At 43.3% G+C, this 72,089-nt stretch overlaps 2 protein-coding genes across 2 annotated transcripts in view; one reads left to right on the forward strand and one right to left on the reverse strand.

Moving 5' to 3' along the window:
• LOC115316338 (myb/SANT-like DNA-binding domain-containing protein 3) overlaps positions 1-3,550 on the reverse strand; it is a 4,108-nt gene extending 558 nt beyond the window's left edge. Inside the window, exons 1-3 of the mRNA XM_029975734.2 lie at positions 3,477-3,550; positions 3,091-3,407; positions 907-1,104 (exon numbers count right to left, since the gene is read on the reverse strand). Of these exons, the coding sequence (XP_029831594.1) occupies positions 907-1,104; positions 3,091-3,376 (484 nt within the window). The 5' untranslated portion in view covers positions 3,377-3,407; positions 3,477-3,550. The remainder of the gene's footprint in view (positions 1-906; positions 1,105-3,090; positions 3,408-3,476) is intronic.
• A 15,325-nt stretch (positions 3,551-18,875) lies between these two features.
• LOC115311815 lies at positions 18,876-19,931 on the forward strand. The gene has a single exon (XM_029970653.4). The coding sequence runs from the start codon at positions 18,876-18,878 to the stop codon at positions 19,929-19,931; it is 1,056 nt and encodes a 351-aa protein (XP_029826513.2).
• Positions 19,932-72,089: the final 52,158 nt, after the last annotated feature.

Below are 72,089 nucleotides of genomic sequence, written 5' to 3' on the forward strand. Positions count from 1 at the left end.
GGGTAGATACGAGAGAATGTGAACCCATTATGGAAATGTTGAATGCCAGCTGCTGGTGTAATCTGCTTGAGGGATCCTGTTCTGTACCTCTTCCAGTGTTGTGGCTAGTTCATAGTTGCATTATTACACCATTTATCTTCATTGGCTTGGTTATGGATGGTGGTGCTAAACAATGAAGCTTTCCACAGTGAATGATGCGAAGGCTAACAGAGTCAAACTGGTATACAGTGCAAACTGGACTCCAGCCGTGTCTACATAAAGGCGACTTAGGCGCATCGAATCCAGTCACCGTATGAAGTGTCATTATGAACACAGCATATGCATTTGGGATGAGCATCGCATTCAAGCTACTAGGCAGAGCTAGCTGGAGATACAAAGCGCGCATTCTAACAGCTAACGTAAACAGCTTGAGTTACATTTTGTGACAAGGAGGATTATGGGAAGGTGCCCGCTGCGCAACTGCTACATTCATTGTAGGGGCGGGTGATATTCGTTGACCCATAATCCCAGTTTTATTCCTATAAACAGCTCACCAAAAATGAAACACCAAATAAACGGAAGAACATCAGCAGTTTTCTCAGAAATAAACACAACAAAATAGGCAGCCTAGTAGTAACTAACCTCTAAACCGATTTCTATATCTACAGTCACGCAGAAACTAAATAGCTCCAAGCGAGCTGGCGTTCTTCCTTTTCAATAAGACCACGCTTAGAAGACGCGGTTGATAACAGCATTTCCTTTGCGTTGATGGGCTCCCCCCTGTTTGCTTCACATGGACGAGTCCTGACGTCGGCATTAGTATGGAGGAAAACCGCCAGGAGAGCGCTCCTCAGAAAACAAATGCTTGCTCGCTTGGAGCTATTTAGTTTCTGCATGGCAAATGCAGTCATAAGTCAAAACTTTTACCCGGCATCATGTCCAAGTTGGCGCGCTGGTCAACCATTGCTTCCAGCATGGCAGCCGGCGGCAGTGACAGCACCGGCTGGTCAGCATGGGCACAGTCGCTGTCGTGCGGGTTTCCCAGCCGTGTCGCCATGTGGGACGCCAGTGCCCCCACAAGCTGGAGGGAAGGGCTCATGGGCCGGCAGGTACGGGGGCCCCCTCCTGCGGCGTACATTATGTGACAGCATCCATGAGCTAAGATGTACAGGGCACAACACAGAAAGGACAAGGAATCATGCCACAACTAAGCCAGTAAAATTTGTAGTTTGACACTAAACTGCAAGAATAAAAAGTGATGACATAATGATTGTGCTGTTTCACAATCTGTATAGAAAATGCTACAGAGGTTCAATGTGATCAACTACAGCCATGTTACGAACATACATAAGTTTTCAAATAAATTGATCCCAGCTTAGCATGTTAGCACAAATCACTGGTTGACCTCACTGTTTACAAGTAACTGCTTACAGTCTATCTAAAAGTTTCACAGAGAGTTTTATTTTCACTAATCTTTCTCTGGTTTCGGTGACACCAGAATTCGCAGCGCCAGTATGGTGTCCTGCATGACGGTCGGCTGCTGCACAAAGTCGCAGTTGAACAACAAAAAAGAGGAGAGCAAGCTTGCGGACTCCCATTTTTTTCAAGATTCCGAGAGCCTGAACACACGAGTGCGAGAAAGCACGGTCACTCTCCGTGAGAAGGCAATGCAAATGACTTGTGTGAATCAACCTGAATGTTTTTGACGAAGACAAGTGTGTTCAAGGTACTTCGCCTCGGGTGAGCGTTGGCACCATTTGCTTTCGTCGGACATTAGCAGCAAGATTTCCACAAAGCTTCGCCCATCGCCCGTCGCTGCTGCTCATTGCGACTTGCATCGCTTGCTTGTTGTTTCGACGGACCGAGTGACAGGGGGTCCTGTCGCGTCGCTTTGTCTGGAAGAATCACTTATATCTGGTTCATACTTTAGAGCTAGTTGCTAGTCGGTCACAATAAAAAAACATGCTTAAGAAACTCGAATGTGAGCTTATCGCAGGAGCGCCAGAAAACCAACATCGAAAGAAATCTCCGCTTCCGAGTTTATTCCTGTCGCTTTCTAGTTACCACTGCTCAGGCGAAAAGAGTCACACTCTCACTGCACTCCCCTATGGCTCTTTTTTTCATTCCTTCCAAGCTCGAGACAAGATCCGCTGTCGCTCGGTCCGTCGAAAACTACATGTGACACACGTCGCAATGAGCAGCAGTGACAGGCAACGTTTTGTGGAAATCTTACTGCTGATGTCCGACAAAACAAATGGTGCCGACACTTACCCGGGACGAAGTGCCTTGAAAACATTGGTACTTGTCGACACCTTCTCGGTCGATGCGCGCAAGCCATTCGCATTGAGGTACCGTGCTTTCCCACACTCGTGTGTTCGGACTCTCAGAATCTTAAAGTAACGGGGAGTTTGCAGGCTTGCTTTCCTCCAGTTTCTTCAATTGCAACTTGGTGCGGCAGTCAACCATCACGCACGACACCATACTGGCGCTGCAAATTCCGGTTTCAAAGAATTTGGGGAAAGATTTGTGGTGTAGTGCGGCTGGTCCTGGTGCAGCTGTCAAGGGTACAAAGATGGCGATGTACCCAGAACGCACCCCACGAAACCTGCGCATAAGCCGCAGGTGAATACTCCTTATAATGGCTGTTCCTAGATCGTCACAGTTAAGAAATGAGAGATGACATACAATTAAACCAGCAACATGCAAAAAACAAGCTTGGCACAAAAAAAAACAAACAAGAGCATCCATAAAGATTGCCTGCTTGGCTCAATTCATGTAACGTGTACTATAGTGCCAGTTTTGTGCACCGGTTTTTATTTACACATTCAGATTGCTTCTCTAAATCAGCTCAAGACAAAGTCGAAACTCGGGTTAGGGTGGTGTAGCTCAACCATAATGCTCAGTGCAATGGTCGCTTAAATGTTGCACAACACAAAAACGCAGGTTGTCGATGTCAGCACAAGCACCAGATAGAGCGACAAAGTATTCTCCTGCGGACGTCGCAGGTGGCCACATAAAATTCCTCTGCAGAGTTATTTAAGCAGACACATCGTGTCATGATTCTGCGAACGCACTGCGTTATTTTGCCGAAAGTAGAAATGAACCACATACCTGTTGCGTGGATGTCGCGCTTCTCCTCCGAGTCACTTTTTTTCCATCTGGATTTAGCGTTATCCCAACACTTTTTTAGTTGTTTAACGTCCCTTGGACGGACATTCGGCTGGCAGTTATACTCAGTGCAGAGTTTTTCCCATGCTTCAAGTTTAGCCTCTTTCGAGGAGTTGTTAGTTCTTTTATCTTCTATAACTTTCCAGTATTTTTGAACAAGTGCTCGGAGGAGATCGCGCTCCTCCCTCGTGTAGACAATCCTTCCTTCGTTCGCGGATTGCTTAGGCATCGTTGGAAAACACTGTGGGACTGTGGTTGCTCTGAAGAAAGAAGAAGGGTGGAAGATAATCGTTAGACGTCAAAAGCAAGACAGTCGGGCAGATACGAACCTTTCTTTAGGCGACCGAAGCAAAGACGGAAGGCTGGGCGGCTGGGCGAGGCTGGCGAGGCGCGGAAAACAGAAGTCGCGGGCGCCGCTGTTGCCAGACTGGAGAACGCTTGTTGCTGTTATCGGCTACAACGCATAAAACATTCGCGCTTCGAAGAAAAGCTCTTGCAAACTCGCACTGCAATGCTATTAAAATGTTTCCCTTCCAACAAGATGAACTAATATGTTCATATTTCACACCACAATAATGTTTTCAACTTAACTTTTTACTACAACCTCGTAACCAGACGCCTGTCACGTCTCCTCGAGTTGCCTCGAGTGGAGGAGGGTTTCTCGAGGAGCTCCTCACTCGAGGAAACGCCGAGGCGCGTCTCTGCAGCCCAATGGCTCCTCGAGTGGAGGCGCGCTTCTTTCCTCCACTCCACTGAGTCGAGGTGGAGGTTCGAGTGGAGGCCCGTTCAAGAATACGGCTGTCTACCGTTCTGCAACTACGAGTTCAAGGAGGGTGACCTATGTGTGCCTACGTGTCCAGTAAGCTTCTCTGGACATTCCCCATAGCTAGGACCAACGCCTGAAGCTCCGCTTCATTTCCTGTCCCAAAGTCTCAGTGCCCGTCCCAATTGGGTCACGTCGTAGCATCATGCGATTGCAGTGTGGTCACCCTTCTGTGCAGCATAAGTGTAGAAGTGCAGCGGCGTCCCGTCGCCCGGGATCACTTCCCTTTCATGGCGAATCGCTGGTGCTTTTTTTTTTTTTTTCTTTTCGCGCTGTCTGTTTTGTTTTATGATTTTCGCAGGTGGTTTGTGGTGTGTAATGTCTATCGCGTCCATGGGAAGGGAAGTAGACTTAGCGCACACTTGCGTTCAACGTTTTATCCCGATGCCTGCAAGATGCGACTGCTGGCCTTGGTGCTCTCCACTCGGAGCCGCTGAAGTGCAAGAAGCCACTTCTGCTCGGTCCTAAAGAGTGTAGAGATGGGCATGTATGTTTAGTTCCACGATCGCTGTAAACTGGCGTATAGGCCCGTGATGTCACGCAAGGCCTGCCTGTCGAGGCTCTCGGCCATCTTCTTCTCTGATTCGGGTATAGGCAGTTGGACCCATACGTTTCCTTGGAAGCACAGAGTGCCTACACCAATATACGAAATCAGCGCTGTTCCTCTTTTTATGAAATGTGGAGAGGAACAGCGTGATATAAGAGTTCCGAGCTCCTATATCACGAACGCATGTAGGACCGAGTTAAATACCTTTCTAATGCCCCTAAGTGTATTAGATCTAGTCACAACCTCTATTATATAATATAAATGAACTAATAGGTTGGTTTAACTCTAACGCCATTTCAGTAAATTTTGCCGAAACTAAGTTACTGTGCTTCCGAAACTCTCATAAACGTGTTGATATGTCACCTAGAATTTTACTTCATTCGACACCGTGTGATAACTGTACTTGTAACCCTTTGCCATACGATAATTGTATAAAATATCTAGGATTATACGTGGACGAACATTTATCATGGAATCACCATGTAAAATTTGTGACTAAAAGACTACGTGCCCTTTCAGCATATCTGTACAGAATAAGAAGCTTGTGCAGCGTAAAGATAAGACTTCTGGTGTACGGGTCGTTAGTTGAATCAATTCTACGATATGGAATCACTTTATATGGGCACTGTTCTCCGTACAAGACAAATGCAATAGACAGAATTTTAAAACATATGGTGAACAACATTACATACGGAACTCCGGACGGAACATTAGATATGAAAGATAAAGCGAAGAAGCTCCAAATTGTATTCTTTAAAAATTTTCATATATATGTTACGTTTATAAATTATTTTTACGATGCAACGTTCAAGGTTGCAGTGGACAAGTCTAGGGACCTAAGGCGCAAAGAAAGGTTTAAAATCCCCAGAATTTACACGCGATACGTAAAAAGATGCAGAGCTCATTTTATTCCCACCTTATTAAGTGAGCTCACTGAGCCTTTAATGAAAATAAATTCGATAAAAGTACTAAAAAAGAAATAAAAAATTGGTGCCTCTCATTACCTCCATAACCACTGCTTTACTGCATACTTGCCTCTTAATGATTTCGAAAGTTGTGTTCATTTTGGTTTGTGCCGAATTTTGGCTCTGTTTTGTATTAATGTTGGTATCAATGGCCACATTCTACTCGTTCGATTTTTTATCATGATGTATTGATATGTATTTCGCTCGATTGTCTGGTCCTACGCACAAGCAGGAATCCGCTTTTGTAGGCCAGCATTTTTTACACGTATTTGTAATGGGAATAAAACACATTATTATTATTATTATTATTATTATTATTATTATTTTCGTCCAAGTACTGTATTTGCCAGTGTATAGTTCACGTACTATGAAGGTTTAAAAGTGGAAACTTTACCCGGTGCGGACTATCTACAGGTGCGTATTTTTATAGATCGTTCACTTTGACGAGACGTGACAATATTTTTATAAACAACAGAGTATATTACTGGTGATGTGTGAATGATACAAGTTTCTTTGTGAAAATTTTCAAGATGCGTTGTGTGTGATAATTTTTACGTTCGTATTAGACACTACGTGCTTTCTATGCATCGGGTGAAAACTATCTAAGGAAAGTCTTTTTTTTTTCATCTGAAACCAGCCCCTGCGGGCTATACATCGGGTGCGGATTATAGTATAGAACATACGGTAAACTCAATATCACTGGTAATATATAGTCTTATTCATCGACCAAAAGCAAACCGTCGTACTTTCCTTAACTTACATTTGTAAGGCATTTGTTTTGTTTTAGCTAGCAAGCTCCACCCTATTTTGATTGCCCTTTCTATCTGCGTGGGGACGCAGTTGCATGGGAAAAATAAACTGGTGCCATAAACGTAAACAAAACATTTATATTTCTATAAACTCTAACAACCGCGTTTATCAACCGAGTGGAAAATAAAAGGTAGAAAGTAATGCCCTGTCAAACACCATCCGCGTCGGGTGTATGGTAACATGCGAAGTGCGGCCGTTAATCCCAACGTATTCTTGGCGATGAGCAATACATGAGTCTATCTGAGCTGTTGCTTGTCCGGATAATTTTTTTTCTGGTCTTTAATTGAAATACATGATCCAAGTAACCGAAGTCTTAAGTAAAATCAATAAAAATAACAGGAGCCGGTTCTTATGCTCAAAGTTACGCAAATATATGAATATTTTGTTCCAAGATAGCAAGCTCTGTGACTGGCCCTTGCGAAACCAACTTTCACGAAGCGATTCTATTGTAGTTATCTAAACTCTTCACCATTCGCGAAAGCAAATGTTTTTAATTACCTGTCTTAAAAAAAATTGTAAAACTCTATAGGTCTGTAGTTCCGCATATCGATCATTATTCCCCACCTTTGTTTTTACATAACTATGGTTACCTTTAAATACGTATCCTTTAAAATACCCCAGCCAGCAAACACAAATTAAAAATGCGGGTTAGACCGAAAGCGATGACACCTGAAAATGCGTTATCTGCCTAATTTTTATATTGCCAGCCACAAAGACGGCACATTCTTTTGGGATCACCAACGTAAATACGAGAGGGGGAAGGGTTTTCTTGAACGTACCGACGTGATGTAAACGTTACAGTAAATTAATTGCCGTATGTTGCAAAATACTTGTAATGAAATTTGTCTAATTCCGAGTAAATTAGCTTTCAATTCATTTAAATTACGTTTGTGCATCCTTTCGAGCATTTAGCAGCAGCGGCAGCGGACTTCCACATGTGACACATTAAAATCGCACAGTTGCAGGCGCTCAGGTAAATTCCCAGCTGGCGAAGCGAATGACCAAGACCAGCGGTGGTTATTAACAGGAAGCTTCTACGATGGGAAAAAAATCTTTTGTCAGCAGCACGTGCCCGACCGTAACTCACACCTGCGACACCAAGCACCATCATCCTTCACTACGAGAAGAGGAGCACAGCATCGCCGAACCATGTGACAGCAGTGACAGCGCACTGGCATATCCGAACCTTAGAACCCGTGCACTTGGGGGTTGAATTTTTTAATACATTTTATTCGTTGCCACTTTTAATACGAGAAACGCCGCTGCTAGCGCTGCTGCTCTCGTTAACTGTGCCAGCTGAACACGAAGGAATGCCACATAGAGAGAGAAAAGGCAATCACACCGCTGGACTAGGGGAACTGTTCAATTAATATAATATTTTTCTTCGTCTATACTGCATTTAATTGAATTCAGGAACAATTTCTCTTCCTCTGATTGTATAACCGAAAATCACACTTTTGGATCTTGCAAGCGAAACATCAACTTCCTCTTCTCTCATCCGTCCACCACTGGTGTGGCCCTTCGCGGTAGATACTTTCGTTGCCGTGTAGCGTGACGAAAGGCGCACTCACATATTTGTCCGCGTTCGCGTCGCTGGCAAGGTCTTTATTTCGCGGGAATAAATGAATTCATAGGCGGATTGCTTTAGTTGCTGAGGAAGTTGCTGCTTGGAAAATGAAAAAGACTGCGGAAAGTAGTCGAAACGTGATTCCGACAAAGAAAAGAAGCAAGAAATAGAAACCGACTGCGAAAAATTACACATCTCCCCTAGCAGCGTCCTGCTGCACTGCGTTTTCCTTCAGATGGGGGCGCAGCGGACGCTATATACACTCTAAGAAAGGAGGGGAGTTCGAGGGAGTTAGACGGCGTGACAACACCCACAACGTGCGCTAGCACCCCTTCGGAAGGAATATCCTCTCTCAGATAGAAGGAGCGAGCAAGGGGAAAGAGAATGGGGTACTACAAGAGTCCCCTGGGGATTCGAAATGATTATGGGCAGGGAAGCCTGCCCTCGGGCCAGGCTTACTTTGCGAAGGGGAAAGTGGATGACTATACTCCGTTTCACCTTCAGTCCGAGCGCAGCGGACGCTAGGAGTAATCCCAGCCAATCCAGCGTGGGGAGAGTGTCATGTGCCCTTGAGCTCCCTGTGTCCCTCTGCCCAACCGGCAGGTCACGCGATTTTCTCCCGGCGCTGGATCGGCTGGGATGGCCTGTGGCGTCCACTGCGCTCAGACTGAGGGTGGAACGGAGTATAGCCTTGTGAAAGTTAAATCCGACCCTGGAGTTTATGCTTTTACTTTACTTCTTTTTTCTTTTTTGCTTCATAGATTCTTTGAAATTGTTGACGTCCCTTTTTTCTTCGGTTTGTTTTTTACGTTTTCTTATCTACTTCCAAGTTCGAGAAGTTACCTGACTGTTTCATGGAGGGCGCTGGCGGGCAGGTCGACTTAGAGTTCCTGTATATGCTACCTACGGTAGCAGAGTTGCGCATTCAGCCTCGGCGCGTGGCCGTAGCGCCGGCTTTCCCGCACAAGCTGGATGCTTTGCTCCTCACGTGACTAAATTTGGCGAATAGCGGCGCCGCGCGCGCCGCCGCGCATGGAAAACAGGAGAGGAGGAAAAGGAGGCGGAAAGCAGGGAAACATACGCCGGCGCAAGAGAAACGTCGGCGGAGCGACCGTAAAGGTGGCTTTCTTGCACGCCAACGGATGCTTTGCTCCTCACGTGATGGATCTCGGCGAATAGCGGCGTGGCGGCGCGGGGAAAACAAATGCGCAACTCTGGCTCCCGTAGGGAGCCTATGCAGGAACTCTAGGTCGACTGACCGACACACCATGCCGTGGCTTATATTTTGCGAGTTCGAGTTTTTACAAGCTTACGATTGAGCATGTAACCTTCAATGGAGGTTTAGATCGGTTTTGTTTACGCTTATGATACAAATGTTTTTGTCGCAGGTCTGATCCGATAAGATAGAGGACACAAACCAATGTGAGCCAATCTGGGTAGCTAAAACGAATATAAAGATATCTCGCCATTAATTTGTTTAGCGGTGGGAGACACTAAAAGGTGCAGCCCGGTGACAGTCAATTTAGTCAGATCCACGCGCTGGCGACCGTAAAGCTTTTAACATAGGAAATATATAGCAAAACAATAAAATCGCGGAGAAAGCGTGGAGACAATATTTATTCTAGATTTGAAGTTCCGCGGGCACAACGTCTTTGCGAACTCTCAAAGCTCAACCAATATTAATTTATGCCGCGTTTTATATTTCGTACAAATAAATTGCGAAATAGAAAGCCCGCGAACATACTCATTCGAGGCACAACGTTCCACAAAGTTTTTGTTACACAGTGCCCTTACTCGCTCAACCGAAGTTACTAGTGCTGGGGAGTCTGGACATCGTCGGAATTTTTCACTTGGTATGATGACCTTTCTGTTCGCGTTAGGATATTTTAGAGTAAAAATTTCTAAGAGCCATCTTTTTTTTTCAGTTTGAGAAGTTTGAGAAGTTTCTTGACTGCTTCATGTACGGCTGTGGCGCACTGCCTGATGGGCCGAGACGCCATTCCGTAAATTACATTGTGTGTGTTCCAGTTTCGACAAGCTTACGGCCCTGCCGTAAACTGCGAGCGGAGTTTAGGTCGTTTTCGTTTATTATGTCCCTGTTGTACGAGAGTTCCGACCAAATAGAGGTAACAATACAACGTGGTGGTGGATCGAAAACAAGAATATTTAAAGGGGCGATGCAATGATTTTAATGCTGAAGGAATTTGTAGCTCGTAATTTTTGTATCGTTTATCTACAAAAAAAAAAAGAAGGTGAAAATCACGTCTATCTTTTTTTTTTTTTTTTATAAATATCGAAATTTCGTTTCGTAAAATGCAAAGCAAAAATCGGTAATATCTCGAGTTTTTAAACCACGCGCGGCGGCCGGTGTGAAGGATATCTGGGTACATCTGGGTGAGTTTTTGTGACGCCATCTGCATGAGGCGCAGAAAACAATTCCCTATGATGCTGTGGTGAAAGAATGCGAACACACACACACGTTCAGACACAAAAGGGAAGATGAAAGGGGGCTCGACCTTAAAAAGGCTATTTACAGAACCCAGACACACAGAAACCTGTGCGCCTGTTTTTATGCGAATGACTTTGGTGTAGATGCCTGTGTCTATTTCGGTTTTCAAGTAGAACAGGATGACGCCATTCCACGCGTGTGCGAATGAGTGCAAAAGGCTCACCTCGAAAAATCAGTTTGTTGCAGGAACAGTGTCGTGTATGAAATATCTCTAGCTTGTGGGTCTATGTATGTAGGTCAAACATAAAGACGTATTAACGACAGATTAAATGAGCATAAAAAGAATGTCAAGACCAATACAACGACCTCTGAGATAGCTAAACGAGTTCACAAGCAACTCTAAAGTTGTGGTTGGGGCCATTTTTAGGGAATAAAGAGTCCAAAATGCAAAACATTACTTTTTTTTTTTCCCTGCATGGTTGTGTTTTTTTTATTTTTTGCTTCACGATTCCGGGGTCTGTTAGGGTTTGTCTCTCTAAGTTTTCGATGAGTCACGGCTAGGAAAAAGGCTTACAACGTGGGGGCGCGGCATGCTGCACAGGGAAGGCGCTCCTCGACAATAGAAGGTGGCCTGCAGGCGAGCATTCCCCAAGAGAAACAAAGGGCCCGAGCCCCGCAAGTTCAGTTTTCCCAGCTTCTCTGGCGTTCATGTCCGCCCACCGTCTTTTCTGCGTCCCGTTCAATATTATAACGTTAACAGAACGCCCTTCCTCATCGAGTCGGGTAGCAGGCTGCTTATGAATAATCCCTAAGTCACATTAGCTAAGAACCGATCACTAAGTTTGGCCTCGACAACGGGCAACCTCTTTACTGTGCTGTTGCAACCAAGATAAGAAATATGATCATTTTTAATTATTAAAAATTGCAATGGTTTCAACAGTTGTGGGCGTATTCCACAGTGGACCATTTTATAAAATCGCCGGTGCAAGAGATAAATATGTAAGTACGTGTTCAAGCGAGCGCGGGCACTCCCTCGATTACGAAAGCTAGATCCCACTGGCTCTATTGAGCTGCAGTGACCCCCAACACCCCTTTGTGCTTATTGTTGGCTATCTTTGGCCCCCGAGGTCGTTCTGGGACGCTTCTTTCTTCTCCTTTCTAATGAGAGTATTGTTTAGTCCTGAAAATCCCCGAACCTCGCTTTCGGTCAGGTTGCACCAGTTATTTCTAGAATGGTGGATTTGTGCACAGATAACATTTGCCTGAATTGCTCAAACTCTCAAGCGATGTTGCTTTTGCGCCATAAAACACCAATCTACTACAACTGCCCAAGCGATAGCATCTTCCCGAAGCAAAAAAAAAAGTTTTACATGTCATATTTACTGGGATTTGCTGTCTCACGTAAAAAATATGTTGGCACAGAATACAGTTTATTCTGACTTCTGCCATAAAAGACTTCAAGCTTCATGGGAGCGCATGCAAATGTGCTCTCTGGACGTCGTTCCGCTTTGCGTACGCACCGCGGAGAGAAAAAAAAAATCCTGACGAAAGTTGGACTGTCCTGTTTAGTGAGGACACCCCTTGATTCAGATAAGATATATCGATGTCATATGTGTTTACAACCACGACATAATGACCGTGTGGGCAAATAATAATGCGGGTATTTTCCCACGTGGTTTATTTTAGAACTACACCGATGGGGACAACAAAAATGGCGCAGCGCTCGGTTGAATTCCCCGACCGCTGAGTGAGCGTTCGGCTCAGACTTGTATTCTCCCGTCGCCTGGGGGGAACGCGCGAGGGGCCCTCCAGCCTGTATGAACAATGCAGCATGCACGGTGGATCTGTCCAGCACCTGCTCAGCATAAAGGCCGAAGTGGGTCAAGCTCACATTTTTTGACAACTGCTTTCGGGAGAAATGCAGCCTGTAGCGGCCGATCAACGTCACTCCGTCCATTATGGGCACTGTTTGTGGGCAATATATTGATTGTTATTTCATTTGAGGTTCTGGGGCCGTCCCATATTTTCTTTTTGCCACTCAGAGGACCCCATAAACAACCATGTTAAAATACAAATAAAATCATATAATTTTGGGCTACTTGTGAGTTTCATAGACTGTCTCTACTACTTTAGCTTCGGCTATTATTTCTGGTGGTATAAGCTGTCATAAGAGATGGGAAATATCAGAATATTTACACGGCGTTCATTATAAGAAACAACGCTTCTTATGTGTCCACTGATAGGAAACAATTTGGATGACGTAATGTTTTCTGCGTACTTTACGCCATTATTTTTAGAACATTTCGCTTTAGTGCGATGACCGGCTATTCAGATGCTTATTTTACAGCAATCTAGGAATCCCACGCATTCATCGAAAGTTAGAAACACATGCTCTAAAAACAAAACAAAAACAACACCGTGATTAAGTTGAAAAAGTTCAGTTTATGTTTTCGGGTGTTTGCTGCAATGCACTCTATTTGACATGTCGCAAACTCAAAAGGACATATTTTCTGTGAGGAGGTCTAGGCAGTGAAAAGTTGTTCTGGATTGAAACTGTTCCTACTGTAGACGGACAGTTTTGCCACCGCAGTGCGGAAGCTAACGTGGGATCTTAACGTTCATCATGCAATAATAATAAATTTTGCCATGAAACGATACTGAACTTGAAGATTGAGCACTTCAAAAAGAATGCTGACAGAAGTATGCCTCTGAACGGTGCGTTTTTTTTTCTTCGTTTAGTTTCAAAAGTACAAATGAACTCTTTTGCACTCGCTACTACGCAAACCTTGCTGACGCAGTTTCGGGAAACCACGATGTTGATATACCACGTGTATACCTTCTGAACTGTCGTGACTGATATTTGAATGGGGTTCATGTGTTGGACTTGAGCACTGCGTTGGCACTGCACTTGGGCTTAGCCGCAGTCGATGCCTTGCGGGACATTCAAATATTCGCTCGAGCCCAATCACTGCAGTGACGGCAGGAACAGCCAAATGTACGGAGTGCGGAGTGCGGCGCGTGCACCGTTTATTGACAACCGTTGCGCATTGCCGTAATGATCATTCACGGCACATCATCTGAGAGAAATACATAGGTCAGGCGAGCTGGTTGGAAAAGAACATGCTGTATTTGTAAACCCTGGAACGGAGAAAATAGAAAAAAAAAAACAGACAACACAGCTCATAGTCTCAAACTCGTAGCCGCTTTTTCGGTTCAAAGTGCAAGAGCAAGTTGTTTTTATTCAACATTTTTTGCGACTACACGTGCGTGGCCAGAAAAGCTAATAAGTGTTTGATAGGTTATAAACTGGAGGTATCCGACGATAGTAGGAAGCAGCTTTATGGTCCCTTTATCGCACTCCTGTACGGTGATAATCCGAATCCAAACGGGCAGTGGCCGGAATGTAACTCAGTAATTCTACAAAAATAATTTTTATAATAATTAATAAAAGCTAAAAATAATTTTAAAAACTTCCATAAATATTCGCTTCTCAAAACAAGAGCCTTCTTTTTTTTTTTTTTTTTTTTTTACACAGGCGTGGTGTCATATACAAAACGTCAGAACAAGTCTGGTCAATGTTTTATTAATTGCTCTGCTCTCCCATAAAATCACGATGGAGAATACAGAGCGCGGCCTAAAGAAGACGAAGTAATTACGAAAACTAACGTCAAGGTGATTTCTCCCGAGGCTCTAAAATATTTTCGCTTAAGCTTTCCCAGCGTACGCTCACAATGAAGGCAGGTGCGCCAGCACCCGGCCGCTCCTCTATAATCCCTTACGTCCTCCAACCCGATTTCGCTAAGCTAGAGGAAGGACGGACTTGACGGGTTTGTTGTTCCCTTCTGCCCTTGGATGGGCATTGACTTTCCTCTAAAGTCCGGTTCACAGCCATATCATCCCGTACCCGGCCGTATGGCGTCACCGGTGACGTGGTACGACTTTGGGTGTCGTAAGAAAAAAAACAAAAAAAAAAACAATATGTTAAAAAAATTTAAAAAAGCAACAACTAGAGGTTTAGAGTTCAGGGCGAGAGAAAAGTACGCTGGGGAGGGGGAAGCAGGCGGAATGGTGAAGAGAGTGGATGCTCCCTCCTCTCCTCTCCAGCAATCCGTATGCTTCCTCCTCCCGTCCTACCTTCAACGGCGTGCGCCAGTGCCACTTGTTCGTGACTTACAAGACATCTACAAAAATTATCGTTGTTGGTGGTAGTCGAACAGAGAAAGGAGCACGCCAAACGTTTTTAGAATCGGCCCTCAAGGAGCTCGTCAACGAGACTGATGATTCAGGTAAGATGTGGCTCTTCATATTTCTCTTAGTGAAAATTGCTTAAAGCGTATTGATTCTGTAAAATTATATTTAAGGCCATTGGAACAGTCTGCAATCGACTGGTGCTATAGTCGAGTAATTCGTGTTCGAAAAGAAAAGTCGCATAATAAACGACTTGCCGAAATTGGCGAGCTCATGTTGCAAGCAGGAATATTCCCGGAATATTTATTTAAAGGGGTCATGAAACGCTTTTCCAACTTTTTCCTGTTTAGCTTTGCTCCTCAACTCATAAATCGCGCATTCCACCAAACAGTTAAAGAAGACGAAAAGGAGGAGTCCCCTCTTGCTCGCACTCTCGTTTGCGTAATCCGGACACATCCATTCTCCCCCTAGAAGATTAGCCCGTCGCTCAAAATTCAGACAGAAGTTGCTTTCCCCACCCCGTTCATTCCGAAGCTGACAGTGCTGTGGAGGCTACGTGCTCGTTGGGCCAGCCACACTTGCCACGTGAGCGTGGCAAATGTGGCTGCAGAGAATGAAGTCAGGTGATGAAAGGGAGGCGGCTGATTGGTCCGGCAAGCGCGTAGCTTCCACCACAATGTCAGCTTAGGGGTGAAGGGAATAAGTGAGGTCCGGTTGCGTGTGACGTCAGTTTGGACCCGATGACGCGCTTTTGGCACCGCGGATGTATCATAGTGAAAAGGCAGAGAGGTTGCGAAGGGGAGGAGGTACGAAATAGTCCGCTCTGTTTTCAAATTTTCGCACTGAAAGTCAGGCTTTTGACTTTCTACCTTTTTTTTTTGGTCCACTGAACGATGTGCTATTAGTAAAATCCCAATCTAAAATGATTTATCCCAACCCAGAAATCGTTTCATGGGCCCTTTAAGTTGACAAATGTTAAATATCGTAATATTAACATAGATATTGGTTTGTATAAAAAATTATTACTTAAATCCCAATTTATTATTCCAGCCACGGAGGCAAAGAGGTTCCTTCATATTCTCCGGCAACAGCGAACTGCTTTGATTATGCGCTGAACGGACTCTCGCCAGGCCCTGAACGTTACTGGGAGACGTATAACTTCCACTTGCATTACGGCAAAGAAATGTCTATCATTGTTGATCTCTTCAGGACTTTGAGGGAATGCGAAGAGGTTGTTGTTTTATTCACTAGGGTACTTGTTTTCTCTATGCTTAACATCTACTATATTCAACCTTTTACGCTTCTTCAAATCTTTACTAATTATTTCTAAGAACAATATTAATTTCAGACAATAATTTTTGTTTCCACAGATTTTCAACGAATTTAAGTAGCGCAGTGATAAAATGCCCTATGAAAGCCTCACTGTATTTTTCGAGCCAAAGTCCTAGCAGATCCTCGAACTGCACATAGAGAAGGTGGGCTCACAAAGGACGCCTCGCTATTCCTCAAACATCCGCAGAGTAGCTAAAACAACCGATCAAGAAAACCTACCCATCACAAAAATACAGCGAAACCCGTGTCGACGTCCTCACAGAATGCGCGGTGGGTTAATCACTTTGATCCATAAACGCTCCAAGCGAATGACGCAGCTCATAACACTGTTTAAATCGAAAACGCGATATCTGCGCAGGAAAATATTTCTTTTTTCTGCGCGTGCCCGGTAGGGTTCCTTATGAGCACTTACCAATTACGAAGTTAAACTGGCCCAGTTTTTTAGCTTAGTACATGACCAAATCTTGTGCGGCGTTTCGAGAATTGGCGTTGCACTAATTAGGTCAAATTGAGCTCAATTCATATTCGAATTATATGCATCACTTAAACATTTGCACGCTTCGTACTAGGGACATGAAGGTCACATTTATGTAAAAATAATTTAAACACTACCTGTTCGCTTCATCTTGTGATATGTAACCATTTCTTGAAAAGCCTCAAGTGTCTATGCAAAGTTAATGGCAGCGAACGTCGAAATCATTACGTGACATTAAAAGAACAAGTATGCACTCACACAGCATACGAAAGCAGGAAATCTCTGGCTATTATATCAAAATATGAAAAATAAGAGAACGTATAATCATGACCCATGTTTGCATAGTTTTTTTAAATTGTGGTACTTCATTATATTGCAGGTTCCAGGAGAAAGATAAACTCATCTGACGGTCCTATTCTCTACAAAGGACATCTTCTATTCTGCAGCTGTCCAAGTCCAGGTGGAGGACCTGTCGGTGGATGTTGGTGACCTTATCCATGGCTTCAGCCTTATGATCTATTGGACTTTTGATATTAGATATGCAACAGGGATCAAGTCCACCTTGGCTCTTTGAGCGCACGATCGGGCTGAAAGAAACACCACTGGAAAGGATTGCCCTGAAGCTTCTTGGCAGGCTACAAGCTTTTACTAATTACTATTTTTTAAGGTTTTGACCTTTCTCAAGTTTTTGGATGTTACAATAAAATTGTGGTTGACAATATTATTGGCTGACTTGACTGGCAGGACTTTTTTTAGATGTCTGGATTATGTGTTTCTAAAAGTTTTAGTTAAATTTTGATGCCGGCACATTGCCCGTGGGTATTATTCTCTTATCCCTGAAACCTCCTCGAATTCAGAACTCTCTCGTGTGACAGCTGACCTCAGGAATCGCCCCACCAGCACACCTGAACAAGCCAGTTAGCTGAGTTTCGGGGTCTGAAAAAGCGCCCTTACTATTTGGAGCTCTGCGAGACCCATGGTGTCCAAAAGCGACCCCAAAAGGGGGGTGTTAAGTAACGAAGGATTTTGTTAGAAATAAGTAAGATTTGTTTTAGAAAAGTCTATCTTTTTACAGTTGCGTCGGCATCGTTTTATTTTTTTTAGCTTTCTTTGTGAGTGTCGGCGTTTTGGAGGGAGCATTTGCGGGGGCAGAGCGGCCGGGAGTGGGGAGCGGCTTCCCCGCGGTCGTTAAGAAACGTCTCGGGTGTCGGTAGTCTGCTCGGACAGATCCCTTCTTGCAGCTGGTTGTGGCTTTTAGCCGAATGTGCCTGTATATAGAGGGTTTCACCGCTTAGTGTAAAATTGTTGCCTTTTGCCCGATGCAATAACTTAGCGGTTGGCGCCAGTCAGACTCAGAAAAATTGCAGAGAACAACCCTACAAGGAATTTAGGTTTGGCCGTTACAGCGACAGGATGACAGCTCGCCGACCATTGGACGACAGTGTACCACGTGGGAGTGATGAAATTTGAAGTGATTGGTCCATCTCTGGAGAGAAAGGAGGCATCTACGAGGCTAGAAAAGGGCTGCCGAGAGGGTTCTCGGGGGATTCGGCTCTTGAGACTGGGGACCAAAGTATGGGGTTTTAATTTTGGAAGTTTTGGTATTACCGTTGACTTGTCGTTTTGTTTTGAAAATAAACGTGGCCACACTGGCCACCGTAAACCTACCGACGTCGTAATGTGCCCAGCGGGATCGAACAACTTTTAGTGTTTTTTTTTTCTTAATCGACTTCCCGGGGGACTACCATCGGGCGAACACCATCATCGGTCGTCACCATCCTGACCGGGCCCTTTCCCCCTCGGAAAGTTGACTGGCGCAGTCGACAGGATCCTGCTGACTTCCTGCGACGGGCGGTGAGCGAAAACGACGGCATCAACGGGGGCAGGCGGAGCGTACCTGGGCTCTATGCGACAAGTGTTTCGTCAGCTGGATTGCGGACAAGGGTCGCGTCTGCTGGACTGCAGACAAGGGTCCCGTCTGCTGGACTGCTGACAAGGGTCGCTCCTGCCGGAGTGAGGACCTTGCCAATATCTACGTGAGAAGCCCGGGGGGGTACAGTTACCCAAAGAAGTCGTCTGCTGGACTGCGGACAAGGCTCGCTCCTGCCGGAGTGAGGACCGTGGCAATATCTACGCGAGAAGCCCGGGGGGGGGGGGGGGGGGGGGGGGTACAGTTACCCAAAAGGAGTGGTGACAGCTGACAGGTGGTCCTGGGCGTCATCTACGTCGGAGAACAGGACGACCTGTGGCTTCACCTGCGGACCGGCGAAGCATCTTCAGCGAGCGACGACAGAATATCGGGGCAAGCCTCAAGAGAAGAGACGAGATTGTCGCTGCAGTGCTGAACTTCGTTGTGGTGCCGGAAAATTGTCGTTGTTTTTTTGTGTGTGTTTTTTTTTTTTCTTCTTTTCGGTGAACGAAGAAGGAGCTGAGACTTCCAGACGACGGGCATGATCGCCAGGCCGAGTGGAGACACTGCGGCAAGTGGGTGGCGGCGACTGGAGGAGCAGCTAACTGGATTTTGCCAGGCAACAGTGGGTGAGTCCCATTCCCGTTTTCTCCGAGGCTCACCATGACCAGAGAGACTAGATCGAGGACCCCAGGGTCTTCCCTCAGTGGCGCCAACTTGGAACCAGACGCTGGCACCAGTGAGGGAGGGCAGCCAACAGATTCGAATGACCTTAGTGCTGAGATAACACTCATGAGACTAAAGATAGAACTCGAGAAAATAAAACTGGAGCAGCTCAAAATAACGGGGCAGCCTCATGAGGAGAACACTCGGGGTACGGGGGGAGTCGAACGGTATGCAAAGGAGCTACGTGCGGTGCTGGCGCCAATGCCCGAGACGGACGCATTGGTACCTGCATGGTTTAAAGGCGCTGAAACAATGTTGGCGAGTTGTGAGGTTCCACAGGACCTACACGGGGCACTCATCCTGCCCTTTCTAAACGAGAAAGCGAGCGCCGTTGTAGCAAACAGAGCAGAGGGACGGGTATTGCAGTACAAGGAGCTACGAGACATTATCCTCGACGAGCTCAAGATGACTCCGGATGAGTATAAGCGGAGGTTTCATGTCGCACGCAAGCAAGAAGAGGAGTCGTGGCCACAGTTCTCTACCGATCTGACTACGATGTTCGGCCACTACACGGAGAGCCGCGAAGTAGAGACACTAGATGATCTAAGGCAGCTGATCATTTCAGATCGGCTAAAACATGTCATGCCGGATGATGTCCGGGCCTACGTACTTCAGAATGAAACCAAAGAATGGCTAAGGCCAAAGGAAGTAGCGGAACTTGCCGAGAAATTCGAAAAGAGTCAGCACGATCGAAACTGGGAGCCCCAGAGGGCGGCCGAGGGGCCACAGGTGAACATGCGGGGTGGGCCTGCGGAAGTTGGGGGCGACCAGCGAAGGGTTGAAAAACCTCGACCGCAAGGGTGCTTTTCGTGTGGAAGGCTGGGGCACCTTAAGCAGAACTGCCCTGGATTAGTGCATACAGCCGTGGACTCCGGGAACAAACCGGCCTCCGCGTGTCTGAGTGCGGGGGTAAGACCTTTGCCACGGTCACGCGAGACATTTGAGACGACGGGGACGCGCAGGCATGGAGAAACAGTTTCGGGTATAGGCTAGGTATAGAAAACCTTTTTTTTTTTTTTTCTGTTCGCGTTTGGATTTCCTTGCCTGTAGCCAACGTTAATTTTTTTTTCTGCTTTAGGTAAATACTGGTCATGGTGGAATCTGGAACGTACGGGTTTGGGTCTCACCGGACTGTGTTTGCTTGTGTTTTTTTTTTATGTTGTTGGTTTTCCCTGTCGCCCAACAGATTATTTTTTTTGGCAGGGGGTATAGCTCCTTTGTTGTTGTTTTGTTTTTGTATGCTACGCGTCTGTCTCGAAAAGGGGGACCGATGTTGCGCGAACAGCAAGTGTACTTGCAACATTCTTGGTGGGGAGGTGTTAAGTAACGAAGGATTTTGTTAGAAATAAGTAAGATTTGTTTTAGAAAAGTCTATCTTTTTACAGTTGCGTCGGCATCGTTTTATTTTTTTTAGCTTTCTTAATGAGTGTCGGCGTTTTGGAGGGAGCATTTGCGGGGGCAGAGCGGCCGGGAGTGGGGAGCGGCTTCCCCGCGGTCGTTAAGAAACGTCTCGGGTGCCGGTAGTCTGCTCGGACAGATCCCTTCTTGCAGCTGGTTGTGGCTTTTAGCCGAATGTGCCTGTATATAGAGGGTTTCACCGCTTAGTGTAAAATTGTCGCCTTTTGCCCGATGCAATAACTTAGCGGTTGGCGCCAGTCAGACTGGAAAAATTGCAGAGAACAACCCTACAAGGAATTTAGGTCTGGCGGTTACAGCGACAGGATGACAGCTCGCCGACCATTGGACGACAGTGTACCACGTGGGAGTGGTGAAATTTGAAGTGATTAATCCATCTCTGGAGGGAAAGGAGGCATCTACGAGGCTAGAAAAGGGCTGCCGAGAGGGTTCTCGGGGATTCGGCTCTTGAGACTGGGGACCAAAGTATGGGGTTTTAATTTTGGAAGTTTTGGTATTACCGTTGACTTGTCGTTTTGTTTTGAAAATAAACGTGGCCACACTGGCCACCGTAAACCTACCGACGTCGTAATGTGTCCACCGGGATCGAACAACTTTTAGTTTTTTTTTTCCTTATTCGACTTCCCGGGGGACTACCATCGGGCGAACACCATCATCGGTCGTCACCATCCTGACCGGGCCCCTTCCCCCTCGGAAAGTTGACTGGGGGGTCGCGGAAAACCTCGGGGGTTGGGTATAGTGCCCGACGGCACTCGCAATTATGGGGATCACGCGAGTCTCTAGGTGCAAAAAAGGGCACCAAAAAGCACCCAATTTAGGGGGGATCAAGTGATTCCCTGAGAGTTCTAAGCGGTACTAAATAATGCCTGAATTTACGGGTGTCACCTGAGTACCTGGGTGTAACAAAAGGCGTCGAAAATCACCCTATTCAGAAGGGATCCGTTGACTCCCTGAGAGTTGAAAGTGGTTCCAAATAATTCATCTGATTAGGGGTGTAACATAAGTACCTGAATGTAACAGAGGGCGCCAAACAGCACCCGAATTAAAGGGTGTCGGTTGAGGCCCGTGGACTTTGAGGGGGGTGCTAAGTGATCCCGTATTTCTGGGGAGTACTTAAAATCCCCAACTTGAGAGGATGCCACAAACACCCCAGGGGAGTCACATATGGGACACGGTCTAACTCCCCTGAGGGGAGTACCCGTATACACCCTTTTTTCTTAGAGTGTACGAGCCACCCCAGAGCTCAATGTCGAGAGCAACATTGAGCAATCGCAGCATTATTTTACGTGCAATGACCGAAAGCAGTTACGACCTTGGAGAAGGCACAGGTGCACTTTGCATTTCGTACAGTAGGAACACTAGTAACATGAATCACAATATTTGCGCCTGTTTTTCTTCTCGGAGTTGTGAGGTCAGTGGTGCACTCCATCACACCTTACTTCCCCTGTTAGCTTTGGCTTTAAGATCCGTTTTGAAGATGCTATTAAGTTCTCCGGTGCTAAGCGCATATATCCTCCCCTTGCGATATAGGGCGCTAAATTTATTGAGATGCACATGGCGTGGGAGAAATAAATCATTCCTGAGTTGTTGCTCCTGAGCAACACTGCGCAACAAAGGTTTAAGGGGGAACACTGGTCTTGAGCTTTTTTTCCTATTGTAAGACCAAACCCCATGAAACTTCACAAGCTTATTCAGCTTTTTGTGCTGCATTAAGTAGAATTATCCTGAAGAGAATTAGATCACACGTGTCTCTGTTTGGAAAAACAATAGGGAAACACCACTCTACAAAATATCCTCTTTAACATATGGATAGATACTACCAGGTGTAGAGAATACAATGTTGGAAGCACTTTTGAGAATAACCTATTCTATGGATTTGATCACACATTGAAGTTCAGTGCTCAATATGTGGCTAACAAGTAATAAAACAAAATACCAACTAAAATTGCCTAAATCTATATTAAAAAAAATTCTCTCAACGTTTTACGCCTCAAAGATTTAGCCACATGTTTCAGGAAAAGTTATATTTCTATCTGCCATAGATGCTCAGATATTCCTCCTGCGAAATTTCAACGAGTCCGAAAATTCTGTTTTGTGGAAACTGTGTTTTCAAGTCGAGTTCAACGCACATTAAGCCAGCATAGACATCCCGAATTCATTTAAAGCTCAAATATATATCCAGAAAATTAGAAACTTGGTAGATTAAAAAAAAAAAAAGCAACAGCTGTGAAGATCAACACCTCTGTTTTCAAAAGAATCAAGTTTAGGAAGGTTTCCCTCTAAAGACTCATGTTCCCATTTAAGTGTCTTTTTTAAGCCGTTATCGACTATAGTAACAAATATCACACCCCCTTGAAAAATCACTAATCTCAGCCTTGTTTGCAGTTTCCATGTGCCAACGACGGCACGGACTTTTCACTGTCGAGTAAGACCTAAGAATTTTGCACGTGATGTAATGTGTAACTAGAAATCACTTCAGATAACTCAGTGTTTGTTTTTTATTCATTATCCAACAACAGCAGTATATAGATTTTTACTTTCACACTCGAAGAAACGTGCCGAAAAATTGCCATATCCAAGTGATTTGCTACTGAGTCGGATTTTATATTGGAGTTGATTCCTCACAATAACAGGTATTTTGAATTAAAAATTTTCATATTGCGACTGAAAATAATACACTCCAATGAAATAAAAAGGGGAAATGAATCCAATGAAATAAGGATAATTGAGACCCAATACAATACGGCTGATTGTAATCCAATTCAATAAGCGTTATATGATTTTTTACAACTTCAATAACACGATATATGTAATTTGACTTTTGAACATATTTTATAGGTCGAAGGAATTAAAATTTCATTTAGCGTAATTCTTACTTTATACATATAAGTTATGATTTTATAATTTTTTTTATGTCCCAGGATCCACCAGGAAGCCTCTTGAACTTAGCCTTTCGAAAGAACGCACCAAAGCAAATATGTAGACGAGCCATTAAGTCAAAAGTTCAAGCAATGAGCCGTGGTATCGTCACGGCCTCCAGTTTTCTCCCGTTGAGAGTTGAATGCTAAAGCGTTGTAGAGTTGGTACATACGAAAAAGAGAACGAACAGAAAATAAAATTAATAATTATTCATTCTATTTTATTTGTCTTCCTGTTATGACTGCCGTAAAAATGAGCAGCTATGCTGCGAGAAACGCGCGGCACACATATCTTTTAGTATTGCAGCAATTTACGATCCCTAGCTTAAGACAATACACTAAGAATACCCAGTGATGCAAGCAGCATTTGACCTTTTGTAGCAGGTTCTGCAGCAGGCAAAATATGGGTTTGGTGCAGCCACTGACGTTTTTGGAGCAGATGCCTACAACTTGTAGCATATAGAAATAAAAAAGTGATTGCATTCTTAAATGCGTTCATTTATGATAGTCATAAATGGTTCGTCTTTGATACTCGAGCATATGACTTCTTACCGTCTGTGATAGGAATAGAGAGTGCATAAAAAGAAAATCGTCTTCTTATATAAGGCTCTCGTCAGCGCAGGTTTTAATACAATCGGTGTAAAAATGGTTGAAAGGTCAAGGACAACACTAGCTTTATTAGGATAAATCCTATCTATTCTATCAATTTTACACTCGGTAGTTTGTTTAGTTTGTAAATGTAGTTTCTGTAAAATTGCAGCAAGAACCAGAAAATCTGCTAACATGTCTACCAATAAAACTGCGTCCCGTAAGTTTAATGAAACTACCAATCTCGAGACTCTAATGTCATAAAAGCTGTAATAGGGGGGAGCTGAAACAGGACGAAAAAAGACACACGTACGACGCGGACAAGCGCCAAAGTGTCGAACGTGTGTCTTTTTTCGTCTTGTTTCAGTTCGCGCCTTTCAACCTTTTAATCGATATGTACCAACTAGCCCCAACCAGAGTTTTACTCTAATATATCAAACTAAAAAAAAAAATTATTTTAAAGTTTACACTTGCGCTCAAAGGTGACACTGCCCTTTAGCGCAGTAAAAACCAGAGTTAGGTGAAAGCTCGCTGCTCTTTTGGTCAACAGCTGCACGGGAACTACCGTGACCACCGCGTTTATTCAAATATATGGGAGGTTTCATCTCAACTCGAGCACGAATTTGGGGTCCAATTTTTAAGTTTGACGAAAGAAATATATGTCTGGGGGCATTTCTCAAATAAAGGAGGGCGCAAACCGCATGTTCCCCAGATTTTTTGTTCTCGAGTTACGTACAATTGAAGCAGCCGAGGTGCAAACTGACCTTTCTCTCGCCTGTCATGTTTCACTCCTTTCTACTTTTTGCCCTTTTTTGGCAGTGTGATGTAACTTTTTTGGCCACTCTCAGAATACAGATTATTTATGGGCAATAATTTTATTGTGAGTATTTATTTTTACTTTTGTTTTAAATATTGTCAAATTGTGTCCCTTTGACAATATTTGTCGAAGTTTGACCAGCTCTTCCGTGTGACCTATTTGAGATATCGTAACATATTGCGGATTTTCAGAAAGTTCAGAGTATACTCCTTCTATTGAGAACAAATTTAACGTTGCGTATTAAAAGGAAAGGGCAGTGTATTCTCGTAAATAAAGGACTATTTCAAAATATTGGCAAATTGAAGATCGATTTGCTAAAGAAAAACACCTTTTATTTGGCTGCTTTTTTCTCTAGCTATCTTGTGCAGTACTTTATTAGGTAATATAAATAGAAAATGTAATATTTTGTTTGCACGGCAGCTATAAGAGATTGAAATCTGATTTTGTTGACTGTTTTGTCAGTAAGTCAAGTTACTCGCAAAACTGCACTAATTCAAAATTGGCGCCGTTTATTTTTTTAATAGATACCTGTGAACACACTTATTGTTCGATAAATAATTTTACCGCAATTATTTATATAAAATGTATTTTAGAATTTTTGTCGATATGACGTTTTTGGACAATATTTGCGAAAGTTTACCAGGGCTTCTGTGTGACCTATATCAGGTGTCTTACGATATTTAGTATTAAAGCGCAGCTCTTAGGCGCCCGTTTCCGGCTTGAGCGGCGTCGCCGTCGGCGTAACCAAGGTCACCCCAAGGTCACGTGACCCCCAAGGTCACCCCAAGGACACGTGACCCCACAAGGTCACGTGACCCTCAGGTCGTGTGACCCCCAGGTTACGTGACCCCTCCTAAGGTCACGTGACCCCCCGATGACGTCATTGTCACTGATGACGTCACCGGCATCCGCATCGTCATCGTCATCATCACTGAGGACGTCATCGTCACTGATGACGTCACCGGCATCCGCATCGTCGTCGTCATCATCACTGATGACGTCACTGATGACGTCACCGACATCCGCATCGTCATCGTCATCATCACTGGTGACATCATCAGAAACGTCACTAATGAAATCATAGGTATCCGCATCGTCATCGTCACTGATGACGTCATCAGTGACGTAACTGATTACATCATCGGAATTGTCATCGTCACGTGGCCCCCCCCCTCTCCGGTCAGTTGACCCCCCCCCCCAGTACCCTTCCCTCCTCCTGCTCAAGAGCTGCGCTCTAATTCGGCGTTACAGGGAGTTGTAAACGGCTTTCACTTTTTTCAGAAAGCTTAGAGCATACTCCTTCTATTGATAACAAATTTGATACTGCGTGTAAAAGAGAAAGGAGAGTATTTTTTTCGTAAAGGAAGGACTATTTCAAAACTTTTGCGAATTGGTCGTCGATTTTCTAAAAAGCCTACTTTTTCTTTTGCCTAATTGCTTTTCTCTAGCTACCTATTGAAGTGCTTTATAAAGCGAAAATAACAAAATCTAATATTTTGTTTGTATGGCGGCTATAAAAGCTTACATTTTGGTTCTTGTTCACTTGTCGCCCAGTAATACAATTGACTCACAAAAATACACTAACCCTTAATTAACACCTCTGAAATTTTGGGTAACTACCTGTAAATTTCTTTAATAAAAGAAGATGCAAACGGCGAGTTATCCTAATTAAGCGTCTAGGTCATAAGATTCTTTATGTTTTTTTGTGTTTTTTTGTTAAACCGTTTCTTTGTGACCATATTTGACGAAGTTCAGCAAGCAGTGCTGTGTGACCTTATCAACATTTCTTATGATCTCTACATCACCGTAAAGCTCCAATTTAGTTCTTTCTTTTGACTATAACTTGAATATTTTGCGCTAAGCATATAGTGCAGAACATTTGCCTGAAGAATGAATATTTAGAAAACGTTGCAAGTTTGAAGTCGAGTTAACTAAAAGAAACCTTTCATTTCTTTTGTTTCTTTATTTCCAGTTATTTAATATAGTAGTGTGTTAGGAGCTACCAAGAGAAATTATAATATGATGTTTGTATGGCCAATATTAGGACTCGAATCTCGTACTATGAGAGTTTTGAACGGAACTTCGCATAGACGCTCACCGGAGCAGAATTTCGAGCTATGTAAGGTTTTCTATTTCATGCTAGTACTTACCTCAATATCTGAGCATAAAATCCAGTGAAGCAGCAATATTTATACTAACAATATTTATTTACTTGGCACTGGCGTGATGTGCAAAGTGTGTGAGCTTCGCCCTGTGTTTTGACGGAGAAGATACGTAACTTCTACGCTCCCGGGCAAACTTAAGTCAAGAGAAAAAAGTCTAAGTAACCCGGTATGAATCACTGAAAATAAAAATGAAACCTAAACATATGACCAACACGTTTGAAGCCTTACACGCTACGAAATGCTCGTTAGTTTCTGAAAGAGTCCGTACGTGCACAAAATAAACCATATCTCCTAAGCGTCAGGTCTAAGTCGTACATATATATACATATGCACTCCATGGTCTGTTTGACATAAGAAAATATGACGATTACATCAAGTTCAGTATTTCAAACTCAAAGCCGAAAGCAAAAGGCTCCAGAGGAATTTTCTAACTATCAGCGATCCCCCGTATTGGGAGAAAGTGAGCGCTCTGCCCACCCTAGTGGATACAGACTTCTAAGTAACTTTTTTTAAGTACTGTATTCTAAATTTTATAAATGTTTATGGTTAGATATTCAGGTAACTGGTAACGATAACTAAAAAACCTTACATAGGCCAAAATGCTGCTCAGCAGAGCACCTGTGCGAAGTCCCGTTCAAAACGCTCATAGCACGAGATTCGAGTCTTAATAGCGGCCATACAAATAATACATTACAATTTCCGTTGATAGTTACTGATAGATTACTATATTACCTAACTGTGAATAAAAAACAAAAGAAATAAAAGGTGAGTTTTTTTAGAAAATCGACTCCAAAGTTGCTAGTTTTTCGAAATATTCGTGTTTCAGGCACACGTAGCGCGTTATATATTTATCGCAAGATATACAAATTATACTCAAAAGAGAGAGCTTAATTGGAGCTTTACGGTGATGTAAAGATCATAAAAGATGTTGATTAGGTCACACAGCACAGCTTGCTGAACTCCGTCAAATATCGTCCCAAAGAAACGGTTTGACAAAAAAAAAAAAAAAATAAAGATGGTTATGTTTTAGACGCTTAAATAGCATATAAAATCATATCTCGAGAGTGTTTTCAAAAACGTTATACTGATGTAGCGTAAAATGTAGAGAGAACGTATGGAGTGAAATATGGTACCCCGATAAGCTGGAAAAACGTCAGTTTCCACATTGGCCGCTTAAACGGTCCATAACTTGAGAACAAGTAATCCGACGAACTTTCCGTTTGCGTTTTGTTTTATTACAAAATTTGCCAGAGAACATATGTATTCTTTAATTTAAATTCGACCCGAAATTCGTGCTTAAGTTGAGATGAAATCAGCCTTTTATAAACGCTCGTTTTGTTCTCCTTCTACGCTGTTTCATTAATTAAAAATTAACTCACAATTAGAGCAAAGAAGTTTGACCCCTAAGCATATTTTGCGTGCCAAGCCTGCCCCAGGTCACTCCTAGCACTCCGGTGCAAAGCGGCGAAGCTCGATTCGCGCACGTTGCTGAGAGGCGAAGGGTGACGCGAGCGGCGCAAGTGCCACCGTACTCTGCAGCCTCAGAACGAAGGAATGTGGCAGACACGATGATCGAGCCATCTTAAGAGGCGTACAAGACCACGGTTCTGTTTCTATCGCGGTAGCCGCAGTCGGCACTCCTACTATTTTGCAAAGTTTCCCTTAGTTCCCGACGTCGATGACATAGTCTGGAAATTTAGACCGTGTTGGCGATCAACCGGCCAGTGCATCAACCGACCGGAGCGGTTGATGCCCATCATTGATGGCGCCGGCTTGTTGATTCGCAGCAGCGAATACGCGACCGTCGTGGCATTCGTTACCTCCTCGTACCAGTTCTTTCGTCGGCTGAACAAATCAAGTACAGCGAATGTCCGTTGGCTGGCGCTTTTAGTACGTGTGTTTGTGGTTGTAAGGGTTCGAGACTTTGGCTGTGCTCTGACCTGAGACGAAACGAAATATACGGTGAGTAGAGACACAGTGGAATTCATATTTTTAGAAATTGTCTTTCGGCCCACTTTTCTGAATATAACGGTCGACCGATAATAAAATAATATTTTGTTTTCATTGCCCATCTTGGCGCAGGTGTCGCAATCCTTAGCAAAAGTGACATTTTTTCGCAAGATGCAGCAGTTTTTCGTCGATAGCGCAATTTGGCCCAAATGGCGCAGCACTTCCATCAGGATCATTTAATGTCAAACGTCTCAGGCGTTGCGCCCAACCATCTTCAATTTCTAAAAAAAAAAAGTCATGCTTTTGTGTTGCATTGTCCGTAGCCATACCCTAAAATATTTTGGAGGAAAAAAATTTTTCGGTAGCGTGAGCGCTGTTTTAACTATTAAAAATAGCGTGAAACAAGGTATCACTCTGTAATTTGTGAAAAATTAGCTTTCTTTTGAAACACCCAACAATAATATAAATCTGCACGCCTTTAGACGTGCAATATGGTTGAGCTTGTGCAGTTTTGTTTAATTTAAATATTTTTTAAAAGCACAATTTTTTTAAAGTTTGGCATATTTGTTGTTTTATTAGGAAAATATGAAATTGCTCCGGGACTTAATAGAACATGACTGTAAAGCTGAGACTGGGGCAGGAAGAGAACACAACAGAAGGTAGTAAAAGAGGAGGCAACGTCTTGAGACGTTGCCTCCTCTTTTACTACCTTCTGTTGTGTTCTCTTCATGTTCAACTTATACCAGCTCGCCTGCACTCTGACTATTTTTTACTTAATAGAACTTTTTACCTACTCTCCTGCAGGTGTATAATCTATAAAAATGTTAAGACCGCTCAATTAAATAACTCGCAGTAAACAAAAATCCTGAATTCGCAAAAAAGTGCGTTTTGAAGCATGAACAGCCGTTTATTTCACCCTGACGTGATCCAAGTAAAAATACAAAATATGGTGTGTTTGGAAAAATAATCGATTGTCTTTTGATTCTGAAAGTTTTATCGAAGTGATGTTTGTTTAAAGCAAGGAAACGATTTTTGAAGCTGAACTCTTGCACCACATCCCGGCGTCGCTTCTTAACGCCTCTTCGCCGCACAGCACGCCACCGGCGACGATAGCTGACACGATTAGGTCTAAAGAAAGAACGGAGTTCACTGCCGCTTGCCCTTGTCCGTCTTTTCAGCTGCAAGGGAAGAAACGGCGGGCATCGTGTTGATAATCGGAGGTGCCGCCAGTGTGTAGCCTAAGCAGGCCCGTTGTGCCCTTTGTATCCGAGGGCGGCTCCTCACACTCCGAAACGCGATGCCTAATCGACGGGCGGCATCAGCTGACATAGACTTCTCCTAAAAGGGAAACGCGACAATATTGCCGCGAAATCTAGCTGTCACGCATACTGCGGTTAAAAGCGGAACTATTCAGCGACGCAACAATGTGCTGTTTCAAAGCCGATTTAAACATAAACAACGCGTAAGCCTCCAACGGCGCGCATTCGTTAACACCACATCGCCTCGTCGGTTCAGATTGCCCGTTCACTGGGCTTTTGTGTTGCTGTTTAAATAGCGTCCTGACGTTTACAATAGAGAGTGATTGCGATGTGAAACAACAAGCTTATTAGTGGATGCTCTGACCCGGCAGCGCTAAGCATCTGCTGATATCAAGACAGTGCATGGAAGACCAAAGGAGGACACCGCCGCGCAAGACGGTCGAAATAGGAAAATCCATAAAGCAAAAAGAGTGGAAAACAGCCTCTTCCCTCCAAGATGTACCCTAGAGCTGGAAGTCCTGCTGTCTAAACCTGCGTGCGCAAACCCTGACACCGTCGCACGCGTTGGCAGGCTCGACGATGGCGTATAGTGCAGAGAAGAGGCGCAAGAAACGACGCTAGGTTTCAGCGCGAGAGCTTAACTTCGAAATGTGTTTTTTTGCCTCTTTAGAAAAAAATTATTTTAGTTAAACTTTCAAGAACAAAAGGCAATAAACTATTCTGTAAATATCGCCATGTTTCGTGTTTATCTTTGGGCCACCTCAAGGCAGAATGACGGCTCTTAAAACAGCAAAACGCAATTTTGCACAAATTTAGTTGTTTTTCTGCATGATATTAGTTGTACAGCCTGAAACCTTTTTTTTTTTTTGCAGTATCCCTACAGGACTGCTAATAAGAATTTTTACAGTCAGGTGCAGTCACGAGATGGTTTGTAACACAACTATCAACAATTGCTAAAATTCTTACATTTTCCTTATTTTTTTAAATCGCTTCAAGCCAATATCCATGATGCTTATTAGGTAGCAATCCAAATACCGTGTGGTTTTTAAGCAAACATATTCCACCTTTCTCTAAATATATCTTACTTTTCGTGGAGAAGTAAGATCTATTTATGGAAAAGTCGACGTCGCTTGACGCATTGAGATGTCCACGTCAGCTCATGCCGCCCGTCGATTAGGCATCGCGTTTCGGAGTGTGAGGAGCCGCCCTCGGATACAAAGGGCACAACAGGCCTGCTATGGCGACGCACTGGCGGCACCTCCGATTATGAACACGATGCCCGCCGTTTCTTCCCTTGCAGCTGAAAAGACGGGCAAGGGAAAGCGGCAGTGAACTCCGTTCTTTCTTTGGACCTAATTGTGTCAGCTATCGTCGCAGGCGGTGTGCTGTGCGGCGAAGAGGCGTTAAGAAGCGACGCCGGGATGTGGTGCGAGAGGTCAGCTTCAAAAATTGTTTTCTTGCTTAAAAAAAAAACAAAAAAAAACTTTATTCAAACTCTCAATATTAAAATAAAATTGATTGTTCTTCTAAACCCACCATATTTTGTATGTTTACTTGGATTACCTCAGAGTGAAATAAAGGGATGTTTATGCGTGAAACACACTTTTCGGCAACTTCAGGATTTTTTTTTTACTGCGAGATATTTAATTGAGCGGTTTAAACATTTGTTTGCAGATTATATACCTGCAGGGCAGACGGTATAAAGGTATATTAAGTCCTCGGGGCAATTAGATATTTTTAAATATAATAACAAATATAATTAAAAAATTGTGTTTTAAAAAGTATTTAAATTAAACAAAACTGCACAAAGGCCAACCTGATTGCAAGTCGAAAGCCGTGCAGATTTAAGAAAAAATATCGTTGGGTGTTTCATAGAAAAGCTGATTTTGCAGAAATTATGGAGTGATACCTAGTTTCACGCTATTTTTAAAAGTTAAAACCGCGCTCACGCCATCAAAACATTTTTTAGTCGAAAATATTTTAGGGCATGGCTACAAACAATGCGGCAAAAGGCCATGAATTTTTTTTTTTAGAAATCGAAGGTGGTCGAGCGGAACGACTGGGACGTTTGACATTGAATGACCCATCAAGGATGTGCTCCCACAATACAACGCTGCGTGGAATAAACGGACCCTTATTTCGCCGTGTACCCTGATTTCTTGCAATGAGTCCCACTCAAAGGAAATCCTGCGACGAACGCTTATATATTTTACCTGCTTGGCCGCAGGCACGGAAGAACATCTGAAAGTTGAAGCCGAGTTCGTCTTTTAAGTTCCCTTCTGTTTTTCACATGTTGTCTGCTGAGTCATTTCAGGTCTCAGGGACTGCGCGATAAGAGGAGCAAGAGCTAGCCGCTTTCCGGCCACTTTTAATGAGTTTCACCTGAGCGAATTAATAAATTTCCGGCGCTCACCGCTAAGTGTGCGGCTTGACTGCAGCCTGGGTCGGTTAATTAAAATGCCTCGCCCCGACGTTCCACTCAATTTACTCTTGAACGAATGTGATGAATCAACTAAAGCATAAAACACGAGAAAAAAATATCTGCCGAGAAGTGTCGTTATCGTTTTTTTTTTCGAAATTGGTGGTGCACGTTTTCCCCTTCCTACAGGCCTTCGTCGGCCTCTCCTGGACGTTTTCTTGCGCATATTCTATTTCCGGTTTAAACGGAGACAGGAATTCTCCAAGGAGACTGTTATTTGCCAACCTTAGTGTGCATCGTTGAATAAATTTATCTTTAGTGGTTTCAACCAAGACTTGCGTGCGAAAATCGACGTTGATTATAGTTAGGTGAGTGGGGATAGCAGAGCATAAACAGTTATTTGCGAATGAATATAGACGAAGAATATGAGCAGTGCGCCAAAAATAATCCACCGCTGCTACCGATCGATCTGAAGAGTTTTGAAAGCACTGATCAAACGTACTTTTCAGTTAGAAACTGCCTGTTCACAACTGCGCAAACCTAAGGAATACAATTTCCAAGAACAGACCCTTTGGGTACCTCAAACTGGCCAGCCAGTTTCGCAATAAAATATGTTACAAGATATTTAAAAAAATGGCTGCTCAGTTCTTTTAATCGTCTGAAAACAAAGTTGTATCATACAAAGGGAACACACGGAGCAAATGAGTGCTTGCTAGAAAGGTGACAAAAAGGAAGGTCACTAGAAAAACTGGGGAATATACTGCCAGAAAACCAGGCTGATTTCACTTAAAATTCAGTAGGCGTAAGGGCGAACTGTTCGAGTTGCCTTCGATCTGAAAGCAGTATCCGGGTTTACTTTAAGGTCTATAGAAAAAAAAATATATATATATATACATTCATACAACACGAAGTGGAAGTACCTAAATTCGAGGCAGTTATGCTAGAACCAGTTTCTTGATATGTATTTCGTTTCAATACAAAGTATGCATTTAGTTTCATTTATAAGCCTTTTAAAAACAAAGTACACCCTTAGGCAAATGTGACTGCTAGGAAAACCTGTGATTATTTCTAAAAATGTTTTTTTTATTTAATAGGAGATATGCAGGTTTTTGTCAGCACGGAAATATTTTAATATTTGATCAAGCACTAATCGCCGCACCTTAGTGTACCGTAGCGTACCGTTTGAAAAAGCATTACCTACCGTAATAACCAAGTTTTTCAATAAGCAATTATAATGAGCTGAATGGTATTCAGAGTGGTCAGCTTAATAATAAAAGTGTTCTCCAGCCGAGCAGAGTCTTCAGTGTTTTTGTCAAGCCGAAATACATCATTGACAATCAACATAAGGTGCAACTCTGCTGAGGTGAGGCAGCGAGCCGCTTTCAAGCTAAGTGTACACGCCTTGACGTGTAGAGTATATTCCACGATATTTTTTGCTTAGAAATGAACGGTTAATCATTAATGTGAATCTAATCTTATCATCATTTTCAGGCATCAGTTTGCTAGTAAGGGCTGTTCTCAATAATATGTTCTTACGGGATTTTCGAACCTTTTTCATTATCCTTGGAAGACCTCGAGGAGTCCGTGACGTCCCGACGCATCATATTTGTACCAACCTGTTGTAACCGTTCTCAAGATGTGGGGCTCTGCCGGGCACTGTTGGTGTATTATAGAGATATGAGATGAAAGACAAGTGAAAAAGGAAAGGAGGGGAACGTCGTTTCGACCAAACGGTCTTCTTCAGGTGCACTAACTTGAAGAAGACCGTTTGGTCGAAACGTCCTTTCCCTCCTTTCCATTGGCACTTATATTTCACTTCATATCCCTACTGTTACCGTTACACCAGAAGGTATTATTTGTGGGTGCAGACTTGAACATGCCTTTCACGCCAACAAGTGCCGACCGCTTTCGGTAAAGTTTTCTGCCTTCAAGTCGAAAGATAATGTATTATTTTCGAGTGGCAAGTTCCGTGCCGTGACATTTCGGTGGCAGAGGACTTTTCCACCTGCCACGCGTTATGCAAGAAAGAAGTTATTTGAATTCGGTAAATCACGTAACGAAACTTTAAATTTACGATACAACACGGTGCATATCGGCAATAGTTGTTTTGTTTATTCCGCTGCCAATGAGGATGTTTGCGAAGTTAGCGCTAATGCTGCGTCGAGTTTGCGCCCTAATACAGATCATGCGGTTGCTTTGTCATCGTTATCACATTAACGCAGCCACATACTGTACAACGCAAGGTCTTCAGTTGATAGACTTCCAGTTCTATTCACCAACATTTGTAAGGTTTCTCAAAATCGGGACGACTTATTTTCTGCTATCGATTCTACAGCCGCTGACATAGTTGTTCTCAGGAAACTTGGTAATCTATTGTAGGGCGTGACAATAAAATGTTTGATTGTTAAAAGAGAGCTAATTTTTATCGCTTTTATGACATATTGAGGCGTGGCGGCGGTGTATTGATCGCTGTGATACTATTAATTTGTACTTTGTTAACGCTACGCAATCTCTTGAACTTAAAAATGTTCGTCCTAACTTTATCTCTCACCAAGTTCTCTTATGCGCCTGTTACCGTCCTCCTAAGGTTACGGTAAGCTTTTTTTTACTGATTTGCACTACAATTTGAATTTCATTTTTTTAATAGTTCCGGCTTTGCCTGTTTTTATGCTTTCAGCCGTTCCGGAGTCAACTGGCCGGGTGAATATCCTGTAATATCATTCAATTCTTCCATGTGTTCCGAGTTTTTGAATTTATGTCCTGGCTTTTCTTTATCGCAGCTTGTCACAAAACCAACAAGAATTACGGTAACTTATGAGAATGTGCTCGACCTCGTTTTTTCTACTGTGCCTAATATCATCTCTTTTCTAACCAATCTTCCTTATATCAGTGATCACTGTTTGTTTCATTTAACCTCATCGATATTTAATATCATTCTAATAAACTAAAAACAAAATGTTTTTATTTTTATTATGGTAAAGCAAACTTGTACGCTATAAACGGGGAGATATTTGCGTTTCTTAATTTTTTTTTCATCTCCAGCATTTCTGAGCGAACGGTAAAGGTAAATTGGACCATGTTTAAGAATAAAGTCAATTCACTTATCGCTTTCCTAATTCCAAGGAGATCTATTATTTCTAACTCTACATCTGGATGGTTTAACGCAGCTTTAAGAAGACTTTCGAATAAAAAGAAACGTATTTTTCGCATTGTTATGCTGTCCAGCTCTTGGCAAAGCCGTGAGCTGGACAGTATAACAAAATACTGTTACGTTTAAATAGGCTATAAAAAACGCTAAACAAACTTCTGTTTGCCCGGACTCAACTTGGTTACTTGTAAACAAGTGTTAACAAGTTTTTGAGTGTAGTGCATTGCAGCAAAAAGGAAGTTATGCCGCTTTTTGACTTAGATGGTTATATTTTCTGCAATCTTGGCTGTGCAAGAATAGTAAACGACATATTTGCAGAATCTTTTTCTGGTGATGGTTGACTCTTCTTGTGCTTTTTATCTAAGCCGTGTTTTTTTTTCTTATGAACTCAGTAGTGTTTTATTCTGATAAAATTGCTTAGCTGATTGACAATCTCAAAGTTTTTTCATCTTACGATAGTGGCAAGATTTGCACTAAGTGTTTTTTCACAGACCGCTCCCAGTTCATAAATGTAATGATTCTAATTCCCCTATGAGTCCTGCAATGTCTGGTGTCCCTCAAGGTTCCTTTTTGGCACCTATACTCTTCCTCATTTGTATTAACTGTCTACCCCCGTGCGTTGCACCAAGCCTGAGTTTATTTCCGAATGATCGTGTGCTTATTCGGAAAATCAATAATGATTCTAACGCATTGCTTCTTCGGAATGTCTTGAATTCTGTGCTTGCTTGGTGTCTTCCATGGCACATGACCATTAACAGTACGAAATGCTGAACAAATAGTGTTGTACGTCCTAACACATCTCCTTCCACTGAATATCTCAGAAACATTCCTTTAATTTCCGTAACTTACAATAAATACCTCGATGCGTCCCTTTACATCCTGAAAAACACGCATTGATCACATTTTTGCTAAAGCCAACTCCATGCTAGGCTAACGAAACTAAGCTTTCTTTTAGCACCTGTCTCCCATAAAGTTCTATTGTTCAGTTATCGTGTTTGCTCGAAATGAGACTGTGCTGTAATCTGGGATCCTGGTAAGACCACACTCAGAGCTACGATGGAGTCTGTTCAAAATCGCCGTGCTCATTTTATACTTAGTTAACCAACTATAATCGTATAGCCAGTGTTTCATCCATGAAAGCTCTGTACCTATTTTTTCATTGCACCGTAGATGCTCCCATTTATGTATTTTCTGAAAAATATATCATACCCACCCTATCCTAAAAGAGACACTCCTCCTTGACCCATCTTAAAATTCTTCACGCCTCGACCACGAGTTCAAAGTTGGCATTCCTCATTGCCAAACCTCTGCCTATAACGATTCGTTTATAACATCATCAGAGTGCAACCACCGGCCTTCATTTATAATATTGATACCATCATTACATTTATTCAAACCGCAGTTAATAATTATTTCGCGTAAATTTAAAGTAACTGTGTTCATTTCCTGTATGTTTTTACTGTGTTTAGTCGCCCACTCCCCTCTGCAACACCCTGTGGGCCCTGAGACTACTGGAATAAATAAATGAACAAATAAATAAATAAACACACACGTGGCGCGGGGTAGTTGAATGAGCTGCAATCTGATCCTCAGCTCGCCCAGTCACCGTCTACTAAAACAAGCGACACGTTGGTGGCACGCTGAAACGCCATACCACGTTGATGATTGGTTGTCAATTAGCAACAAGATACAAACCCCAACGTGGCACAGAAGCTGCGAGGGCAAATGGCGGCGCAATCTGCCGGTCCTGGATGCGACATCGCCATAACGCAGAAAACACTGAAACTACTGCGACCGAAACCACGGGTGTGATGTGTTCAACAGTGCAGTCATTTTTAGTCAGGTCAGTGTTCGTAGCACTGCCGGCCTTGCTCTGAATCTTTGATGCCTCTAACTGATTCGTTTGTTAATTTGACAGAATTAAGCGGTAAAAGCTCTAATGCAATCACTGACGACGTTCGCTGGCGTTGGACTTGATCAGCTTAACAGCGTTTATCCAACGTCACGTGGGACGTGTCCGAAGACCAAAACGAATAATATGGGGCTTAAGGGCGGAAGTTTCCTCCCATGAGAGTGGGGAAGGAGAAAAACGTCTTCTTCCTTGCTGCTTCTCGTGTCCACTTGGAGGCACGTTAGTAGAAAGAAAACCACGCCGTTACTACACTTTTTCCTCTCTCTTTTTTTTTTAGAGTGCGTAGACCCAGCATTGATAATCGCCACTCACGCTTTCGAACGGTCACCTTAGCGTTACGTTAAATTGCAATATTCGTCGTTGTGTTGACATTTACTATATAAACAAAGTAAAGTTCAATCGCATTTGGAACAATCTTTCATTTTTGGGAGACCTTTATTTTGTATGAATATGAATTCAGCGAGTATAGATAGCTTCCATATGAATGCGCTTTCATAGTGATATTATATTGTTATTTTATTTAGTAATGGATGTAACTCGAGCCGGAATCATGTTACAAACTGATAAAACTTTATTCCGCGTAATCTTATATACATTGCATTATGGTGAGATTTAGTCACGTGGCTTACGTGCGTCATGAGCACATTAAAATGACATACTTTAGAGAGTCATTACATTTCCTCCCCTTTTAGTTTTACTTAACACCCGTTTCGAATTTGAGCTAGCTCCGTAGCGAACGACTGGTTGAGCCCGCGTCAATCTTCGTAGCCGGGGTACTTCTGTTGTCGCGTCTTCCGTCTGACTCGTACTTGGAAGTTGTGGTGGTCGACTCGGAGTGGGGTGGTCTGGACTCTGCGTCCTGGAACACGGATGCCGGAGGAGGCCTGACGTGGTAGTGGGGAACACTTTCGGATGACTCCCTCGGTGCCACGCACGCCTTAGCTGATTGTGATGTCTATGCTGCACCTCGCCGCTCGCCATTCGCACCCAGTAGGAGACTGGCCCCTTGACTGTGATGACCGTGGCCGCTTTCCAACGAGATCCTGGATCGAAACTTCGTGCACAGACAGAGTCGCACTATCTGAACTTTTAAACTACCAAAGGAGGTGAATCAGGCTCTCGTAGACCGTGTGGGCGCAGCTTGTCGAGCGCAGGGCGCAATCTTCGATCCTACATTAACTCTGCCGGACTTCTCCCGTAATCGAATGCTGGGTCTCATGTTGCTTCCACAAAAACCGGGATATCTGCCAGTGCGTATCGCTTTCTGGCTGTTTCTTCAACGACTCTTTAACTTCCCTCACTATTCGCTCGGCTTTACCATTTCTGGAGGAATGATATGACGCTATGAATACTGACAGTACCCCGTTCATCTTCAGAAACACCTGCATTTGTTCGCTCGTGAAAGCTGTTCCGTTATCGCAGACAACAACGTCCGAAACACCGTGAGTTGCGAAAAGCTTCTGCACCACCGCGATTGCTGCTGCCGTCATGATGGAAGGCATAATTTCCCCTTCGGCCCAGTTAGAATATGCGCCGACTACAGGAAGAAAAATTTTTCTTTAACTAACCCCCCGAAATTTACATGCAAGCGGCTCCACGGCTGATATGGTTTGAGCCAAAAATGAACAGGTTCCTTAGCATCACTCTTTCGGTTGCTTTGGCGTCCTTCGCAATGACGTACAAAAACTTCGATTTCCTCAGCCATTTACGGCCACCACGTAAGCAATCTTGCAGATACCTTCTTAGCTGTCATGCCCGGGTGATTCGCGTGCAATAGACTGAGAACGGCTCTCCTTGCTGCTTGAGGTGTTACTAACCTGGTACCCCCCAGGATACAATCGTGGTGTAAAGGCGATTCCGTGTTTTTCAACACGTACGCAGCATAGTTGTCTACTTTTGTTGAAAGCCCATCGGAGAGGGTCCAGTTTTGACTCCGGACAGCACAGCATCCTTCTTCGTAAGCTCCGCGATGGCCGTTGCACGTAGGGGTGGGAATTCCACGGCTTCTAGATGCAACACATTCCCTGGGGGTTGTAACTCGTCACCTTGACCTGGTGCTGGAAGCGGGCTTAACGCGTCTGCGTTGCCGTTGCGAGCCCTTGGAAGATACTCAATCGTGTAGTCGTATGCGGCAAGCAGTATAATCTAGTGTAGCACTCTGGGAGACACCACTTCTGGTATGTGCTTGCTCCGGTTGAACAGTCTGAGAGTTGGCTGGTGATCAGTAAGTATGGTGAACGAACGTCTAGCCAGGTACTGATGGGACTTTGTTTACGCCAAGGACGATGGCTAAGACTTCCCTGTCTGTTTGAGCGTAGTTCCGCTCACTTGATCCCACAGTTCTAGAGGCGTTGGCTATTCGTCGCTCAGTTCGATCTGGTTCCCTGTGTGCGGAACCGCAGCGGCTCCAACCGGTGGTGCGTCGAACGAAAGTACGACCGGTCGCTCCGGGTAATACGGAACAAGAACTGCGTCCGAAGCTAACAGTTTCTTGAGGCCACAGAAGGCATTTAAGTGTTCCCGATTCCCCCACTTTTGCTTCGCCTTTGAAATAAGGGCTGTAGAAATTTATGAACCATAGAAAAGACTAAGGTTCCTTCTTTAAAACGCCGCCGGCGCTTCGTGAATCGCTGCGGAATTACTCAGATTAGGATGAACTCTTTTTTTCATTGATTAAGCAGCTCAAAAATTCTACGCTCGTTTGGCTAAATTTGCACATTTCCTTGTTATCCCGAAAGCGGGCATTCTTCAGGCGAGTCAAACCACCCCGTCACAGCGGATCGGATCGGATGCGATCCGATACGATCCCATCCGAGTTGTTTACATAGACCGATTCGATTCGTTAAGTGGATCCGATACGCTGCAGTCGCATCCATGTAAACGTAGCCTAGGATGGGATCACGTTGTGACTGGTATCTTTTGTAAAAAAAGAAATCTTGCGTAGATGACCAATTGCTTCGGGTGCATGTGCTTACGGACAGCGTTCTTGATGTCTTCGTAAGACGCCTCTGTTGGCCTGTCGGGCTTGACCAACGTTACAATGAAACTGTACGTTTCTGCTCAGTAGCTGAGTAGTACTACGCGCTTTTCTTGGTCTGGCGACAACGTTTTCGCCACGCAGTCCATCTCTAGACGTTCCACGTACTCGTCGCACAACGCGTTCGTACCGAGGCGGTGCTCCCCGAGGCCGCTGACGGCCATTGTCCCGCGTGTGCAGGGTGGCCTTGCCGGTCCGTGCTCTTCGTTGCCAAATGTAATAGATGGGACTCGAGCAAGAATCGGTAGAGCAACTTATAAACGTTTATTCCGCGTTGTCTTATATACATAAAATTATTGTGTGGTTTAGTCACGTAGCTTACGTGCATCATGTACATGTAAAAATAACATACTTCGCCGGGTCATTTCGTATTTTTAAAAAGCATTTAAAAAGCAAATGTTTATAGTTAACATTTTTGGAATGTAAAAACGAATGCCGATTGATGGCGCAAGCGGTGGATGGACCTGAAAAGTGAGACTGTAGGCATATGTGACATCATGGGAAGGCCCTCGCGGCGTTGAGTTTTAGGCAGTTCTGTTCTTGCGCTGATCTTGCAGGGTTGCCGAGTTTAGAAGAGGCTATGCTGTGAACGACCGCGATTAGTCCATGCGTTTCAGCACGGTTTTCGTTAATGTCAGAGTGGTTCTAGTGACGTGGTTGCAGCTAATAAACTCTATGAACTGTCAGCGGTGACAAATGAGCTCGATCGCGCAAGTTCATATCAGGCAGGTCAGACTACGTTGTCCAGCAGGCAGCAGGCGAAGCGTCAGCGGCAGTGGCGGTGTTCAAATTTGTTGATGCGCCTCCTGTGCGTAAAGCCTACCCATCTTCCGCCTCGTGCATGAAAGCGTATGCACCATGAACGGGGGTTATCTCCACAAATTTGAACGTTACTAATTATGCTCACGCTTTGTTTTCTGCGTAGACTGCGTTCTCTGGGCTGCCTGGTCCCCCCTTCCGCATTCCAGCCTATATAACCGGTGACTGCACGTCTCTCCTTGAGTCGAGCGAGTAAAAAAAATATCCTGCCACTAAAATGGCCTAGGGAAGAGATACATTAACAAACAACGTAAAGGGCCAAGGGGTAGCGGTGATTGAGGTTAAGCGAGGCTCCAAATATTTAGTTTTAATATAAAATATATAGAACACGGAGGTGACGAAACAATGCATTCTAAACTGACATTCCAATGAGAAGCGTGTGTTAGAAACATTCTTCTGGATTTCGCAGCTCAGATCCGTAATTGGCTGCTCCGGTGGGTGGTTCGACGAGGCCTGTATATCACACTTGTTTGCTCTCTGATTGTGTAATTTGAATATACAAAAAAGAAAAGTTGAACTTTTTTACGGCACCTTGTTTAAAGAAAAAATGTAACGTAGTACATGAGGATGTTACCGGCAAAATTAATCGAAGAAAGCAGAAGCACCAATGGAGAAAACATTTCGACGCGTAAACAAAGATGACCGAGACGAGAATACAAGGCTTTCATGGACACAGTTTTAATCTGAGAAGTAACGAGTAATCTAAGCAATGGTGGCAAAACTTGATAATAACGGCCATTAATTATTTTCAGTGTCTATCGTAGTTGAAAGCCACAAACAATTTGCAAGTCGCGCAGGTCTTACAACACCAATTCGTAGACACCAGTCGTAGCCAATGACTGAAAAATTAGCAAGCTGGCGACTTGCGCAAGTCAATTCCAACACGCAGGTCCGATATTCATATTAATCCTAAGAAAAAAAAATGGTTCATGCTTCCGCTACATTGTTCTTGGTGTAGGTGACATGGGATGAAATGAAGGCAATATTTACCTAGATCCGACCCCATGCCCACTCAAAGCACGTTTCAACTGAGAAAATTCTCTGATAGAATGCATGCATGAATCTTTTATCTTAATCTCTACGCAACTGAATTCCCGAGAGTATTAAACGTGAAAATCTGGAGATCGGTCGCAAGTCTTCTATTTTCGCTCGGGAACGAAGAGCGGCCGAACGCCACTCTTTCAGCGGGCCCGATTGCCTCGGCACCTTCCAAAATTCCCGCTTAAAGCGTTGGAGTCTCATCAACAAAGCAAACCTGAGCTGCCGTTGAAAGCGACAGCCGTGACGCCAGCGACAAAGGACACGACACAAAGAGCGACTTGGAAGACGACTCGAGAGCGAGGTGCTCCCGACTGGCGTCGATGCCTCTGGTAATGGCCGCATTGTTATAAATAGCGGGAGAGAATGGATGGAGGCCCTCTTCGGGTGTCCCATTATGGGGTCGGCGGGCCGCGAAGTGGACCGGACGAAGACGGGTCCTTGATAGGCCTGCGACACCGGCCGTCGGCCCAAGGATCGCCAGCACTGTAGCGTACCTTCTGAACGTCCATTAGCCGCACTGAATGATGGTCGTTCGCCTGAGCTCTTGGCGGCAGTTCTGGGTCGTCCGCCGCCGGTCCCAAGAAGCATAGCCGCGCCGAAGGCGGGGGGACGGGAGAAAACAGACCCGCTACCCCATCGGCCCGGAGGGGTCGGCGATAAGTTCGGGAGATTTCTCAGCTTCGCCTAGCTGACGTATCCCGTCTGTACGTCTGAGACCAGATGGCCTCCAGTGATTCTGCTTCGGGAGACATTGTAGCCCTTTGTTCCAATAACCTTTTCGCTTAGCGATGCTTTATTGCAAGTTGCGCTGCAAAACCACATCCCTCAATGCCGAGCAGGGTTGTAAAGTACCTAGGTACAAGTAACTGTAAATCGCTATCTAGGTACTTTTGTTGTACCTGAGGTACAAACCTAGGTACTTTCATTTTTCAGTATCTGTATCTTAGGTACATTTTCCAGTAACTTGTAACTAAGTGAAGTTACTTCTTACAGGTACTTTTCTATTCACTTCGTCAAAATCGTAGAAAATACAATATAACATATAACTAAAAATAAATTATAATTACAGTCGTAAAGCAATTTAACATCACGTAGTGTTTACACGCAATAAATCGAACTCCAATTGTGCACTTTACAAAACTGAAAATGTTTGTGAAGAAAAAAAAACTGGGAGGACGATTAACCTTCGCCTTTAAGAGTTGAACGCGATAGGGTTATCGGGCCCCATTCGCATGGCCTTCTCAATCGCTTCTCATGCTCTTGAGTCACACAACGACCTAGTTCTTATGATACAACACTCCCGGCGCGATCGAGAAGCTTTTGCTAGTGCTTTGATGCCATTTTACCCCGCAAGGTTTATTTATGTGTTTGCTCGGCACGCGCTAACAACACTCGATGCGATAATGCCTTTACGCTGACAAAGACATCGAGGCACTCTAATGATGGCAGGATCGCAGTGCCATTCTCAAGCCCTCCGTTGCCCGGTCGGTAGCGTGTCTTGCTCGCAACCGAAGGGTCGTGGGTGCGATCCTGCGTAAATTCTTTAAATTTTTCTTTAAGGCGAATGAATTAGTTTGTCAAGTGGAAGTTTGAAGGAAGTTTGCGATAATTTTAAAATTCCGCGGTTCACGAAGTCAGACATTGACTTTATTGATGAGCACATTCAGGTGTTTACACCTTTCGCACAAGCTATGACTCTCCTCCAGCGCGAAAACAGCATGTTCATGGCATATCTCATGCCTACAGTGACTTCACTTCGCAAAAAAATGTTCGCGTTGCTGACGGAGAACTTGAGGTACTGCCGCCCGGTGGTCGAGAGCTTAGTCGCGCCGATCAATGAGAGGTTTGCAGGTATGGAGGAAGAAAAAACATTTGATAATATTCAGTCTTGGGTAAGTTACTTTAAAAAGTAATTCGTTACAATTACAGTTACTTTCAGAAAAAAGTAGCTAAGTTACCATTACAGTTACCGCAACCATAGAGTAATTTGTTACAGATACAGTTACTTTTAAAAAGTAACGACGTTACTTTTTAGTTACTTTTCTATAACACAAAAATTAGGAAAACTTGAAAACGCCCTTTACCAAGTTCTATTGCATAAAATTAGAAAGTACTCTTTTTACTTCATATTGTAACTTAGCAGAAGCTGCTTCTCAAAATAAGTGTTTGACAATTTCCACGGCAGAGTAGTGGCGCAAATCAAAATACGAAACATGCGCAGTGCGGAGTACTGGCGCTAATCACAATACGAAACATGCGCAGTGCCCTCCGCGTCTATTGTGGTTTCACGGTTGATTCACCCGATTAAAAAGCGTTTTCACAGAAAAAAGAAAAAACACAACGTAGATAGTGCTTCGAAAACACTAAGATGTAAAGGTTCGTTCACACAGAAGGCTGGTTCACACAGACCCGTTTTCTTACGTTACGTTACGTTGCGTTACGAAAAGTCACCGGAAAATCTGCGCTTCGTATTAAGCGTGGCTGTCAATTCAGGGAGATAGCCTGGCACGCGACATTCGAGACACGAATGGTTCGGTGACGACGAGCAGGACGGTGAGTTACCGTGGCAACCAAGGACACAAGGCTCGTCGTAACGCAACTTAAGGAGTTGAGCTCGGTTCAACTTTTGACACAGCACCATTTTCTTACGTTACGTCTTAGTCACCGAAACATTCGTGTCCCGAATGTCGCGTGCCAGGGTATCTCCTTGAATTGGTAGCCACGCTTAATACGAAGCACAGATTTCCCGGTGACTTGTCGTAACGTAACGTAAGAAAACGGGTCTGTTTGAACTAGCCCCGACCCGTTTTCTTACGTTACGTTGCGAAAAGTCACCGGGAAATCTGTGCATCGTATTGAGCGTGGCACCCAATTCAAGGAGATAGCCTGGCACACGACATTGGAGACACGAATGTTTCGGTGACGACGAGCTAAGACTGTGAGTTACCGTGACAACCCGGCACACAAAGCTCGTCGTAACGTACGCAAGGAGTTGGGCTCGGTTCAACTTTTCACTCAGCACCGTCTCTTATGTTACGTCTAAGTCACCGAAACATTCGTGTCTCGAATGTCGCGTGCCAGGCTATCCTTGAATTGGTTGCCACGCTTAATACGAAGCACAGATTTTCCGGTGACTTTTCGTAACGTAACATAAGGAAACGGGCCTGTATGAACGAGCCTCAAGGCTGGTTCACACATTTGCTACGGTTGCGTTCGCATGCGTTTGCAACGGTTGCGTTTGCAACGGTTGCCTTCGCAACCGAAACAACCAAAACGACCACAACATCGCAACAGCCCTGAATCATGAATCGCTTCGCGAAGCTACCACTTGCATCGCTCACCATGTGGTGTACGGAGAACACTTGTCCCGGTGACTTTGTCGTTACGGTCGTTTCGGTTGCACGCGAACGCAACAGACGCAGTTGTGTGAACCAGCCTTTAAGTGTTCAATTACAATATACAAGCGCGTGCGTAATGATAACTAGATTTTTTTCATGAAATCTACACGTGGCTATATTCGGGGCGTGACTCGTGAGCACCGTGCTCGTGGGAAAAAAACGTATTCACAAGTTTGTGCAAGCTCAACTTGACACTCGAAATGTCGGAATAGACAATGTGAAAGTGCAAGGAAAATCTAAATTGTACTCGTTCAGTGATATATTATTCATAAAACACTGGAAAGTAACGAAAAAAGTAACGTCATTACTTTCATCGTTACTTCAAAAAAAATATTAGAACTACAGTTACAAGTTACTTAAAAAAAGTAACTCGTAACAGTTATAAGTTACAAAAAAAGTAACGAAATTACAGTAACGAAATTACAGTAACGAAATTACAAGACTGATAATATCTGCCGTATGCCATACAAAATTTAAGGTTGCATGGATAGACAACGATGTGGAAAGGAAGCGGGCCTGGGATTATCTAAAGAACGAACTTACGCGAACATCAACTATACAAAAAGCGTCGTCAGGCGAACAAAGTGGTGAGGATGAAGAAGACTGTGAGCACTTCTTTAACTGCGAAACATCGTCCTCATCTGCTTCATGGGAGCAGGAGTTTTCTACAGTACACCGAACTTGCTCCGACAAAAAGTCTGGACTGTGTCAAGCACATGCCGCTGCTGAAAAGCGTGTTCTTAAAATGCAACGCAAGGCTTCCAAGCAGTAGGAGGAACAATTGCTACCAAACTGCAATCGTAGATGTCGGATGAACATTTCGAAGAAGACCTGATTCTGAGGTCAAATCTAGCACTCAAGTGAAAAAGACAGTCTTCGAATGCTCTGGTGACAGCTTTTTGCCTTATTTCTCCCATTGACACCAATAAATCATGTTTATCAAACTTGTTTTTGTGTACATCCCAGTATACAAAGGATTTCCTTCCTATAATAATGTGACAAATTTAAGAAAAGTACCTGACGTGAATGTAAAAAGTACCTTTGAAGAAACTGTACCTGCACCTAAGCACATTTTTAAGCGAGTAGCTAGATACGCACCTAGGTACACTTTCGTATGAGTAGCTGTAACTGTATCTTAGGTACATTTTTGAAGTAACTTTTACAACCCTGATGCCGAGGAAGAGGTAAAAACAGGCGATAAACAATTTAGTACGCTGTAGCACTGGTTGTTTGCAATTATAACTTGTCAACAATTTTTCTGCCGTGTTACGTTTTATGCGACAGCTGCGTGACAACTCCTGGTCAATAAAAACCTCAGTTCTTACACTAGGAAAGGATTAAACAATCACCGTAAACAACGTAATTTTTGCGGGCTCGGTGTCTCGTGAATTCGGAAATGCGTTGGTTTCGGGAATATTTCGCGGACACTAAGTTTAGCGGTTGGAAGAATGATGCTATGCATTTTGTACCGCGGGGTATATACTGGGCCGATCGGGTTTTCGCGGTATTTTATAGTAGCGATATTCGCGAGATCTTTGTCGACGAGAAGATTATGTCATTTAGAATAAAGTATAACCCTCGGGACAATTTCTTAACGTTAGCAGTAGTAACTTCAGAACACAGGGGCCTGGCGACTGTTAGGAACATCCTAGTCTTGATCAAGATTTGCTTTTCTTTGTTCGATTAAATGCCCCTGTCCTTATGCGGATTGCGAGTTCGCCTGCCTTTTTTGCAGGGGTTGTGGGGACGTCAGAACATCGAGCTCTGATTGGATGTGACTGAAAAAAATGAAAGCCGTTTACAACTCCCTGTAACACCGAATTGGAGCGCAGCTCTTGAGGAGGAGGAGGGAAGGGTACTGAGGGTCACGTGTTCTCGGGGCGGGGGGGGGGGGGGGGCGGGGGGGGTGTCGCGTGACCTCGGGGGGGGGGTCATGTGACCTTGGGGGGTCACGTGACTCCCCAGAAAGATTTTTCCGTTAGATTTAGCGGGGAATTTTTTCCGCTATATCTAGCGGGGAAATTTTTCCGCTAGATTTAGCGCGGAATTTTTTCCGCTAAATTTAGCGGGGAATTTTGTCCGCTAGATTTAGCGGGAAAATTTTACCGCTAGATTTAGCGGGGAATTTTTTCCGCTAGATTTAGCGGGAAAATGTTTCCGCTACATTTAGCGCGAAATATTTTCCGCTAGATTTTTCGGAGAAATTTTTCCGCTAGATTTAGCGGGGAAGGTTTTCCGCTAGGTTTAGCGAAGAATTTTTCCCGCTAGATTTAGCGGGGAAATTTTTCCTCTAGATTTAGCTGGGAATTTTTTCCGCTAAATCTAGCGGGGAAATTTTTCCGCTATATTTAGGGGGGAAAGTTTTCCGCTAAATTTAGAGGGGAATATTTTTTGCTAGATTTAGTGGGGAAGTTTTTCCGCTAGATTTTGCGGAGAAATTTTTCCGCTAGATTTAGCGGGGAAATTTACCCACAATGCATCGCGCGGTTACGCCGACGCCGACGCCGACGCCGCTCAAGCCGGAAACGGGCCCCTAAGAGCTGCGCTCTAATAGTGAGTAGTACTCAAAGCAAGTTGCCTTGAGGTCTACGCACTATTCTTCAATCAGAGCCAATCAGATCACGGCGTTCTTACGTCACCACAACCCCTGCAAAAAGAAGCAGACGAGCTTGCGCTCCACATTAAAAAGAGTATCTAAAGACAATCACACGTTTTGTTGCTTATCCAAAGACAAATCTTTTCTAAAAATAATATTTTTGTTATCTGATGAGCTTGAAGAAAAATGAAGAATGACATAAAATAATTTACAGTATTTTGATTTAAAAGAACATATATATTCTTAAATGTAAGGCAGCCGTAATTCTCGCAGAAACATCACAGAGATTGTGCACGTGACATATTTGCATTACAAACGTCCCCTATCGTATAAAGGTCGCGCACGGAGTTGGGATACGGATATTCTTGATCCACAAAACGTATGATCGAGGACCCTGTCAGCAAGAGTAAGCTTCGTCTTCTGTTTCCACGCTGAACATTTCACAGTTTCTTGGTAGGATGTGCGTCTTACCTGAAAGAAAATCGAACGTTGCTATTTTACACGTCCTCAAGGCGGACACGTGCGTCGCGTTTTTTCCTCCTTCATCTGCGGTTGACTTAGCTCAAAAAAACAAAAAAAAACACGAACTGCAGAATGGGGATGAGGAAGGGAAAGGAAATAATTGAGCAGAGGAGCGCCGGCAAAGAAGCAACACAGCACCGGAGGTGGAAAAGGCAGTTCCGGGCCGAGGTTACAAAGGCGTCCGGGCGGTTCTCGATCCATCAGTTGCCTTTCAACCGGTGGCCGGACTTCCGGCTTCCCGCTTTTTTTTCCCCGCCCGATGTTCGACCGCCGTCAATGAATGGCCCTTCGGCGCTCTGGCACCGGAGGGCCGAGGCTTTGCTTGGCCGCTGGGCGTCGTCCAAACGCAGCAGGCGACACCGTCACTCTTTGCTCAATGGGACACGTTCATGACACGCCAAGCTCAGTGAACGCAATGTTGCGCGTCATTTTGAAACAGTGTCCCCAGGCATGGTACACTATGACTTTGCCTCTCGGGCAAGAACAGGCCCTGAAACACAAACATTCAATGTGCCGGGACTTTTTCGAAGGGTCTGAAACCTGAGCTTTGATTTTGACTGTGGCTGTGTGTTTAACATGAATCCCATTGTATACCGCTAACGTTTAGTTGTCTTTTTTTTCCTTTCCGGGCTCACTATTTGAATATGTTTGCAAAGTGTGGGTTTCAGGAATATTCGGCCAACACAAAATTTCTCAATTCAAATTACTCGGCTGCGCATTATTCTTTACCAGGGGGTTACATATTTGCATCATATATTTATTGCAGTATGTTTTCAATTTATTAATAAACAAATTAGGCCCTCGAGAATATTAATGCGTTCAGTATACCTGTAATAGCACTGTTATACAAGCCAAAAAACTAGTTTTAAACGAGTGCAATCCTTCTCAATTAGTGAATTTGAAAGTAGATAGGGTAGGAGCAAGCGTCACTAAAGTGTAGAAATAGGTGTCACTTGCAAAATTATAAAAATACAATGAATGAAGCAATGAGTACACAAAATATTAAAGTACATGCTTAAGTATTTAATACATTAATATAACAATTTATTCTTCCTATTAGAAACGAGACATTGTTATAATAATTTACGAGTATTCTTTAATTGTGAAGACACTTATATTGGAAGAATTTAAAGCGGGTCCTATCTTGGCGTCTCGGTCTGTCTCAAGGAAAGTCACCAAAATGGTCTTCTGAGAGGCTTATTAAGGCAACTTTTTTTACCGCATAATAATTGTTGTTCGTTTTGAACACCTCTATGCTAAAAGCAGTCCTTTATTAGGCTGCCGATCACGGAACCTCTTCATAACGCAATGGCTGAGCTTGGTACGCGACCATGCGCGGTGCAAGCGTCGGGGAGGGGGCTAGGAACCGCCACTCAAGCCACTGGGAATCTGGTAGCCACGAGCTGTGTCGGAATTCGAAAAGCTCTCTGAATGAGACAGGTTGCGGTGACCCGTCATCACAGAAGCTGCATTTCTTCTTATTGTAAGCATCTTAGGCTCTTAATCTCAAATCAACTGCTCAAACTTTTGCATTTGCAAATATCCCCAAAATATTGAAAACAAGTAATGAAGCAATGGTGAGGGTGCGGGCTAGCTGGTATAAATGGAGCATAATTGTAAACTCGAGACTCGCGATCGGACAAAAAAGAAACATAGAACGACACGCACTTCGTCCGTGTCGTTGTATGTTTGTCGCTTGTCCGTATCCCCAGTCTCGGGTTTACAATTATGCTCTATTAAAAAGAATTGTTTCTCTGCAAATGAATTTTTAATACACCTATTACCGTCAAAATTCATCACGGCGAGCAACACCATCAAGTACAGGCAATCCGAACGCATGCATTAGCAACATAAATACTGATTTAAGCTATGTTGCTCCAGATAAATAAACAATGGCCGTTGCTTGTATACAATGAACAACTAGAGCCGAGACGAAACTTTCGTGTAGAAGAAATTGTTTTTAACACTGAATATGCTATATCTCAGGTTACAAACCGTTTTCGTTTCTCACTCTTGAGACGGATTCAGAAAAGCCAAGTGCCCACCAAACGCTGAAGCGGCACACGTCTCCTCAAATAATAAGCAAGAGAGCCGGCCGCACGTCTTGCTCCAGTAGGTGAGGTTTACTCCCGGCGGAAGCAAACATCGCGCGTCCTGACATATATTTGTGCTCTGCGAGCCCCGTGCTTTCCTCGAGAAAACGTGCAAAAAAGGGCTGCATAAAAACTAAGAAAGGAATTAGACGCTATAGGTTACGCGTGTTGCCGCAGCCGATTGATGTAATGTCAGTGAATCGTGGAAACGTCCGGCGCTATCGCCTTCTCTACCTGCTAGCACTACCCAAATAGATACTAACATACAGAAGACCAGACACTCGCAACGATATCGACTTATTGGTTGCTAAGAAATATTTTTCCCTAATTTACAAGATCACGAAAGTTGCAATGTTTTTAACTAATCATTCAAAACGACATTAGATAACCATTTTAAGTAATCATGTATATTTGCAGATTTCTACTGTTGTGATTCCTAGAAACATTTCTGCAGGTGCAGCTACAAAGTAGAACAGCACCATACTGGACGCGCAACAATGTCACTGCAGCCCCATAGTGCGTTGAACTTTGATTACACATGGATACGGTCTTGTGACATCAGGTGTCGTGACAGAATTTTCTGCTAGACTTATCGGGTAGAATGAACTGTTGTCTAAGTCACGTGAGATAATTTTCCCCGCTGAATATAGCAAGAAACCCCAATCACTGTTTAGGTCTTGTGACATCAGGTGTCGTGACATTATATTTTCTGCTAGATTTATCGGGTAGAATGAACTGGTTGTCTAAGTCACGTGAGATAATTTTCCCCGCTGAATATAGCAAGAAACCTCCATCACTGTATAGGTCTTGTGACATGAGTTGTCGTGACATAGAATTTTCTGCTAGATTTATCGGGTAGAATGAACTGGTTGTCTAGGTCACGTGAGAGAATTTTCCCCGCTGACTATAGCAAGAAACCTCAATCACTGTATAGGTCTTGTGACACCAGGTGTCATGACATAGAATTTTCTGCTAGATTTATCGGATAGAATGAACTGTTGTCTAGGTCGCGTGAGATCATTTTCCAAGCTGAATATAGCAAGAAACCTCAATCACTGTATAGCTCTTGTGACACCAGGTGTCGTGACATAGAATTTTCTGCTAGATTTATCGGGTAGAATGAACTGTTGTCTAATCACGTGAGATGATTTTGTCCGCTGAATATAGCAAGAAACCTCAATCACTGTATAGGTCTTGTGACATCAGGTGTCGTGACAGAATTTTCTGCTAGATTTATCGGATAGAATGAACAGTTGTCTAGGTCACGTGAGATCATTTTCCCCGCTGAATATAGCAAGAAACCTCAATCACTGTTTAGGTCTTGTGACATCAGGTGTCGTGACATCGAATTTTCTGCTAGATTTATCGGGTAGAATGAACTGGTTGTCTAAGTCATTGAGATAATTTTCCCCGCTGAATATAGCAAGAAACCTCAATCACTGTATAGGTCCTGTGACACCAGGTGTCGTGACATAGAATTTTCTGCTAGATTTATCGGATAGAATGAACTGTTGTCTATGTCACGTGAGATAATTTTCCCCGCTGAATATAGCAAGAAACCTCAATCACTGTATAGCTCTTGTGACACCAGGTGTCGTGACATAGAATTTTCTGCTAGATTTATCGGGTAGAATGAACTGTTGTCTAATCACGTGAGATGATTTTCTCCGCTGAATATAGCAAGAAACCTCAATCACTGTATAGGTCTTGGGACACCAGGTATCGTGACATAGAATTTTCTGCTAGCTTTATCGGATAGAATGAACTGTTGTCTAGGTCACGTGAGATAATTTTCCCCGCTGAATATAGCACGAAACCTCAATCACTGTATAGGTCTTGTGACAGCAGGTGTTGTGACATAGAATTTTCTGCTAGATTTATCGGATAGAATGAACTGTTGTCTAGGTCACGTGAGATCATTTTCCCCACTGAATATAGCAAGAAACCTCAATCACTGTATAGGTCTTGTGACACCAGGTGTCGTGACATAGAATTTTCTGCTAGTTTTATCGGGTAGAATGAACTGGTTGTCTAAGTCACGTGAGATAATTTTCTTCGCTGAATATGGCAAGAAACCTCAACCACTGTATAGGGTTTGTGACACTAGGTGTCGTGACATAGAATTTTCTGCTACCTTTATCGGATAGAATGAACTGTTGTCTAGGTCACGTGAGATAATTTTCTCCGCTGAATATAGCAAGAAACCTCAATCACTGTATAGGCCTTGTGACATCAGGTGTCGTGACATAGAATTTTCTGCTAGATTTATCGGATAGAATGAACTGTTGTCTAGGTCACGTGAGATAATTTTCCCCGCTGAATATAGCAAGAAACCTCAATCACTGTATAGCTCTTGTGACACCAGGTGTCGTGACATAGAATTTTATGCTAGATTTATCGGGTAGAATGAACTGTTCTCTAATCACGTGAGATGATTTTCTCCGCTGAATATAGCAAGAAACCTCAATCACTGTATAGGTCTTGGGACACCAGGTGTCGTGACATAGAATTTTCTGCTAGCTTTATCGGATAGAATGAACTGTTGTCTAGGCCACGTGAGATAATTTTCCCCGCTGAATATAGCACGAAACCTCAATCACTGTATAGGTCTTGTGACAGCAGGTGTTGTGACATAGAATTTTCTGCTAGTTTTATCGGGTAGAATGAACTGGTTGTCTAAGTCACGTGAGATAATTTTCTTCGCTGAATATGGCAAGAAACCTCAATCACTGTATAAGGTTTGTGACACTAGGTGTCGTGACATAGAATTTTCTGCTAGATTTATCGGATAGAATGAACTGTTGTCTAGGTCACGTGAGATAATTTTCCCCGCTGAATATAGCAAGAAACCTCAATCACTGCATAGGTCTTGTGACACCAGGTATCGTGACATAGAATTTTCTGCTAGATTTATCGGGTAGAATGAACTGTTGTCTAGGTCACGTGAGATAATTTTCCCCGCTCAATATAGCAAGAAACCTCAATCACTCTATAGGTCTTGTGACACCAGGTGTCGTGACATAGAATTTTCTGCTAGATTTATCGGATAGAATGAACTGTTGTCTAGGTCACGTGAGATAATTTTCCCCGCTGAATATAGCAAGAAACCTCAATCACTGCATAGGTCTTGTGACGTCAGGTGTCGTGACATAGAATTTTCTGCTAGATTTATCGGATAGAAAAAACTGTTGTCTAGGTCACGTGAGATAATTTTCCCCGTTGAATATAGCAAGAAACCTCAATCACTGCATAGGTCTTGTGACACCAGGTGTCGTGACATAGAATTTTCTGCTAGATTTATCGGGTAGAATGAACTGTTGTCTAGGTCACGTGAGATAATTTTCCCCGCTGAATATAGCAAGAAACCTCAATCACTGTATAGGTCTTGTGACACCAGGTGTCGTGACATAGAATTTTCTGCTAGATTTATCGGATAGAATGAACTGTTGTCTAGGTCACGTGAGATAATTTTCCCCGCTGAATATAGCAAGAAACCTCAATCACTGCATAGGTCTTGTGACACCAGGTGTCGTGACATAGAATTTTCTGCTAGATTTATCGGATAGAAAAAACTGTTGTCTAGGTCACGTGAGATAATTTTCCCCGCTGAATATAGCAAGAAACCTCAATCACTGTATAGGTCTTGTGACACCAGGTGTCGTGACATAGAATTTTCTGCTAGATTTATCGGATAGAAAAAACTGTTGTCTAGGTCACGCGAGATAATTTTCCCCGCTGAATATGGCAAGAAACCTCAATCACTGTATAGGCTTTGTGACACTAGGTGTCGTGACATAGAATTTTCTGCTAGATTTATCGGATAGAATGAACTGTTGTCTAGGTCACGTGAGATAATTTTCCCCGCTGAATATAGCAAGAAACCTCAATCACTGCATAGGTCTTGTGACACCAGGTGTCGTGACAGAATTTTCTGCTAGATTTATCGGATACAAAAAACTGTTGTCTAGGTCACGTGAGATAATTTTCCCCGCTGAATATAGCAAGAAACCTCAATCACTGCATAGGTCTTGTGACACCAAGTGTCGTGACAGAATTTTCTGCTAGATTTATCGGGTAGAATGAACTGTTGTCTAGGTCACGTGAGATAATTTTCCCCGCTGAATATAGCAAGAAACCTCAATCACTGTATAGGTCTTGTGACACCAGGTGTCGTGACATAGAATTTTCTGCTAGATTTATCGGATAGAAAAAACTGTTGTCTAGGTCACGTGAGATAATTTTCCCCGCTGAATATGGCAAGAAACCTCAATCACTGTATAGGGTTTGTGACACTAGGTGTCGTGACATAGAATTTTCTGCTAGATTTATCGGATAGAATGAACTGTTGTCTAGGTCACGTGAGATAATTTTCCCCGCTAAATATAGCAAGAAACCTCAATCACTGCATAGGTCTTGTGACACCAGGTGTCGTGACATAGAATTTTCTGCTAGATTTATCGGGTAGAATGAACTGTTGTCTAGGTCATGTGAGATAATTTTCCCCGCTGATAATAGCAAGAAACCTCAATCACTCTATAGGTCTTGTGACACCAGGTGTCGTGACATAGAATTTTCTGCTAGATTTATCGGATAGAATGAACTGTTGTCTAGGTCACGTGAGATAATTTTCCCCGCTGAATATAGCAAGAAACCTCAATCACTGCATAGGTCTTGTGACACCAGGTGTCGTGACATAGAATTTTCTGCTAGATTTATCGGATAGAAAAACTGTTGTCTAGGTCACGTGAGATAATTTTCCCCGCAGAATATAGCAAGAAACCTCAATCACTGCATAGGTCTCGTGACACCAGGTGTCGTGACATAGAATTTTCTGCTAGATTTATCGGGTAGAATGAACTGTTGTCTAGGTCACGTGAGATAACTTTCCCCGCTGAATATAGCAAGAAACCTCAATCACTGTATAGGTCTTGTGACACCAGGTGTCGTGGCATAGAATTTTCTGCTAGATTTATCGGATAGAATGAACTGTTGTCTAGGTCACGTGAGATCATTTTCCCCGCTGAATATAGCAAGAAACCTCAATCACTGCATAGGTCTTGTGACACCAGGTGTCGTGACATAGAATTTTCTGCTAGATTTATCGGATAGAAAAAACTGTTGTCTAGGTCACGTGAGATAATTTTCCCCGCTGAATATAGCAAGAAACCTCAATCACTGTATAGGTCTTGTGACACCAGGTGTCGTGACATAGAATTTTCTGCTAGATTTATCGGATAGAAAACACTGTTGTCTAGGTCACGTGAGATAATTTTCCCCGCTGAATATAGCAAGAAACCTCAATCGCTGTATAGGTCTTTTGACACCAGGTGTCGTGACATAGAATTTTCTGCTAGATTTATCGGATAGAAAAAACTGTTGTCTAGGTCACGTGAGATAATTTTTCCCGCTGAATATAGCAAGAAACCTCAATCACTGTATAGGTCTTGTGACACCAGGTGTCGTGACATAGAGTTTTCTGCTAGATTTATCGGATAGAATGAACTGTTGTCTAGGTCACGTGAGATAATTTTCCCCGCTGAATATAGCAAGAAACCTCAATCACTGCATAGGTCTTGTGACACCAGGTGTCGTGACAGAATTTTCTGCTAGATTTATCGGGTAGAATGAACTGTTGTCTAGGTCACGTGAGATAATTTTCCCCGCTGAATATAGCAAGAAACCTCAATCACTGTATAGGTCTTGTGACACCAGGTGTGGTGACATAGAATTTTCTGCTAGATTTATCGGGTAGAATGAACTGTTGTCTAATCACGTGAGATGATTTTCTCCGCTGAATATAGCAAGAAACCTCAATCACTGTATAGGTCTTGGGACACCAGGTATCGTGACATAGAATTTTCTGCTAGCTTTATCGGATAGAATGAACTGTTGTCTAGGTCACGTGAGATAATTTTCCCCGCTGAATATAGCACGAAACCTCAATCACTGTATAGGTCTTGTGACAGCAGGTGTTGTGACATAGAATTTTCTGCTAGATTTATCGGATAGAATGAACTGTTGTCTAGGTCACGTGAGATCATTTTCCCCACTGAATATAGCAAGAAACCTCAATCACTGTATAGGTCTTGTGACACCAGGTGTCGTGACATAGAATTTTCTGCTAGTTTTATCGGGTAGAATGAACTGGTTGTCTAAGTCACGTGAGATAATTTTCTTCGCTGAATATGGCAAGAAACCTCAATCACTGTATAGGGTTTGTGACACTAGGTGTCGTGACATAGAATTTTCTGCTAGCTTTATCGGATAGAATGAACTGTTGTCTAGGTCACGTGAGATAATTTTCCCCGCTGAATATAGCAAGAAACCTCAATCACTGTATAGGTCTTGTGACACCAGGTGTCGTGACATCGAATTTTCTGCTAGAGTTATCGGATAGAATGAACTGTTGTCTAGGTCACGTGAGATAATTTTCCCCGCTGAATATAGCAAGAAACCTCAATCACTGTATAGGCCTTGTGACATCAGGTGTCGTGACATAGAATTTTCTGCTAGATTTATCGGATAGAATGAACTGTTGTCTAGGTCACGTGAGATAATTTTCCCCGCTGAATATAGCAAGAAACCTCAATCACTGTATAGCTCTTGTGACACCAGGTGTCGTGACATAGAATTTTATGCTAGATTTATCGGGTAGAATGAACTGTTGTCTAATCACGTGAGATGATTTTCTCCGCTGAATATAGCAAGAAACCTCAATCACTGTATAGGTCTTGGGACACCAGGTGTCGTGACATAGAATTTTCTGCTAGCTTTATCGGATAGAATGAACTGTTGTCTAGGTCACGTGAGATAATTTTCCCCGCTGAATATAGCACGAAACCTCAATCACTGTATAGGTCTTGTGACAGCAGGTGTTGTGACATAGAATTTTCTGCTAGTTTTATCGGGTAGAATGAACTGGTTGTCTAAGTCACGTGAGATAATTTTCTTCGCTGAATATGGCAAGAAACCTCAATCACTGTATAAGGTTTGTGACACTAGGTGTCGTGACATAGAATTTTCTGCTAGATTTATCGGATAGAATGAACTGTTGTCTAGGTCACGTGAGATAATTTTCCCCGCTGAATATAGCAAGAAACCTCAATCACTGCATAGGTCTTGTGACACCAGGTGTCGTGACATAGAATTTTCTGCTAGATTTATCGGGTAGAATGAACTGTTGTCTAGGTCACGTGAGATAATTTTCCCCACTCAATATAGCAAGAAACCTCAATCACTCTATAGGTCTTGTGACACCAGGTGTCGTGACATAGAATTTTCTGCTAGATTTATCGGATAGAATGAACTGTTGTCTAGGTCACGTGAGATAATTTTCCCCGCTGAATATAGCAAGAAACCTCAATCATTGCATAGGTCTTGTGACACCAGGTGTCGTGACATAGAATTTTCTGCTAGATTTATCGGGTAGAATGAACTGTTGTCTAGGTCACGTGAGATAATTTTCCCCGCTGAATATAGCAAGAAACCTCAATCACTGTATAGGTCTTGTGACACCAGGTGTCGTGACATAGAATTTTCTGCTAGATTTATCGGATAGAATGAACTGTTGTCTAGGTCACGTGAGATAATTTTCCCCGTTGAATATAGCAAGAAACCTCAATCACTGCATAGGTCTTGTGACACCAGGTGTCGTGACATAGAATTTTCTGCTAGATTTATCGGATAGAAAAAACTGTTGTCTAGGTCACGTGAGATAATTTTCCCCGCTGAATATAGCAAGAAACCTCAATCACTGTATAGGTCTTGTGACACCAGGTGTCGTGACATAGAATTTTCTGCTAGATTTATCGGATAGAAAAAACTGTTGTCTAGGTCACGTGAGATAATTTTCCCCGCTGAATATGGCAAGAAACCTCAATCACTGTATAGGCTTTGTGACACTAGGTGTCGTGACATAGAATTTTCTGCTAGATTTATCGGATAGAATGAACTGTTGTCTAGTCACGTGAGATAATTTTCCCCGCTGAATATAGCAAGAAAGCTCAATCACTGCACAGGTCTTGTGACACCAGGTGTCGTGACAGAATTTTCTGCTAGATTTATCGGATAGAAAAAACTGTTGTCTAGGTCACGTGAGATAATTTTCCCCGCTGAATATAGCAAGAAACCTCAATCACTGCATAGGTCTTGTGACACCAGGTGTCGTGACATAGAATTTTCTGCTAGATTTATCGGGTAGAATGAACTGTTGTCTAGGTCACGTGAGATAATTTTCCCCGCTGAATATAGCAAGAAACCTCAATCACTGTATAGGTCTTGTGACACCAGGTGTCGTGACATAGAATTTTCTGCTAGATTTATCGGATAGAAAAAACTGTTGTCTAGGTCACGTGAGTTAAATTTCCCCGCTGAATATGGCAAGAAACCTCAATCACTGTATAGGGTTTGTGACACTAGGTGTCGTGACATAGAATTTTCTGCTAGATTTATCGGATAGAATGAACTGTTGTCTAGGTCACGTGAGATAATTTTCCCCGCTAAATATAGCAAGAAACCTCAATCACTGCATAGGTCTTGTGACACCAGGTGTCGTGACATAGAATTTTCTGCTAGATTTATCGGGTAGAATGAACTGTTGTCTAGGTCATGTGAGATAATTTTCCCCGCTGATAATAGCAAGAAACTTCAATCACTCTATAGGTCTTGTGACACCAGGTGTCGTGACATAGAATTTTCTGCTAGATTTATCGGATAGAATGAACTGTTGTCTAGGTCACGTGAGATAATTTTCCCCGCTGAATATAGCAAGAAACCTCAATCACTGCATAGGTCTTGTGACACCAGGTGTCGTGACATAGAATTTTCTGCTAGATTTATCGGATAGAAAAAACTGTTGTCTAGGTCACGTGAGATAATTTTCCCCGCAGAATATAGCAAGAAACCTCAATCACTGCATAGGTCTCGTGACACCAGGTGTCGTGACATAGAATTTTCTGCTAGATTTATCGGGTAGAATGAACTGTTGTCTAGGTCACGTGAGATAATTTTCCCCGCTGAATATAGCAAGAAACCTCAATCACTGTATAGGTCTTGTGACACCAGGTGTCGTGGCATAGAATTTTCTGCTAGATTTATCGGATAGAATGAACTGTTGTCTAGGTCACGTGAGATCATTTTCCCCGCTGAATATAGCAAGAAACCTCAATCACTGCATAGGTCTTGTGACACCAGGTGTCGTGACATAGAATTTTCTGCTAGATTTATCGGATAGAAAAAACTGTTGTCTAGGTCACGTGAGATAATTTTCCCCGCTGAATATAGCAAGAAACCTCAATCACTGTATAGGTCTTTTGACACCAGGTGTCGTGACATAGAATTTTCTGCTAGATTTATCGGATAGAAAAAACTGTTGTCTAGGTCACGTGAGATAATTTTTCCCGCTGAATATAGCAAGAAACCTCAATCACTGTATAGGTCTTGTGACACCAGGTGTCGTGACATAGAGTTTTCTGCTAGATTTATCGGATAGAATGAACTGTTGTCTAGGTCACGTGAGATAATTTTCCCCGCTGAATATAGCAAGAAACCTCAATCACTGCATAGGTCTTGTGACACCAGGTGTCGTGACATAGAATTTTCTGCTAGATTTATCGGGTAGAATGAACTGTTGTCTAGGTCACGTGAGATAATTTTCCCCGCTGAATATAGCAAGAAACCTCAATCACTGTATAGGTCTTGTGACACCAGGTGTGGTGACATAGAATTTTCTGCTAGATTTATCGGATAGAATGAACTGTTGTCTAGGTCACGTGAGATAATTTTCCCCGCTGAATATAGCAAGAAACCTCAATCACTGCATAGGTCTTGTGACACCAGGTATCGTGACATAGAATTTTCTGCTAGATTTATCGGGTAGAATGAACTGTTGTCTAGGTCAAGTGAGATAATTTTCCCCGCTCAATATAGCAAGAAACCTCAATCACTCTATAGGTCTTGTGACACCAGGTGTCGTGACATAGAATTTTCTGCTAGATTTATCGGATAGAATGAACTGTTGTCTAGGTCACGTGAGATAATTTTCCCCGCTGAATATAGCAAGAAACCTCAATCACTGCATAGGTCTTGTGACGTCAGGTGTCGTGACATAGAATTTTCTGCTAGATTTATCGGATAGAAAAAACTGTTGTCTAGGTCACGTGAGATAATTTTCCCCGTTGAATATAGCAAGAAACCTCAATCACTGCATAGGTCTTGTGACACCAGGTGTCGTGACATAGAATTTTCTGCTAGATTTATCGGGTAGAATGAACTGTTGTCTAGGTCACGTGAGATAATTTTCCCCGCTGAATATAGCAAGAAACCTCAATCACTGTATAGGTCTTGTGACACCAGGTGTCGTGACATAGAATTTTCTGCTAGATTTATCGGATAGAATGAACTGTTGTCTAGGTCACGTGAGATAATTTTCCCCGCTGAATATAGCAAGAAACCTCAATCACTGCATAGGTCTTGTGACACCAGGTGTCGTGACATAGAATTTTCTGCTAGATTTATCGGATAGAAAAAACTGTTGTCTAGGTCACGTGAGATAATTTTCCCCGCTGAATATAGCAAGAAACCTCAATCACTGTATAGGTCTTGTGACACCAGGTGTCGTGACATAGAATTTTCTGCTAGATTTATCGGATAGAAAAAACTGTTGTCTAGGTCACGCGAGATAATTTTCCCCGCTGAATATGGCAAGAAACCTCAATCACTGTATAGGCTTTGTGACACTAGGTGTCGTGACATAGAATTTTCTGCTAGATTTATCGGATAGAATGAACTGTTGTCTAGGTCACGTGAGATAATTTTCCCCGCTGAATATAGCAAGAAACCTCAATCACTGCATAGGTCTTGTGACACCAGGTGTCGTGACAGAATTTTCTGCTAGATTTATCGGATACAAAAAACTGTTGTCTAGGTCACGTGAGATAATTTTCCCCGCTGAATATAGCAAGAAACCTCAATCACTGCATAGGTCTTGTGACACCAAGTGTCGTGACAGAATTTTCTGCTAGATTTATCGGGTAGAATGAACTGTTGTCTAGGTCACGTGAGATAATTTTCCCCGCTGAATATAGCAAGAAACCTCAATCACTGTATAGGTCTTGTGACACCAGGTGTCGTGACATAGAATTTTCTGCTAGATTTATCGGATAGAAAAAACTGTTGTCTAGGTCACGTGAGATAATTTTCCCCGCTGAATATGGCAAGAAACCTCAATCACTGTATAGGGTTTGTGACACTAGGTGTCGTGACATAGAATTTTCTGCTAGATTTATCGGATAGAATGAACTGTTGTCTAGGTCACGTGAGATAATTTTCCCCGCTAAATATAGCAAGAAACCTCAATCACTGCATAGGTCTTGTGACACCAGGTGTCGTGACATAGAATTTTCTGCTAGATTTATCGGGTAGAATGAACTGTTGTCTAGGTCATGTGAGATAATTTTCCCCGCTGATAATAGCAAGAAACCTCAATCACTCTATAGGTCTTGTGACACCAGGTGTCGTGACATAGAATTTTCTGCTAGATTTATCGGATAGAATGAACTGTTGTCTAGGTCACGTGAGATAATTTTCCCCGCTGAATATAGCAAGAAACCTCAATCACTGCATAGGTCTTGTGACACCAGGTGTCGTGACATAGAATTTTCTGCTAGATTTATCGGATAGAAAAACTGTTGTCTAGGTCACGTGAGATAATTTTCCCCGCAGAATATAGCAAGAAACCTCAATCACTGCATAGGTCTCGTGACACCAGGTGTCGTGACATAGAATTTTCTGCTAGATTTATCGGGTAGAATGAACTGTTGTCTAGGTCACGTGAGATAACTTTCCCCGCTGAATATAGCAAGAAACCTCAATCACTGTATAGGTCTTGTGACACCAGGTGTCGTGGCATAGAATTTTCTGCTAGATTTATCGGATAGAATGAACTGTTGTCTAGGTCACGTGAGATCATTTTCCCCGCTGAATATAGCAAGAAACCTCAATCACTGCATAGGTCTTGTGACACCAGGTGTCGTGACATAGAATTTTCTGCTAGATTTATCGGATAGAAAAAACTGTTGTCTAGGTCACGTGAGATAATTTTCCCCGCTGAATATAGCAAGAAACCTCAATCACTGTATAGGTCTTGTGACACCAGGTGTCGTGACATAGAATTTTCTGCTAGATTTATCGGATAGAAAACACTGTTGTCTAGGTCACGTGAGATAATTTTCCCCGCTGAATATAGCAAGAAACCTCAATCGCTGTATAGGTCTTTTGACACCAGGTGTCGTGACATAGAATTTTCTGCTAGATTTATCGGATAGAAAAAACTGTTGTCTAGGTCACGTGAGATAATTTTTCCCGCTGAATATAGCAAGAAACCTCAATCACTGTATAGGTCTTGTGACACCAGGTGTCGTGACATAGAGTTTTCTGCTAGATTTATCGGATAGAATGAACTGTTGTCTAGGTCACGTGAGATAATTTTCCCCGCTGAATATAGCAAGAAACCTCAATCACTGCATAGGTCTTGTGACACCAGGTGTCGTGACAGAATTTTCTGCTAGATTTATCGGGTAGAATGAACTGTTGTCTAGGTCACGTGAGATAATTTTCCCCGCTGAATATAGCAAGAAACCTCAATCACTGTATAGGTCTTGTGACACCAGGTGTGGTGACATAGAATTTTCTGCTAGATTTATCGGGTAGAATGAACTGTTGTCTAATCACGTGAGATGATTTTCTCCGCTGAATATAGCAAGAAACCTCAATCACTGTATAGGTCTTGGGACACCAGGTATCGTGACATAGAATTTTCTGCTAGCTTTATCGGATAGAATGAACTGTTGTCTAGGTCACGTGAGATAATTTTCCCCGCTGAATATAGCACGAAACCTCAATCACTGTATAGGTCTTGTGACAGCAGGTGTTGTGACATAGAATTTTCTGCTAGATTTATCGGATAGAATGAACTGTTGTCTAGGTCACGTGAGATCATTTTCCCCACTGAATATAGCAAGAAACCTCAATCACTGTATAGGTCTTGTGACACCAGGTGTCGTGACATAGAATTTTCTGCTAGATTTATCGGGTAGAATGAACTGTTGTCTAGGTCATGTGAGATAATTTTCCCCGCTGATAATAGCAAGAAACTTCAATCACTCTATAGGTCTTGTGACACCAGGTGTCGTGACATAGAATTTTCTGCTAGATTTATCGGATAGAATGAACTGTTGTCTAGGTCACGTGAGATAATTTTCCCCGCTGAATATAGCAAGAAACCTCAATCACTGTATAGGTCTTGTGACACCAGGTGTCGTGACATCGAATTTTCTGCTAGAGTTATCGGATAGAATGAACTGTTGTCTAGGTCACGTGAGATAATTTTCCCCGCTGAATATAGCAAGAAACCTCAATCACTGTATAGGCCTTGTGACATCAGGTGTCGTGACATAGAATTTTCTGCTAGATTTATCGGATAGAATGAACTGTTGTCTAGGTCACGTGAGATAATTTTCCCCGCTGAATATAGCAAGAAACCTCAATCACTGTATAGCTCTTGTGACACCAGGTGTCGTGACATAGAATTTTATGCTAGATTTATCGGGTAGAATGAACTGTTGTCTAATCACGTGAGATGATTTTCTCCGCTGAATATAGCAAGAAACCTCAATCACTGTATAGGTCTTGGGACACCAGGTGTCGTGACATAGAATTTTCTGCTAGCTTTATCGGATAGAATGAACTGTTGTCTAGGTCACGTGAGATAATTTTCCCCGCTGAATATAGCACGAAACCTCAATCACTGTATAGGTCTTGTGACAGCAGGTGTTGTGACATAGAATTTTCTGCTAGTTTTATCGGGTAGAATGAACTGGTTGTCTAAGTCACGTGAGATAATTTTCTTCGCTGAATATGGCAAGAAACCTCAATCACTGTATAAGGTTTGTGACACTAGGTGTCGTGACATAGAATTTTCTGCTAGATTTATCGGATAGAATGAACTGTTGTCTAGGTCACGTGAGATAATTTTCCCCGCTGAATATAGCAAGAAACCTCAATCACTGCATAGGTCTTGTGACACCAGGTGTCGTGACATAGAATTTTCTGCTAGATTTATCGGGTAGAATGAACTGTTGTCTAGGTCACGTGAGATAATTTTCCCCACTCAATATAGCAAGAAACCTCAATCACTCTATAGGTCTTGTGACACCAGGTGTCGTGACATAGAATTTTCTGCTAGATTTATCGGATAGAATGAACTGTTGTCTAGGTCACGTGAGATAATTTTCCCCGCTGAATATAGCAAGAAACCTCAATCATTGCATAGGTCTTGTGACACCAGGTGTCGTGACATAGAATTTTCTGCTAGATTTATCGGGTAGAATGAACTGTTGTCTAGGTCACGTGAGATAATTTTCCCCGCTGAATATAGCAAGAAACCTCAATCACTGTATAGGTCTTGTGACACCAGGTGTCGTGACATAGAATTTTCTGCTAGATTTATCGGATAGAATGAACTGTTGTCTAGGTCACGTGAGATAATTTTCCCCGTTGAATATAGCAAGAAACCTCAATCACTGCATAGGTCTTGTGACACCAGGTGTCGTGACATAGAATTTTCTGCTAGATTTATCGGATAGAAAAAACTGTTGTCTAGGTCACGTGAGATAATTTTCCCCGCTGAATATAGCAAGAAACCTCAATCACTGTATAGGTCTTGTGACACCAGGTGTCGTGACATAGAATTTTCTGCTAGATTTATCGGATAGAAAAAACTGTTGTCTAGGTCACGTGAGATAATTTTCCCCGCTGAATATGGCAAGAAACCTCAATCACTGTATAGGCTTTGTGACACTAGGTGTCGTGACATAGAATTTTCTGCTAGATTTATCGGATAGAATGAACTGTTGTCTAGTCACGTGAGATAATTTTCCCCGCTGAATATAGCAAGAAACCTCAATCACTGCATAGGTCTTGTGACACCAGGTGTCGTGACAGAATTTTCTGCTAGATTTATCGGATAGAAAAAACTGTTGTCTAGGTCACGTGAGATAATTTTCCCCGCTGAATATAGCAAGAAACCTCAATCACTGCATAGGTCTTGTGACACCAGGTGTCGTGACATAGAATTTTCTGCTAGATTTATCGGGTAGAATGAACTGTTGTCTAGGTCACGTGAGATAATTTTCCCCGCTGAATATAGCAAGAAACCTCAATCACTGTATAGGTCTTGTGACACCAGGTGTCGTGACATAGAATTTTCTGCTAGATTTATCGGATAGAAAAAACTGTTGTCTAGGTCACGTGAGTTAAATTTCCCCGCTGAATATGGCAAGAAACCTCAATCACTGTATAGGGTTTGTGACACTAGGTGTCGTGACATAGAATTTTCTGCTAGATTTATCGGATAGAATGAACTGTTGTCTAGGTCACGTGAGATAATTTTCCCCGCTAAATATAGCAAGAAACCTCAATCACTGCATAGGTCTTGTGACACCAGGTGTCGTGACATAGAATTTTCTGCTAGATTTATCGGGTAGAATGAACTGTTGTCTAGGTCATGTGAGATAATTTTCCCCGCTGATAATAGCAAGAAACTTCAATCACTCTATAGGTCTTGTGACACCAGGTGTCGTGACATAGAATTTTCTGCTAGATTTATCGGATAGAATGAACTGTTGTCTAGGTCACGTGAGATAATTTTCCCCGCTGAATATAGCAAGAAACCTCAATCACTGCATAGGTCTTGTGACACCAGGTGTCGTGACATAGAATTTTCTGCTAGATTTATCGGATAGAAAAAACTGTTGTCTAGGTCACGTGAGATAATTTTCCCCGCAGAATATAGCAAGAAACCTCAATCACTGCATAGGTCTCGTGACACCAGGTGTCGTGACATAGAATTTTCTGCTAGATTTATCGGGTAGAATGAACTGTTGTCTAGGTCACGTGAGATAATTTTCCCCGCTGAATATAGCAAGAAACCTCAATCACTGTATAGGTCTTGTGACACCAGGTGTCGTGGCATAGAATTTTCTGCTAGATTTATCGGATAGAATGAACTGTTGTCTAGGTCACGTGAGATCATTTTCCCCGCTGAATATAGCAAGAAACCTCAATCACTGCATAGGTCTTGTGACACCAGGTGTCGTGACATAGAATTTTCTGCTAGATTTATCGGATAGAAAAAACTGTTGTCTAGGTCACGTGAGATAATTTTCCCCGCTGAATATAGCAAGAAACCTCAATCACTGTATAGGTCTTTTGACACCAGGTGTCGTGACATAGAATTTTCTGCTAGATTTATCGGATAGAAAAAACTGTTGTCTAGGTCACGTGAGATAATTTTTCCCGCTGAATATAGCAAGAAACCTCAATCACTGTATAGGTCTTGTGACACCAGGTGTCGTGACATAGAGTTTTCTGCTAGATTTATCGGATAGAATGAACTGTTGTCTAGGTCACGTGAGATAATTTTCCCCGCTGAATATAGCAAGAAACCTCAATCACTGCATAGGTCTTGTGACACCAGGTGTCGTGACATAGAATTTTCTGCTAGATTTATCGGGTAGAATGAACTGTTGTCTAGGTCACGTGAGATAATTTTCCCCGCTGAATATAGCAAGAAACCTCAATCACTGTATAGGTCTTGTGACACCAGGTGTGGTGACATAGAATTTTCTGCTAGATTTATCGGATAGAATGAACTGTTGTCTAGGTCACGTGAGATAATTTTACCCGCTGAATATAGCAAGAAACCTCAATCACTGCATAGGTCTTGTGACACCAGGTGTCGTGATATAGAATTTTCTGCTAGATTTATCGGGTAGAATGAACTGTTGTCTAAGTCACGTGAGATAATTTTCTCCGCTGAATATAGCAAAGAACCTCAATAGCTGTATTGGTCACGTGACGTCAGATCCTCTGATATCAATTTTCCCGCTAAATAGAGAGGGAATCTAAATTGATGTTTAAGTTACGTGATGTGGGATCACGTGACAAACGATTTCCCTGCTAAATTTAGCGGGGAAATAAAATTGGTGCATAGGTCACGTGCCGTTATATCACGTCATATCGATTTTTCCACTAGACTTAGCTGGGAAACTGAATAGGTGTATTGGAAGCGCGCGAGCCTGCTTCGTGGCGGTGGTCGTCCATTGTTTGCCGCCACCTAGCGGTAGCCGCAGCAGAGTCAAGGGATTCAATCGCGCCAAGCAACAAAGCGGACGTGTCCCGTCGTGATTATGACGGTGTTTAAGGCGGTTACAGATCCAGAAAGCTTCCGTGGTGCCAATATGACAAAAGGAAAACTTCCTGACAAATCTGGCGGAGTGTGCGATGTGAAGGAATTTCCGTTTCGACGGTCAGTGGATGCCACGGCGCGCTGTACACTGCAGACGAAATTGCGCTTGCCAGCAAAAAACGTCGAGCTTGGCGTAATTACATAAGATAGTTTTCTTAATTAGCGTTGAGTGGACTGCGCTGATGCTGCAGCTTCATTGTTTTTTAATCAACTTGACAACAATGGGGCGATTGTTTCCGTGCCGTTCCGCTTTTTCCAGCACTACTCTCGAGTCTCTTCCTTTAGGCTGACGGAAACATCCAAGGGTGGGTTGTAGCTTGCTTGGGCGACCTAGCCCCTATTTTCGTCCCCGGTGAAGTATTTGCTGCATATCTTAAAGGGGCACTCAAGTGCTTTTTGGAGAAGTTTGTTTTTGAAAGCATATTGTTTGTTGGGCTTCAGTCAATGAAAATGACCAGTTATAGACGGCAAGACGCCGAAATAAACTCGCAGCAAAAGAAATACTCAGGCACTATTTCCTCTTGGGGAGTCCATCCTGTGTCCCCACCAACGGCATAAAATTAACCAATAAAAATTGTTAATTTCGTGGAGATTCCGAATTTACTAATATTGCTTTTTTTAGACACATGCACATTATATTTTGACAACCACGTCAAATCTTAGGGTCTAGGTGGCGTAATGCAGCTATTATTGATTGAAAACGAGCGAACTATGTTTTCTCCTTGCCTTGTTACGCGGGAGTGATGTGCCCGCGCGGCGACGCGGCTGCGTCGGCTGCTTCGCTCCGTCGCAACTCCGTCGTCTGCCGGCCGGGTTTCTTCCCGATGCTCCCACTTCATCCCGTTCTCGAAGCAAGGTTCGCGAAGACGCGAATGGCTACGTTGCACCGGGCAAGAAAACGACCACCGAGGACCTCCTCCACATTCCTCGTTTCCGTGCGAACACCTTCGAGGCGTTCGCCAGCGGTGACCGTAGTTGTGGACGCCACCAGTCTGCTGTACCGACGCTTCTGCTTCCCGTCGCCGACGGGACCGAGCGAGGAACCCGCAAAAAAGACCTGGTAAGTATTTGGTGATTTTTGTGAGTTTTAACGTCGCATTGTGCAGCAGTCTGCGTGACATACGTATTCGAAGGGTATTTTGTAGAAGAGAACCGTGTTTTTCGATCTGCGTAAATAAACTGCGCATCGTAGAAAGCTGAATATCGCTGGGACACCAGTGATGGCGACAGAGTGCGAAAGTTTGCGAGCATGACGTTACCTGAATCAAAAGGATACTAATACTTTATTTGTACTCAGTGGGGGAGGATTACCCACGCGTACAGGGTCACAAAAGGCAATGCTGCCCATACCGGAATGGAGCCGATGTCCACCTAAGCCTAAAAACGTCACGATTTTTTTTTCTTCTTCTTCTAGGACCTAGGTTTTCTCTCTTTTACCACAGACTCGGGTAATTTTGAACATGATCAGCATCTACCAGCTCGCCTGCACACTCATTGTCGTCGTGTTCTGCGGTGCAGTTTATTTAGTTGGACCAGAATGCACGGCTCTGTTTTCTCAAACAGCTGCCACATCTCGCAAGCAATCCCGGCCTGCCGGTTCGAGCTTCATAACTGAGAACACGCTTCGTTCGCGAGCTTAGAGCGTGTATGCGCAACCAAAGCGCGACGAAACGAGCGAATGTGCCTGTGCTTGTCGTGCGGGTTCCCAGGAGTGGCTCGCGCATTGAACGGCCAGTGCGCGAGCCACACGGGACGAGCGCAGCGCTCGTCCCGTATGATTCTTCTACGTCCTCATCTGTTTTTGCTGTTCCCTATGATGAATTCCCACCAACTAGCCCGACTCTCCATTCTTCGAATTGTTAGAAACCAGGCATTGTGAAAAACATTGTAGTACAAAAGTGCTATTTGCAGGTCCTGGTCTCAGCAGCTAGACTGCTGCATCCTGCAAGACAGAAAGGATCCTGAGGGACTGCACTGGCGAGATGAATCTCTCTGGTCGTGGAGTTTCCAGTACCGTTGGATACTTTCGACTCTGTCGTCCCCTACTGCAGCAGCGAGGTCCATACAACTGCATATTTCCTGCTCCCAGCAGCATGCCAGACTCTGAGGCGACATACTCTCCATCCAACCCTGCCAAAGGTTTCGAGAGGTAAGCTATGCGTATGTGCGCCTAGAACTTGGCAGTTTGTCTGATCTTTGCACGCCTTGTGAATTTGTTTACCTTCCCTCCGCATGCGTCCACATGCTTGTGTCCCCTTTGATTTTGCCCAGTGACAGTGCTTGCTTGCTTCGTCATCATGTGTTCCTCATGCCTTTTATGCTATCCGTTGCTTGTGTGCCCCTCCTTGTGTTCCGATGCGCCACACAGACGAGTATTGAAATACATGCTCTCCGCATATTTTTTTATGTACCTCGCACGTAATACTGCATTGACTTTTCTTTTCATGTGCTGCCACAGACATCCTGAAGAGGCTACACCTTGGCAAAGCAGCTCTCCTGTTGGTCCTTAATAAATGGGGCTTTCATCGAGGAGGTATACTGGAACTGTATAAACCAAACCCGGGCAACTGTGCATGACAGCACAAACATTTAACACAAGTTCGATGCCATTCAGACTTACAATACATATTTTCCAGTCTACACTACGGTTTCCCCTCCCATCTGCAACATTGTCTCTTCTCGATAATTCACTGGTTCATGCCTTGCTAACCTTTGAGGAAACAAATGAAAATAGTTTTAGCCAAAGCCAAATGATTATGCAGGGGTTTGTTCGGACAGTAGAACTTTTGCCAAGCACCAAGAAGCATGCTGGAAGTGCATTTACACACGGCATCTGCAAGAGTAACTGTTGCAGATGCCAAGACATGCGCACTCAGCATTTGCCTATGTCCCCACCATTCTCCCTTGTGCCTTGGCAAAAAGGTTGGATTTCAACCACTGAAAGAAATGTCAGTTATTCATTTACTGGGTAACTCGTATGTGCATTGAAGGAGCAAGAACAAACCTTGTTCCTAAACAGCGTAGTGTACGAGCCTTCCCAGCCAATGTGGCTCTGCAAACCTCACGACAGACTAGTTTCGAAAAGTGTGAACTCGTAGTTTATGTTTTAATGAACGGTACCACGTGACTCGCGGCGAGCTGCTGTCGGTTATGTTGTCAGTAAAACACCCGGATTCAAAGGATTGCATTGTTCTGCTCTTAGGGGCTATATAGTGCGGTGATCGCTACTACCCAACCTTGGTGCCACACCACTTCTGCAAAAAGTCACTGTAAAATTGCCAGTAAACTTGCAAAAATGACACCTATACAAATATCTTGCAGAATATTACCTCATTTAGTAATAACTGTGTCAATATGCATTTAAAAAGAAACCTAAACCTTTTTTCCCTGAAATACAAATTATGAACTTTGAGGTTTGGCAACAGAATATTGTTACCGAATGTTTAAAAAAGATAGGCGAAATTTCAATTCTGTTAAATCCTAAGATTCGGCACCGAATTTTTGATTCGGCAAAAAGTTTGGCCCCTCACTAGTATCTAGTCTCGCTGTTTGAAGATAATCTGCAATTCACAAAATTCATCGAGTCACCCAAAACAAACCATCTTAAAAAAATGTGCTTCCTCTTGGAGGTCATGAACAGCTATGAATGGGCAATATGCAAGAAAACAGTGTCCTCAGTGGTTCAGGTGCACTCTGAGAGCAAGAGACTGTCAATGGGTAGTTTCGGTTTCCTTGGGTCGTGCATCTG

Source organism: Ixodes scapularis, unplaced genomic scaffold, assembly GCF_016920785.2.
Source record: "Ixodes scapularis isolate PalLabHiFi unplaced genomic scaffold, ASM1692078v2 PGA_scaffold0__279_contigs__length_252992795, whole genome shotgun sequence".
Lineage (NCBI taxonomy): Eukaryota > Metazoa > Arthropoda > Arachnida > Ixodida > Ixodidae > Ixodes > Ixodes scapularis.

Bases quoted from the DNA above. Each gene is read 5' to 3' on its own strand.
- LOC115311815 (XM_029970653.4), top strand. From the start codon at position 18,876: ATGACCAGAGAGACTAGATCGAGGACCCCAGGGTCTTCCCTCAGTGGC.